Source organism: Phragmites australis, chromosome 1 (assembly GCF_958298935.1).
Source record: "Phragmites australis chromosome 1, lpPhrAust1.1, whole genome shotgun sequence".
Lineage (NCBI taxonomy): Eukaryota > Viridiplantae > Streptophyta > Magnoliopsida > Poales > Poaceae > Phragmites > Phragmites australis.
This window is the reverse complement of record NC_084921.1, coordinates 11,057,484-11,127,402: the sequence shown is the minus strand read 5'-3', so window position 1 is coordinate 11,127,402 and position 69,919 is coordinate 11,057,484. Positions and strand designations below refer to the sequence as shown.

Sequence of the window (69,919 nt, the reverse complement as noted above, 5' to 3'; positions counted from 1 at the left end):
TAGGTGGATCATTCATGTATATACTGAGAATGCATATAAAGCTTTATCCCCACGTAGTAACATCATAAACAATGCTTAATAGGTTGGATCATTTCAAGATAAGTGGGATTTCCTTTTTTTTATAAAGAAACAAGGGACATGACAAATGGAATAATGTAAATACAGAGTGTGACCATCCTAGGTATGCTTGTGAGCTATCACAGTGGTCTGTGAAGGTTCTTTGAATTAAAATAATGTAAATTAGAGTTGGACATCCAGGGTATGCTTGTCAAGGGGCAATGCCATGGGACAAACAGTGCTATACATCACTACAGCTAAATAAATCATAATGTACACCTTTTTTATTCCTGTTGTTTGGCACATGCTTGTTGTTTGCTTAACACCTATCATCTGATCCATACCACTTACTACTCATTTGTCCATATGCTTGTGTTACCGCAGCTATGTTTTGTCTGACTTGTTTTATTACTGCATGCTTTTACTTCTTGGCTCAGAGATGTAGTTAGATGGTTTTTTGTTTCATATCCTTCTTATAGCTCTGGTGCAACATATTGATGTTGGAAAAATTAATTAGACTATGACATTCCTGTACCTGTCTTCTTTGTTTCTTTGGCTTGACCTGTTAATGTTGGAAAGATGATCTGATGCATGTGTATTTTCAGTAATACCTAGTGAGCAACATTAATGAATATTTTGCCATTTTTCCCCTGATGTGAAGGGTTTAATGTGGAGACTGTTGAATACAAGAACATTAGCTTCACTGTTTGGGATGTCGGGGGTCAGGACAAGGTACATGCTTTATCAGACAAAGCTTCTCTTCCCTTTACTGAAGCGACATCAATGCACTAGTTGTTATCGTTGTAGTGTATTAGAAATATTGTTAAATACATCTGGGGATCCATCTAATTATGCTCAGGGTTTGAGATACCATTAACTCTCATAGCATTCTATTGTTGAAACTACAGATCAGACCACTGTGGAGGCACTATTTCCAGAACACTCAAGGCCTTATCTTTGTTGTTGATAGCAATGACAGAGATCGTGTTGTTGAGGCAAGGGATGAGCTCCACAGGATGCTGAATGAGGTAAATTCTAATTGAAAGATCGTGTATATGTTTCTTGTTTTATCTGTTACATGGTCTATCATGTGCATTCATATCAAATTCACGTGTACTATGGCTATGGGATTTTATTTTGGAGTGTTCTCTAGCTTTGATCAGAATGTAGCCTTGATTTATAAACTGCTTCTAGAGCTGCAATATGCATCATCAGTGACTTCTACATGCCCAAAAGTTGCATAATGGCTTAAATTTAAGCAGATATCCTCTCAAGAATTAAGGTGATAAAGCATGACATCAGTACGACAGCGTAGTACTGAAGTTACTCAATGACTGATGGGAAACAATAAGCATTTTGATTTTGTGCTGATTACCGCTGAATTAAGATTTGTTCGAAGTTCGTCATAATCAACTGGTTAACTTCTTAAGTTTGCAATACAACTGATTAACAGACCAGTATAGATATTGAACAAATGTCTATACATCTGACATCTCTAGATGTTGGATTTGTCCTGAGTTGTTAGAGCCGAAGGCATAGCCATGAAAATTATTCGACATCATTCCATCTGACATAACTAGCTGTAAGAGTGGTATATATGAAGCTAACAAATTCACTCCTGAGATTTGTTTTTTGAAACTAAGTATTGCCTATACAACCTGTTGAAAAATGAGTTCTATATGGTTAGGGAGTTTGTATGCTACTACATTTAAGAGTACTCGTTCCGGGACTTGAATGCCCTTCTAGGTGCGCACATTTCGCTTTCAGTTACATTTGGACTATGTTAGCATGCATATAACAATCTTTTAGAATAGTTACCTTATTGGGATAAGTTTTGAGCGTTCATCCGCATGGCATTGGCAGGATGAGTTGAGGGATGCGGTCTTACTCGTTTTTGCTAACAAACAAGATCTGCCCAATGCAATGAATGCTGCTGAAATCACCGATAAGCTTGGTCTCCATTCCCTGCGCCAACGCCACTGGTAAGATATTGTTTATATTTTTGTCACTTGTCACAGTTACACAACCCATTTGTCCTGCCAACCATTTTTTATTTTCATACTAAATTTAACGTTTTTACAGTTTCGTTGTCCATTTTATTTTCTGTCTCTTTCATCATAACTTGTCAATTTCTACACAACTCTTGGTATGCTCATTCTCCAAATATTCTTGTATTTAAGTAAATATATTTGATCCCATGTCTAATTCACCAGATGTGAACAATTGTGTACCCTATCATCTTATGGAGCATATCCCTTGTAGACCAAGTTTTTCTAATATATTTACTTGTTTGCAGTGAAAACTATCTTATATCTTCAAAGCTTAGTAGTGATTGATTTGCCCTCGAATGTCATATGAATTTCTTTGTGTTCATCTATTACATTAAATGATCCGTGGAATTGCCTAACCTGCTTTACTTCACTGTCACCTGTAGGTATATCCAGAGCACTTGTGCTACAACAGGAGAAGGTTTGTACGAGGGTCTTGACTGGCTCTCCAACAACATTGCAAACAAGGTACCTGTTTCTTCCGTGTGCCGTTACCTCACTTATTTACCAAACCATCTTGAAACAAACAAGACCTCATTGTGGAGTAGCATTGACAATGTCATGTGGTTCACTGAAATATCCTTTTTCTCAATGATCGCAGACCTGATCGGACTCGTCTGCGGTTCCATGAAGTACATGACAATTGCATTTTCCGCAGAAATGGAGCCAAGGGTCATTTTGACCTTCAGACTTTATTATTTCATTGGAGTGTTTGTTAAGTATTGTATTTTTTATTTTTTATTTTTTTGCTAGGCTTTCAGAGAGCTCCTAATTTTCTGTCTAGTTTTCGGTTTGCAAGAGGCTGAACCTTGGTGAGAATAAGAGTATTTGTTGTGAGTTTTCTAAAGAATAAACGTGATCTAACCCGAAAGGTCATGTACGTGAGTTAGGACCGACTTGGACTCGAATATGAAACAAAACAGAAAATCTAAGCTACTACCAACATATTGTTTTTATGACTGATTGGCTCGCAAGGAAAGAATTTGTCAATGGAGCCGGATGTATTGGAAGGTCTACAAAATAAACTTTCCAATAAGTACTTATACACCCCCAAACAGTCATCTGACTTAGGAGATGATCTTTTTATTGTGGGTCTGTTGGTCTGGCTAAGTTGAATCTGACTCGACTTGAAATCTTCTTATCTTCAATTTTTTAATTTGAGTTGACTTGAATCCGTGGAGAATGTGGTAGCCAGGTTTCCTACACCCTTGGAAAGACTTGGCACATCTGGATATATTCCTTGTATGTATTGTAACCTACGGACTCATCTTGTAAGGAATTATCGCGCGTCCTCTGGATACCATGCACTTTCTATTCAAATCAGCATAACTCTTTGTAGAATTATTCAAATCATGCGCGTTTGTTTTATTGGGAAGCAGATTTGATCCTCTTGTTCTTCCCTTGCTGGAACCGGTCTCATGATTCCGTCTTCAAATACTTGTGTCATTAAACACAGCTTCAAATCAGTAAGCTTCATGTCTTGTTTCTCAACCTCTAATAATTATAAGAGCAAGAAAATTATATTTATTGTGTAGCATACTATTCCCATCAAGATCACACTTTAAAGTACTTAGAGCATCTCTAACTGACTACTCATATTTGACCTTCTATTCCTTTTATTTAGGGACTCCTCATCCAGATTTCATCCCCTATTTCTCAACACGTTCCAACCGACCCCTCATATTTGACCCCCTATATTCGAATCACCTCTATTTTATTAATATTTGATAACTCTCTCTCCTCTCTCTCCCCCTCTCTCTCCCCTCTCTCCCTCTCTCTCCCCTCTCTCCCAAATGAGGGGTTGGATGAGGAGTCCCTAGATGTAGGGGGTGAGGGATGAAATTTGAGGGTTCCTCAAATAAAGGAGGTCGGATAGGGGGTCAGTTGGAGACCGTTTTTCATCGTTTTTTTCTCAAATATAGGATAGGGGGTGAGAAAAGGGCTCGGTTGGAGATGCTCTTATGGACGCGTTTGCGTCATCGGTACTTTGTATACATCAGAGATTGTTTTAGCTCTTGTAAGTTTATGTCGTTCAGATGTACTAAAAGCATTCATAATAATTGGAGAAACAACATGTATTGGTAGGGAGATCCGCACCAATGGGTCATTGATATTGCTCCTAAAACTGGAAGGAATTCACTTGAGATGCACTTCGGTAGTGGTACTTTTCTGGTTTTTGAGATCAAATCTGACTGTGTGCTAGTTTAAGTCGCATGTAGAAAGCTGGAATTTTCCCCGGTGCTTGATGTTGTTATTTTTTTTTTAATGAAATTCCAAACATGCTTTCGGCTATGTCGTGGGATCTAGTTATGGCCACCAAAAAGAACCTGTTATAGCTAAAAAAAGTAAAATTTTGTTTAAAAGGCCATGGCAATACCAATCGGAATCGACATGCTTAATAACTAAAAAAAGGTAAAATTTTGTTTAAAAGGCCATGGCAATACCAATCGGAGCAACAGCATTAGCACATCTTGCCACACCTGCTGGCTGTGGCAAGATTACCATATCTTACCTTAGACGAGTTCGGCAATACAATGTCCTTAGCATACGAATCAAATGTAGCATTTTGCATGTGGCAAATGCAGGAATGATTTTACAGCTCAAGGAGAACAACATTATTCAGTACAGCAGCAGTGCGCAGTGCGACAGCACAGTGCTAGACGCGCAGCTCTCTCGCTTGCAGCTCGAGCCGGCGCAACCGCTCCACCTCCCTGCCGAGGACGCCGCAGCGCACCATGCTTGCCACGGTGCGCCACAGCAGCCGGAGGTCGCCCCGCGGATCGCCCGGCACCATCTGCTTGTACAGGTAGCTCTCGAACGAACGCCGCTGCACGTACTCGTCGGCGCACATCTCCACCAGCGCCTCGCGCCCGGCGTTCCCCACGTAGAACACGCGCTGCAGCAGGTCCAGGAACCGGAACATGAGCAGGAACTCGTCGTCCCATCGCCGCAGGTAGCCTTGCCTCAGCCCGGCCTCCGTCACGGCGCCCGTGCGCGCCCACTCCTCGGCCATGGCCTGCCCGCACAGCCGGCCGGACTTGGCCGCGAAGTAGATGCCCTCGCCGGAGCACCGCGTGACGTACCCCGCGGCGTCACCGACCAGCGCGACGCGCCCGACGACGCGGCGCGGGCGCGGGTGCTCAGGGATCGGGTGTGCTTCCACCTTGACCACGCGTCCGCCGGCGATCTTGGCGCCCGCGCGAGCGCGGATGCCGGACTGGAAGCGCTTGATCTCCGGCTTGGCGGCAACGGTACCCGTGCCGACGGCGACGTGGTCGCACTTGGGGAACACCCAGCCATAGAAGTCCGGTGACACGTCCCCGCCAAGGTACATCTCGGCGAGGTCGTCGTAGTACGCCATGGCGGCCTCGGGGAGTCGGATGCGCTCCTGGAACGCGATGGCCGTCGTGTAGTCCCCGGCCCCGACCTCGCGCGCCACGCGGCTGTTGGCGCCGTCCGCGCCGACGACCGCGTCGACCTCGAGCACGCCCCGGCCCGTCCCCTCCGACGACGAGGACGAGATGTAGTGCACGAGGTAGGGGTCGGAGGGCCCTGTGGGGAGCGAGAGCGAGGTGACGAGGCCCGGGACGAGCGCGGCGCCGGCGTCCGCGGCGCGGCGGCGGAGGAAGGAGTCGAGCACCTCCCGGCGGAGCATGGGGATGTGGGCCCCCGGAGGCAACGCGCGGGAGAAGTCGGTGGCGAGGTTGGAGGGGGAGAGGATGCGCATGCGTGTGACGCGTCGGTCGACGAGGTCCCGCGGGATGGCGAACTCGTCGAGCATGCACAGCGGGATGGCGCCGCCGCAGGGCTTGGCGCCCGCGGGGTTCCGTTCGAGGAGGAACGCCCGCGCCCCGGCCAAGGCCAGCGCCTCGGCCGCCGACGCGCCCGCGGGGCCGCCGCCCACCACGGCCACGCGCAACGGGCGTCCCGGCATGGAGGCGGCGGAGGATGAGGAGCTGGAGCAGGATATGGCGATGCGCGCTGGGGAGTAGCAGGCGGCGGCGGCGGCGGCCATGGTTGCCGTGGTTTGGGCGAATCGCGTCCACGGATCTGTTTGGGTGGGCTGTAGCGTGGAGCTGCAGCGACGCTGTCGGTGCTCGGGAGGAGCTGGCCCAGTGGAATTTTAAATTTTGAAATATTAGGATAGTGCTCTAGCTCTAACAATACTTAGAGCAGAGTATTTATAGAGCTCAAACTTAAATACATTGAAGGTGTTTAAATAAATCATCTTATTTATATTTAGATTGAAAATAGATATTTAAATTATTTTATATTAATTTATAAACATCAAATTAAAAATAAAATTAGAAACCGAAGCTTTGTCAAACAAAATCTTTGTCGCCCTCGACCAGAAAAGCCGGCTCCGAGAAGCTCATCACAAAGAGAGTAGAAAGCCCGGTTTCGGCTCACTTGTTGATTTGTTATTGGAGCCTTGAGCGCTTTCTGTAGCTTTGTCAATAGGCTCGGTTTAGTTCGCACGAGCTCGTTCAAGAATTGTGGCTCTGATCGATAAACTAACACGGCAAATATTCTAGCTAAGCTCAGCTCACTAACTTGTGAGTTGAGCCCAAACAACTCACGAGCCTTGAGTGTTCTTGCCAGCCTAGCCTTACCCCTGCTAACATTATAGTGGAGCATGACACATTAACTTAATAGGCTTTCATTTTAAATTTAAATTTAAAATCGATGGTTTCAAAAGGACTGATTTTTTAGCCTAGTGTGTAGCTACATAATGGTATGAAAAGAAGGGAGACCGATGCCCACTTTAATCCTTGCTACTGTTCACCTAGCTACTCCTATGGCCTTTCTTCTTATTCGTATCTTTGACGTCGGTGATAACTAAAAAATCTTAATTTGTTGAGCGGTCCAGTTTCATAAATCATAGAATGAAATAGAAAGATTTATTTACCGTTGCACAACATTTATTTTGTCATTGAAATGAAACCTATCTTCAACTTTTTTTTCCAATAATTTTTCATTTCAACTTATTCATTCCCTGAAGTGGGAAGTTGCTTGAAGTTATCGGTGTGGAATGAGAGTGTAGACAGGTGGTGAGGTGGATGAGAATATAATACGCGCCACTTTGTTTGTCCACATCAGTCGATGTACACTGTTGGGTTTAAATAATGAAACGCTAACCCAGGTGCAAAGTTATTAGGGCAACCCTAATGTCACCTGGAAAAAAAAAATCTAGATGGCTAACAAGTACTACTGACTGCAATCGAGCGTGCATGCAGCTGATGCAATCTGAGCCACTTGATAATATATGGACGGTCCGGATCCGGTGAACAGAAAATTGACAATCTCTTGCAAGGTATTCAATTTCTTGTGTTGCTGTGATCTTGATCCAATGGCGTAGGTTCTTGCGGTTGATTGATTTTACCATGTAAAGTGCAGGGGGGCTAGAAGGGGTGAAAGTGGCCGGCTGTTATCATGACTGGTTGTGTTGCAAGTAAATTGTAACACAGACAATAGATTATAGAGAATGAATCGGTTGAGCATGAATACATACACACAGTAAATGGATGCCATTCGGAAGATATCTTTTTTTTAATGCATATCTATTCTCAATAGACAAGTAACCAACATTGATCTCTTTAGTTTCTAACTGGTTGAAGGACTGGCAGACGGACTAGAAGGTGATGGAGGTGGGACTGGCCTTGGTTTTATTAATTCAGGCCGGGTCACAGCTTATAATTCTTGTGATAATTATGCTTAGAAGCACGGATTTTCAATGGATCATGCACTTAAGGACATGTTTGTTTTTTTATTATGATTTCAAGATTCTGATTTTAAAATTGAAATCGAAAATAAATAGGTTGATTCTACGATCTAGATTACACAATCTGGAAGTAGATTATGTTATAATTTATAATCTAGAGATAGTCTGTTTCTGTATTGTGGATTGTAGATTATAGATTCTTATACATACTTATCATTGTCGTTACAACACATAACGTTTCGTTTTCTCTCTCCTTTTGCTCTCTCCCTGCTCTCTCCCTCTTCATGCCGATTCGAGCTCCCGCCGCCTGATCTCCTGCCGACCCAAATTGCAGTTGGGCTCACTAAGGTGGGGAGGTGGTGGATCCGATCGGAGTCGGAGGATGTCGGTGGCGGGGTGATTGATTTTGGGGCAGCATCAGTGGGAAGCAAAGGCGAGGGGTGACGAGCTTAGCGACGGTAGAATTGGGCGTGGCCAATGTAGCCAAGGTAGCAACACTGTCCAAGGACGACGATGGGGTCGCGGTGTTGCGGCAGTGCGCAGTGAAGAGCCTCTCAGTGATGCGGCTGCCTGTAGATCCGTCGTCCACCATAGGAAGAGGAGCGAGGAGAAGACAGAAACGAAAGAGTGAAGAGTCTGAACTGCGTCATGATACGGTGGTATAGTAATCTGGTGAGTGAAATCGGTAGGGTAGTTAGAGAGGAGCAGGATAAGATCACCGACATCGAAAGAGATGGCCAGAGCCGTGGCAATTGATGGCGACGGTAGTGCTACATGGAGAGTGAGTCCCGAGGAGGGGAGATAGAAGGAAAATTGTAATAATCTGGTGCTATTTGTTTTAGATTATATAATGTAGATTCTAACCATCTAGATAATTTTAAACGGTAAAAATCATAATCTAAATTATTAAAATCACCAAAAAAACAAACATGCCCCTATTTATTCTGATTAATTTAGCACTGCGCCAGTTCTATGTTTTTTTCCTTTTCGAACCGGCCCTCTTTCCATTCGTTACAAACGGAAGTCCAATCTTTTACACAAATGGCTGGGCACAGGTAGAGAAGCAAACAGAAAAAGAAGAAGAAGAGCAGTGACAATCAGGGACGGACCCACGTGGGGTCATAGACACCCAATTTCTTTTAAAAAATTAACTATATATCATGTTGTTTCGTGGGCCAAGCCCAACATCCAACGGACCAAATAATCAAATCCTGACTTGGCCCAATCGCTCAGAAGAGTTGGGTACTCAGTAGCTCCTATCTGGACTGGCGACTTGGCCCAAACACACGCGTCCAGCTGTCCACGCGAGTCACGAGATGGAGTGCGAGCCTGGCCATGTGGCGGCTCAGGCTTGACCCAGATCGTGGCGGCGCGAGCACGTCCGTGGCGCCGGCGCCAGCTGTGCGGTGATGCCAGTGAGCAACTGAGCATCATCTTCTTTGGTACAGAACATTTGAATGATTAAATGTGTTGTCCGGATGGCAAGATTTAATATCTATAGTGATTATTATAGTATTATTATAGTGATAATTAATTTGATAAAATATTTTGGATCTAGTCGAATGCATGAGTGTGACCGAATCGAGCAGTGGTCTTCGGCCATGACCAGTGGCCACGATCAGTGACCATAAACAGTGACGACCAACCAGTAATCATGACCAGCGACTATGACCAGCAACCACTGACCACGGTGATCTTCGAACACGATGAATTTCAGTAGCTGGTCTCCGAACAAATCTTCGAACACGATGAATTTCAGCACATGGATACATCGAGCAATAGATCTCTAAGTAGATTGTTAGACCAAAAAGGTAGTACGCAAGGAGATGTTTAGGTTGAGTATGTAGTCGAATCTAAGAAAGTCGAACTACAGTAAAGGATATTCGGTAGATATATGAGAATTTACGTGGTTAAATAGGAAATATATATTAGTTATAAAAAGTTTAGAGATCAGAAGGCAGAGTTGAATCATATCCGTAAGTTTTATTCAATTTGAATTAGTATCTTGTACGGCTAAGATCTGCCGCCTTTTAAATATAAGAGGGTCATGACCAATTAAATGATCATCTAATCGATCAAACGCAATTTACATTACCTTTCGTTCTGTCTAGTTCTCATAGTCTCGTTATCTTTTCCAATCTAAATTACTACATGTTCTTGATCTTGATAACCAAGGACAATTCATCGGCCATCCATGCTCCGACGAGGTCCCTCCTGAACGTAGGTGACGACGAAGGTTCAACGATGCAATTCCACCACCAGGGCATCATGGGTGTTGCTCGCCGGATATTGCACATAAGATGCTCAGTGTTTAGCGTGGTATCTTTCCGCGTCAACACACTTTTTGGTGACTCCGCTAGGGACTCAAAGTTTTCGGCCACCTTTTAGCCGAATTTTAAAACCCTAGCAGGTCTGTTTCAGAGATTGACAAAGATAACATCATCATGGCATCCTACGATAAGTTGCCTAAAGAAGCGTGTCTGGCAATTGAGGCCGATTTAGAGCAACAACTACTCTCGTGCTATGTAAAGACTCGATAAGGCGCATTCAAGAAGGAAGATTCTCCTCCGCCCGCCGACCATCACTCTAAGGTATTAACCAATGTAAGTGCTCAATTCTCTCTCTCTCAAGAGGACATTGCCAATATGATTGATCAATTCGTTGGTGCAACTATGGCTAATAGTGTTCGAAAGATGGTTGATGACACATTGATTAGTAAGATTCGGCCTTTAGTTTTATAAATATGTGAGGAACAAAGTTTGAAAAGCATGTTAATAGCAATGCTAATGTTTCAATTCCTTCAACTACCAAGATATTACCTAGTGTTTCTTATGCTTACTTGAATAGCTCTCATGATGACCAAGATTATATGGGTAGTGTTACACCTAATTATGTCACTTCTCATGCTATTAGAACTGATGTAATACCGAACCTGTATCAAATACCATATGTTAAACACCATGCTTCAACTTCGGCTTCAGCTTATAGAGCCGAAGGTTATCCTAATGTACAGACACTATGTTACTAAATCATAGTATATAGTGCTCCGCCTATACCACCACAAGGGTTAAGCATCCCTTATGGGCCGACACTTGTAGAGTGTTTCACTATGCTACCTCCTATTACTTCCTATGCGTCGAATTTGCCCACATTACAGCCTGAGCCAATAGCTAACCCTGCTCGACATGTGGCTGATTGTGCTGAAATCATACAAGAACAAGTAGCTACCATGCTAAGAGAACAATTTAATGTGGAGGTTAGAAGAAAAGCTCGTGCATATCAAAAGCCATATCCCAAGCACTATAATACAATCTCATACCCCCCATGGTTTCAAAGTTCCTGATTTTGTGAAATTCATCAAAGAAGATAATAGAACCACTAGGGAGCATGTGGATCAATTTCTCGCACAATTGGATGAAGCCAATTCCATTGATATCCTGAAAATTATATTATTTCATTTATCATTATTCGGAACTGTTTTTACATGGTTTACATCTCTTATTCCTAATTCTATATATGTGTGATCTCAACTAGAAGAGAAGTTTCATGAATACTTTTATAGTGCTAACACTGAATTAATACTTTCGCATTCGATATCGGTTAAACAAAAATATAATGAATCTGTTGCTGATTATATTAGAAGATTTATGGATACAAAGAACTGATATTTTAGTTTGGTGCTTCCGAGAAAGACTTGGCCGAATTGACTTATTCGAGTTTATTGTCTCATCTTAAACAAAAAGCTAGAAGGTTATGATTTTTAAGATGTTAATCAAGTCTTACAAAAGAGCTCTGAGACAAGAAAGTCAGGCTAAAGAGTCTAGACATTTTCAGAGGTCAAATGACAAAATAAGAGTTGATCGTCCTAATGTTCACATGCTTGAGTGTGTGGCTGAATGGATCTAGTCCTCTATGTTCAAACCATTCATTTACTCAGCTCTTAAGCCTATGCCTCCAAAGAAATGGTAAGAAGAGATTAAATTTACTTTTGATGTAGCAAAATGTGATTGAATTTTTAATTACTTGCTACAAGAAAAAATATTAAGTTGTCTTATGGTCATGTAGTTCCACCACTAGATGAGTTGAAGAGGCGAGCTTATTACAAATACCATAATTCTTATTTTCATACAGCTAACGATTGCAATATTTTTTATCGACATATTCAATCGGGCATCAATGAAGGACGATTAAAGTTTGCAGAGATGCAGGTAGACAAACGGTCGTTCCCGGTTAATGTGGTCGATTTCCAAGACAAAAACGTACTAATTCGGCCAAATCAAGCAGAATCAACTAAAGGAAAAAAATGTAATAGTTGGTGAAAAAAACCTAAATCTTTGGGGGGAAATAAAATCTTACTAAGAGAAGTGTTACTTGAGAAGGCAAAGAATCAATCAAGATCATGGTGCACACTTTAGCTACCGAGGGGCATGATCACAATGCTAAGCAAAGGATGATCAAACCAAAAACCCTAGAAGTTGGCAACTGTAAGATTAATGAGGCGAGGAGACATGACAAAGGTTGAGAAATTCAAGCCCACCTTCGACCCGCTTATGTCTAAATATGAGAAATATAAGGCCGTCCGAGCACATAAGAGCTGACCAAGTGGGTTTAAGCGACCAAGATCACCTTTAAGGCAGGGAGCACGTGATCATCATCGACCATGAAAAGATTGTATTGCTTCCATTTACCCGCCACTTAGGCAATCGGCAACATTGGTATGAGCACTCCTCCTATGTCATTTCCTCCTTGCCTAACATGGGGTTATGACGGTATATTGATGCCTCATTCTCCCATGCAATTTCCTCCTTTTCATCTGGGATGGATATCACCATAGAGACCAGTGTTTGATAGAATATCACGTCCTGTCCATAACCGATTGGGGATATAAAATGGTCTGGTGATGTACAACATGCCAAAGCTGTGAAAAAGGTATACCGAGTTAAGGAGGGTGAATTTTCTACTCAAAATCTAGATTCTAATGTTGTAAAATAAGAACCACCGTAGCTGATATTAGTAATATTGGTTCAATGAAAGTGGTTGCTAAAGAACTTGACAAGGGACCGATTATCTTTGGTGATAATTTGGTCAAATTTAAACATGTAACTACTGCTGTCCAAGTTGCTCCAAAGGCTAATGATGATGAGGTGAGCAACAGCAAGCAACTTTCTAAATATATGCAGCCAAGATGGTGTCCCTCATGCTTGTCCCATACAAAGAAGAGGTTGCATCGGCTGTGCAAGCAAGAATTGATGGAGCAGCAAGCTAAAAGGTTGTGAGATGCTACTTTCAATGAGGTTAAACTGATACAACCTGTGAAGAAAATATGAAGGACAAAGCAAGGTACTATAATCATACCAATATCAACTCTTACGCTAGCTTCTACACCGGCGCCGACGCCTATACAAGATGAAAAGGAAGATGAAGAACTACTCGATTATTGTGATTCGCCGGTATCGACTAATGATGCTTCACCAGCCGAAGGTATGGATGACAATATGATTTTTATGTTACATTCAGAGTTTCGTGCTATAGATGAGGGTGAAGTGGCTCAGTTAGATTTGGGCCCAAGAAAAAGCTATTTTTGAGAAGCTAAAAGGGATCGACACTTGAAATCATTATATGTGAAGGGCCATATCAATGGGAAATCAATTTCAAGAATGGTTATTGATGGTGGAGCTGCGGTTAATTTGATATCATACTCAATTTTGAAGAAGTTTGGCAGGAATGTTGATGAATTAATGAAGACTAACTTGGTGCTCAATGTGTTCGCGGGTGATTCTAATTCTATGGAACTTACCATTAGAAGCAAGACATTATCCACTATCTTATTCGTTGTCGAGGTGCAAGGTAATTATAGTGTTATTCTCAGAAGAGATTGGATTCATGCAAATGGTTGGGTTCCGTCTACTTTACATCAATTTTTTATTCAATGGATCGACGATGATGTAGAAGTGGTACACGTGGATACTTCGGCCTATGTTGCTTTGGCTGATACTTCGCCGATTGGAGATATAGCAATGCCAAGTGCCTGTTGGAACTTAATCTTTTGGACTATGAATTTTTTTAGTGTTTGTAAAGATGATCTTGTACCTATGGTCGTAAAGCCGGTTTGTGAGAATTAGTTAAATGATGTAGTGTATTAATAGGTAGAGATATGAATTTAGAATGGCTACAAAAGCGCATGGAACAAGATCGTTTAGATAGGAATGATATTTGCGAAGTTATTGAGGACTTAGATGAGTTAAATAAGTTAGGTCAAGGTTTTTCATCAACTGATCTATTAGAAGAAGTTGGTATAGGTGATGGTATTGTACCAAGGCCGACATTTCTAAATAAAAATATATAAGTCGAATACAATGCTAAAGTGATCAAGTTACTCAAGGAGTATTGATTGTTTTGCTTGGGAGTATCATGAGATGCTAGGGCTTGACCGTGAGTTGATAGAACATCGGTTGCCCATTAAAACAGGGTTTAGACCTTACAAGTAACCACCTAGAAGGTTTAATCCTAGCATGTATGATAGGATTAAAGAAGAAATAAACTGATTATTGAAAGCTGGATTTATTAGGCCATGCAGATATGTAGATTAGATTTTCAATATCGTCCCAGTTGACAAGAAGAGCAGCGGTAAGTTGCAAATTTGTATTGATTTTAGAGATTTAAATAGAGCTACTCCTAAAGATGAATATCCTATGCATATAGCTGACATGTTAATTAATGATGCTTTAGGACATAGAATAATTAGTTTTCTTGATAGTAATACTGGTTATAACTGAATTTTTATGGCCGAAGAGGATGTCTAAAATGGCTTTTCATTATCCTGGTTTTGTTTGTTTATTTGAACGGGTGGTTATGATATTTGGGTTAAAAAATATCAATGCTTGTTATCAAAGGCCTATGAATTTAATCTTTCATGATTTGTTTAGAGTTATATTAGAAGTATACATTGATGATATAATCATTAAATCAGATGACAGTGATTGTCATTTAGCCAATTTGAGATTAGCCTTTGAAAGAATGTGTTGGTATGATTTGAACACCAATCCACTTAAATGTGCTTTCGGAGTGTTGGCTGGGAAGTTTTTAGGTTTTGTAATACATGAGAAGGGTATATAGATAGATACTACTAAAATAGCGGTAATAAAAAAGGTTCAGGCACCTATATATAAAAGTGATATGCAGAAATTCATAGGTAAGGTAAATTACTTGAGAATATTTATATCAAACTTGTCTAGAAATGTTAATGCTTTTATGCCTATACTTCGGTTAAAGAATGAGACCGAATTTGCTTGGGGCAGAACAACAATCATCAACTTGCATTTGATGAGATCAAGAAATATTTGTTTACTCCTCCGGAGCTTCGGACGCCTAAAGTCGGATTACCTTTTCGGTTATACATTGTTGCGGAAGAGAACGTGATTGATGCTATTTTGACATAAGAAATTGATGGTAAAGAATATGCAGTCACCTATTTGAGCCGATATCTCTTGGAAGTGGAGACTAGATATGTCTTTATTGAAAAATTATTCGTATCATTGTATTATGCTTGCACAAAGTTGAGACATTACTTGCTATCTAGTACTTACGTAGTAGCATGTCTAGCCAATGTGGTCAAATACATGTTTCAGAGGTCAATTTTAAGTGGTAGAATTGGCAAATGGGACTATGCACTTATAGAGTACGATTTGGTTTATGAGCCTTTGAAATCTATGAAAAGCTAGATTGTGGCGAATATTATTGTTGACTATCGGATTGATGATAAACATGATTTAGAAGTCAGATATGTATCTGTTAAATCATGAAAACTTTACTTTGATGGTTCGGCTTAAGAGATAGGACAAGATGTTGGCCTTGTTTTTGTTTCACCTAGAGGTGGTGTTTTTGAAACATCTTGTCATTTGGAGTATTTTTATACTAATAACTAAGCCGAATATGGAGCTCTCTTATTATGATTTGAAGTTTTGAGTTTTATGGGTATAAAGAATATAGAAGCTTTTGGTGATTCGTTGCTAGTTGTATATCAAGTTTTCGGTAATTATCGGTGTTTTGACAAATCACTAAATAGTTATCTTGATAAAATGTCTAGACATCATTGCTATATTGGATGATTTTACTATCAGTCATGTGTCTAGAGATGATAATTTTAGAGTTAATGACTTAGTACAACAAACATCTAGTTATCAAGTTGATAGAGACATTCTTTGTGATTGAAAGACTGATGTTTGAAAATGTTGGTCATTGTCGAGGGTAAAAATTCCCTGACAGTGATTCCGGGGTGTATTGGACGACGGGTGCGTGATCTTTGTTCGGCGAGTGCCTACTGAATTTGTTTGTGTATGTGTGACCCAAGAACACCGAGGATTATCCAGGTTCAGGCCCCCTTAGGGTAATAGCCCTACATTTGGTGTATTCTTTTCTTGTGGTCTAAGTTGGTTACAGATGATGTTCTTGCTTAGACTTCTTTTTTTCTCCGCCTCTCCGCCCCTTCTCCTCCCTTTATATATCAGAGGGAGAGAGGATTTACACGTAAGTCAAGACATAGACCCAGGCCTAAAGAGAGCTTCCCACCTAGGCCCATCATTACTAAGAGCAGACGTATCCCACATGCCCTGCAGTGCTACAGAGTCTGTCCCATCACTCCACCGCCTGTATCATCCCGGTCGCCTGGACTGCACTGTCCCGTCCCCACGCGCCACCTACGCACCTGCAAAAATCCTCCTGACATGCCTGTCAGGCCGTCCCGTAGCATTTAATGCCACGGGACGGGACATGACAGCGCCAACCACGCCTTGGTCCACTAGAAAGAGGACCTGGGGAAGGAAAATACTCGAGTGAAAAAGCATTTATTGTGATTATACTGTTTAGACACATACCTGTCCCGCGACCAGAGGAGACTGGTCGCGGGGTTTGCTCTGCGATCTGGTGACTGGTCGGAGAGCTTGGTTGCGTGGTCGCTGGCTGAACGTGCAGTCGCTAACTGTCGCGCGAGGTGACCACTGTTCTGGACAAATGTGGCATACAACACCTAGTGATATCTTACCAACGTGGGTCCACCTGCGAGGGGACCCCACTATTCTTTAAACCAACAGGAGCCCCCAAGCTCCTTCGCGAATGAGGTAGACTGAGCAATTTGTCAAATGGTCGTGGTTAAACCTAGTTAAACCACTTGGGCCCTATGTGACCATGAGTTCACCTAGGAGTGGTCAGCGATACGGTCCACTTTCGTGGTTAGCCCAGAAAACCGCATCTTGAGGGGAGGTTAATCGTCCATAGAAAAGGATAGTGGAAGAGAGAAATTAGGGAAGCGTGCGTAAGGCAGAGAATCATGGGGGAGAGAAACCTTAATGGACGCTGGATTTTGAGGGAATTTTGGTTTCATAGATGGATCCTCGAGAGCCAGGGCGGCGGAACCGAGTCGATCCTATAAAAGGGAGGACATACAATCCCAGAAATCTCTCCGCCATCCAAGCTCTTGCGCTAGAGACCTTCGCCTCCAGTTCCCACCAGAGTCTTTCAAACAACCACCACAGCATCCCCATGGAGCCGCGCACCGGAAAGGAGGCCGACTTCCCCAAGTCCAAATGCACCGCCGCGAAGCTGAAGCAGATGTACGAGAATCAACTGCTTTCGCGTCGCCTGTCCTCCGGGTACAGCCCTGGGGGAGAAGTTCCCGCTCCTCGCCAAGGGGAGATTGTAATCTTTGCTTCGTTTTTCTTGGCGGGTCTCGTCCCCTCCTTCTTCGAGTTCTTCTGCACCGTCATTTCCTTTTATGACATTTGCCATCTTCATCTGAACCCCAACTCCATCATCATGTTGAGCGTCTTCGCTCACATGTGCGAGAACTTCATTGGGGTCAAGCCACGTCTCGATCTCTTTAGATTTTTCTATGTGGCCCGGCTGCAGCCAGGGTCGGCCACCGGGAGTTGCAGTTTCTGTCTTTGAGACAGTGTCACCAGCTCCTACTTGGAGATGAACCTAAAATCGTCATGGTCGGGATAGAGGGAGGAGTGGTTCTACCTCACGACTGACGACTCCCTCAACAACCTTTGCGTGCCCAAGGCGCCGGCGCACCTTGCAAAGAGTTGGGCAAGCTCTCCCACGCTGACCGTCGAGCTACTATCCCTCGCCGACTGGGTCAAGGCGCTAGTGAAAGCCGGTCTATCGGGGTTGGATGTTGTCCGTGACTTCATCAAGCGCCGGCTCTACCCCTTACGGCGAAGGGCGCGCCTAGCCTACCTGTACACCAGAAGCGACGATGATACCCAGGAGAGCTCCGCAAGTAATATTACAGTCGATCGAGAGGCTTGATCGAGTGGTGTTTTACTATCATTGTTTTTAGATCTTCCCAACGAGGTCATCGACCTGTGGGTCCGATCACTGATGACAACAGCAACCAGGAAAGGTGGCCCTCCGTGTGTCCCTCTATGTGAGCTCCCTCCAGTGGAGAGGTCCCGGGTTAGGCTGGTATGTTTAATATTTTCCCAGAATTTCCTATTCTAAGTTTTTTTCTTGGTCAGAGTTTTATTTTTTGAGCTATCTTCAGCATCTTCCCGAGGTTGTGCCCTGAGGCCAATAATCGACGAGGTTGGTGAGGCCCTTTGGGAGATTGATCGGGAAGCGTTTGCCCACACCCTGGACGTCCCCCGTCCTGGTTGCGCTTCGCACCCAACTGGACCGGGAGGCAGCCAACCTCCGCAGGGTCAGGTGATGGTCGAGGGTGACAGCCCTGTAAGTGATGCCGGTTAGCAGGAGGCCGACTAGGTGCCCCGTGATCGCTCCAGGACCAACCAGGCTTCCCGCGGCCAGTTCGAGACCGACCCGGCGTCCCGTGACCAAACCGGGACCGACCCGGTGCCCCGCGACCAGACCCACCCTGACCAAGCGCAATCCGACCCCGCCGCTGTAGACCTAGCGTCTGCACGGCGCGGAAGGAGGGCGGCGGAAGGATCATCGGTTGCGGAGGCATCAAAACGTCCCCGTGGGACCCCGAGCACCGGCGGCCCACTCGCGGGGTTGTCCTCTCCGACCGGCCGATCTGGCGGTTCCGTGAGGGCCAAGCCGGTGCTCCGTCCTCCATCGCAGAGGTAAGCTTTTCTGGGCAGGTGTAGATACTTTGAATTACTTCTTTCTTCTTGATTCCCAAATTTGCACGTTTGTCGTAGGCCCTCGGCGACCACCATGACACCCCCCCCCCCCCCATGGTGCCCTGGCCAGATACCCCGGCCCCTCTGCCGGTTTTGGCCTTGACCCTCGGAGCATCGATGGCGACTTCAGGCCCCACGTGCTCGGTCGAGGACTCCGTTTTGACTCCTGACCTGCTCTCATGGGTCGACCGTTTCCTGGCTGTCGTCCGCCAGCTGGTCGAAGAGAAGGAGACGGCGACCAGCAGATGTGCCAAACTTGAGAAGCAGCTGGCTGAGAAGGCCACGCTGGTCGCCGAGCGCTCTCAGCTCAAGGAGGATGAAACGCACTACCCTCAACATCCTCCGTGAAGCCTTCGGAGCGCTAGCGGATCCCCTGGGTAGCCTCGGGCTAGGGATGATCGAGCCGAAAGATGACCGCGCCGCCCGAGCCTAGGCCTACGCCCGTCGGGTCCTTGCGGAGCACTTCTCTGAGCTCCCAGCCACCCTGGCGTTGAGGGGCGTGGAAGACATCTTGCATACGGTGAGGGGGACCGCGGAGTACATCTTCTAGTGCTACCGCAACCGCAACCCCAACTTCAACCTGGACTTGGTCCAGGAAGGGACCGTGGTTGCCGGACCTGAAGCTGAGGAGAAACTTCAGCGGGAGTGCCAGGGGGCGGTGGACTACGTGACGTCCATCTTCCGGGTGGAGGCCGCCGAGTAAAAAATTCGATTGTAACCTTTGTTATGTAACATTTTTTGAATGGAGCCCCCACGCCATTGTGTCGTTGTGGTTCCCTAGAGTTCCCGGAGTGTCTGAGCCTTCCGCCTGAACTGATCCCCCGCCTATACTGATTGGCCCCCCGGTCCTCATCGAATCCTCGACCATATCCGTCGACCACCCTTCCGACCGACAATCCTTGAAGGCGGCGACCAGACGTGTGCGGGGGTCTGTGACTGAGCGGGCGAGTACGTCGAGCGACCTTCAAGGTGCGTTTCACCGACCACTCGCATCATGTGATGGTCCTAGGTTACCCATGTAGGATTCGACCGGCTGACACCAGTGTGGCTTATTCTTTATTTTTTGACCAGCCTGCCGGGAGGAGTTACTCAGGGCGTAGAGGGACCTGGAACGGGTGACTAGGGAAAGCTCCCAGCAGAGGGAGGAGTTCTACGACCGCCTTCGTCGCTGCCGGGAAGATCTCCATGTGGTGTGAAAAGAACTCGAGCGGCTGACCAAGGAGAGCGACGAGTGGCGAGTGGCGTTCTACGACCAACTCAGCCGAGCTTTTACCCCTTCTGACTCATTGTTTCAGTGCGCCAGTGTCCAGGTTCGTCCGACCCCTGGGAACACCGTTGTCGGAGGGTGAACTCCTGTCGCAGGGATCCTGGGGGACCCCTTTTTAGAGATTCAGCCGGGGGGATGATCCTGAATATGTTCGCCTGAGAAATAAATGGGTATGAATGCGATGGCCGGCGGTGCGGAATGATCTAATGCGGAAAGGAGTAAATGCACTGGTGTTTAGACAGGTTCGGACCGCACGGGGGCGTAACACCCTACTATGGATACTATAAATTCCCTGAGGAAGTCCCTCAAGGATGTTGCTGGTTACAAGAATGTTGGTCTATCTTAGAGCCTGGGGCTCTTTGTTCTTCGGCCTGTCTCGTGTTGTTCACTTCTCTGCCGTTGTTTCTCTTGTGCTGTGTTTTCCCACACTACTCAGCTCTTCTCTTTTTTTGTGCCGTCAGTGGCTTTAAATACCCACCGGCAGCAGCGTGCCCCGAACGGGAGGGGGAGCACGAGTTCTGAGACACCATAAATGGAGAGGGCGTCATCATTTCCTCTGGGCGAAGTGACCGAGGCTAGAAAATGCGTTGCACGCCCGGTCATTCGTCACCATAAATGCACTGGCAACGGGCGCCGTGGAGAGGGTCCACCGGGCAGCTGCAGAGCGGCCCAGCGTGCCCGCCCTGTCTTGTTCCCCTGCCACAGCAGCGCGGCAGACGGAATGCCTCGGCCCTTACGACGTTATCCCGAGACGGGCAGGATGGCACGGGATGGAACCCGTGCAATTAATAACCCCACGCCCCTCTGCCAGAACGTGGCAGGAACTGACGCTGAGCGCGGCGGGAGCAGTTGGAGGTGACAGGCCACGCACGCTCTTTAAATACGGCCTTGGGCCTTTGACTGGCTGACACCTCATCAGTGGGCCCCTCGGGGGCCATTGCCAGGGGGCTCCCTGGGTCGTCAGGGTACCGAGTGCTCGGGGGTCGCCGTTCACCTCCCCGAACACTCTCTCCCGAGAATGCCCTTTCTTGTCGTCAGGGTACCGAGTGCTCAGGGGTACTGTTCACCTCCCCGAGCACTCTCTCCCGGGCACACTTGTACGGATCCTCGGGGAACCGAGTGCTCGGGGGCTGCTGCACGCAGCCCCGAGCACTCTCTCCTGGAACTTCCTTCGGTGGGTCCTCGGGATACTTAGGTGCCCAGAGGGCCACCGCTAGCGACCCCGGGCACGTTTCTCCCGGTACTTAGCTTTCCTGGTCGTCGGGGGACTTGGGTGCTCGGAGGTCACCGTACACCTTCCCGAGCACTTTCTTCCAGGTGCTTAGACTTCGTGGATCATCGGGGAACTGGGGTACTTCGGGGACCACCGACTGTGGCCCCGAGCGCCCTCTCCCGGGACTCGATCTTTTTCACCTTGCGGGAGAGACTCCGCGGGATGGCACCATGTGGCGGATTGCTGGCCTGGCCTCGGGATTCGGGGACCCCCGGTTCCTGATACACCGACAGCCGTGATTGATCATATCAAGTGGTTTCTAGCGGCCTCCGAGGAGGCAGGTGGCCTTGAGCAGAGGATTTGCGAGACCGTCGAAGACCATCTTTTTGAGGTTGGAGTCTCCAGTGCCTGCCTAGCCCTTGCCTATGTCAGCGAACACTTCCTCGACCTGGACCTCTTATCGGCAATCGCTCCGGTTTTGAGGGTACTTGGATGTCCGCGGAGGAACTTGGCGTCCAGGCTGATTCGTTTTTGTATGCCATTCGTTCCTGTCTTTGGATTGTCCGGTTCAACCCTCTCAGGGGAATTTTTAGGTCCTAGGAGGAATGTCGTTGGTTCGTCTGGAACCAGCCCCCGGGCTTTGTAATGACAGGCATTGGCCTTTTATGTGGGTCTTTTTCGTGTATGGTCTACGACCTGGTGATTGGTCGCGGAGCTCGGTCGGAGAGCCTGGTTGCATGGTCGCTGGCTGGTTGCGTGGTCGCTGACTGGTCGTGCGGGGTGACCACGGTTCCAGAAAAAAGTGGCATACAACACCTACTGATATCTTTCCAGCGTGGGTCCACCTGCGAGGGGACCCCACTATTCTTTACACCGACAGTCATTGTATAGCCAGATATGAGTTCTTGGGTTCAGTTATGTCTTCTTCAGTGAGGGAAAAAGCTGAAGTGGTTGAATCTAAGGATTGTAAAAAGCATTTAATTGATTACTAGAAGGATCCAAGCATAAGTGTTGATAGAAGGATTCAGTGACAAGCCTTCAAATGCTTGGATTCAGATCAAGCAAAAATTGCTATGGAAGAAGTACATAAAGTTATATGTGGTATACATCAATCAGCACGTAAGATGAAGTGGTTATTGAAAAGAGTTGAATTCTATTGACCTACTATTCTTAATGATTGCTTCATGTATTATAAGGGATGCAAGACATACCAAAAGTTTAGTGAGATTCAATTAATTCCTGCTGCTATGATGCACCATATTATTAAACATGGCCATTATGAGAATGAGGCTTGAATTTCAATGGTCAAATACATCCTCCATCATTTAAAGGTTATCACTTTATTTTGGTGACTACTGATTATTTTACCAAGTGGGCTAAAGTTGTTCCTCTTAAGAACATGACACGTAAGGATGTGATTGATTTTATTTTAGAGCATATTGTTTATAGATTCGACATTTCGTAAACTTTAACTACATATCAAGGTACTTCATTCATGTCACATCATGTACATAAATTGCTGAGTCATTAAAAATTAATCTTATCAATGCATCTCTATATTATCCTCAGACTAATGGTCAAATCGAGTCTAGTAATAAAATTTTAATTAAATTTATAAGAAAAAAATAGAAGAACACCCTAAAAGATGACACGAAATTCTATTAGAGTCTTGCATTGGGAGATGAAGCTGCGAGTACATATTCGAACTGGTAGCACAGATCGATGAGCACAGCAACGGGCAACCCAGGAAGGCCGGTTATTTGTCCTAAAAAAAGGAGGAAGGCCGGCGGCTCAAGCCTCTCCCACGTCCCCATGCATGCGTGTCATGTGAAGCACTGGATCAGACCTGAATGCGCCTGATTCTGAATTTAATTTCTGATGCTGTGGATGCATGCATGGTGCCCAGCCCACTGCAGCAACTGGCACAATCTGCGGGAGAACATCAACAATCTGGTTGGTTTCACAAGATATTGTTCATAAACAAGCAAAACTTAATAACTGAAAGCTTAATTCATAAACAAGCAAAACTTAATAACTGAAAGCTTAATTCTGCTAATAATTCAATGTTATCGTACAATCTTAGGTTTAAGCCCTGAAAAGTCGATAGACATTTGCAGCTCGACTAAGAGATGGAAAAGAGATGAACAATGTGTTTCTCATAGCACTGGTTAGGACACATCATCTGACAACGATACACATTTCAGGATCTTCTTTGAGGTGTTTTTCAGCAGCACAAGTCATCGAGTGATGGATTACAAGGCAAAGTCCACAAATGATGGGATTTCATGCTAAATAACCTGGTGGATCTGAAAACAGCCGGTCAAGTAAGCATAAAGGCTGATGGAACTTGCAGATACCATCTCATCAAAGTGACGTGGCATCTTCGTGACTTGTAAACACAATGAAGGGCAATGTCTGGCGCCTAGACTTAAGTGGACAGTAAACAAAAAAAAAACTATATTTTCTAGAGAAGAATGGTACCTCAAACTCCTCAGGATGCTTGTCAGTTAGTTTCATCCTTGTCATCCATGGGCAATCCCCTGTGAAGTGATTTATCATTTGTCAAGACTCATGGGGGGAGGGAGGGAAGAGGAAGAGTGCAGGGGGCGGGAGGGGGGATCATACAGTTCTTTCGCCTCAAGTTTAAGTTGATCAATGTGATTCTGCATATCAACACAGGCAGTTTGAATAGCTATGTTCTTTTGACACAGCTCTTGCCATTCTATTGTCAGGGCATGGAGCTGTCCTCCAGTGTTTTGCTGATCAAAAACAGATTATGAGTTAGCTGTGAATGTGTAGTATGATCATGATCCATATTTCCAACAATGAGTGCGGCAAATTGTTACCTGGTGGAATTTCCTCTCACGGTTGACAGTTTCTATCCTTTCATTGTATTCTACAGCCATCTTTTGCATCCTACACAATAACAAGTTACCAGATGCTGGTGATGCTAAAATGGTATATCAATGTCTTAAGACCGTGCACACCAATGTTTCACCTATTTAGAGTCATGGTGACCCGTACAGTTGAAACAAAAAAAATGTCAAAATGCTACAATGGATGTGTAAACTGCACTATGCTACTATCATTGACACGTCACACACATGAGACCAACAAGATGTGATACAAACACATCGATTTTTCTTGTCTTGCACATAGAGCAACAAGATCAGCTCCAAATTCAAGGTGATATAACGCTGTCAAAGAACTCATGGACATAGGACAACTTACCTAGACAAAACTGATTCCATTTGTCTGTTCTGAAGCTTCCAAACCTCAACACCATACTTCAGCATAAGCTCCAGATTCTCTATCCTGCAAACAAACTTTATTTTAAAACTAAAAAAACTCTGTTTGCCAATGGAACAACATTAATGGTTACTCCATTTTTAGAAGGAATCAACACATTTTAAGATTCATATTCTGAAGTACTTTTGAATAAACATTATTTGTAGTTATCAACCATACATATTTAAAGAAATGAATGGGAAAAAAAAATCAACTTTTGATATCGTGCCAAGTCAAACACGCTGATAATGAGTACTAAATACGAAATATTCAGACAGCCACCTTGCTTTACACATCTTTAGTGGAAAAGCAGCGTCAATATCCTGAGCACAGCACTACAAGAATGATTATGGTTGCTTCTCTGTACCTTGCTTGAAAGTTGAGTATGACTTCCAAACAATACTGCACAATAGTCATATTCGTAACTTGAGCTGTTACAGAGCAGCTTCCTTAGTGCTCGCGTAGAGCTGCAGATAGGTATATCTACTACAGAGATGCCAATACATAACCCTTGATGCCCGAAAGCAGTAACAACTAAGAAGCCTTACCTTATAATTTGATGCTGTAGCTGGCTCTGAGCATTTCGTAAAGCCTGCCTCCAGGCAGCGACATCATTCCGCTTGTTCATTGGAGGTGGCTCCAAACCATAGCGGGACATATCTAACATAAAAGGAGGTTTGCCAGCCCTAACTCGTTCGTACTCTTTAGCGAGCATAGGATGATTCTGAAACAAAAGTGTTAAATGAGAACATGACATACTTCACATAAACAGCAACATGCATAGAAGTTATATGAAAACTTGCAAATATCTTGGTACACATTACTGTTATAAAATAGCATTTTTTTAAAAAATTAAAGGATATCACAGATATCTATGGACACAATGATAATGAAAAAATTAAGTTAGTAGCTTCACCAGGGTCCAATTTAACTCCGCCTATGTTGTCTCGACATAGCCGGTCCCAAGCCCGGGTAAAGGAGGAGGGTTGTGATAGGCTTGGCGAGCCAACATAAAACTCAGCCACTCTTATGGAGATGAAACCCGAAAGAAAATCGTTAGGGCATAACCCTCTTAGCGACGCGCCACATTGGAACCCGGATGTGGTGTTAAATGAGCAAGGGTCGGGCTGTCACCCCCTTGGTGGCGCGCCGTATCTTGATCTGGATACGGTGATAAGTGGGCAAGGATCGGGTCGTCGCATCCTTAGTGGCGCGCTACATCGGCGCCCGGGTGTAGTGAAAAATGAGCAAGGGTCTTCGCATTTGACTCGACGAGTGCGAAGGGTAAGGAATCTAGCCGAGCCAAGTAGGATTCGCTTAGGTAGCTGGAACATAGGGTCCCTGACGGGTAAGCTACGGGAGTTAGTTGATACAGCGGTGAGGAGACGGGTTAATATCCTATGCGTCCAAGAAACCAAATGTAAAGGACAGAAAGCGAAGGAGGTGGAGGATACCGGCTTCAAGCTGTGGTACACGGGGACAACTATAAATAAAAATGGAGTAGGCATCTTGATTGACAAGAGCCTCAAGTATGGAGTGGTAGACGTCTAAGAGGCAAGGAGACCGGATTATCCTGGTCAAGCTGGTCGTTGGGGACTTAGTTCTCAATGTTATCAGCACGTATGCCCCTCAAGTAGGCCACAATGAGAGCACCAAGAGGGAGTTCTGGGAAGGCCTGGAGGACATGGTTAGGAGTGTACCTATTGGCGAGAAGCTCTTCATAGGAGGAGACCTCAATGGCCACGTGGGTACATCTAACACAGGTTTCGAGGGGGTGCATGGGGGCTTTGGTTATGGAAGCAGGAATCAAGAAGGAGAGGGTGTCTTAAGCTTTGCTCTAGCCTACGACATGATCGTAGCTAACACCCTCTTTAAAAAAAGGGAATCCCATCTAGTGACCTTTAGTAGTGGCCAACACTCTAGCCAGATCGATTTCGTCCTCTCGAGAAGAGAAGACAGGCGTGCTTGCCTAGATTGTAAGGTGATATCTGGAGAGAGTGTTGTCCCTCAACATAAGCTTTTGGTGGCTGACTTCCGCTTCCGGATACGTGTCCAGCGGGATAAGCGCGCTAAAGTCGCTAAAACGAAGTGGTGGAAGCTCAGGAGGGAAGCAGCTCAAGCTTTCAAGGACAGGGTAATTAAGAAGGGCTCTTGGGAGGAAGGAGGTGATGCAAACAATATGTGGATAAAGATGGCGACTTGCATTCGGAAGGTGGCTTCCGAGGAGTTTGGGGTGACGAGGGGAAGTAGAAGCAAAGCAAAAGATACCTGGTGGTGGAACGAGGATGTCCAGAAGGTTATCAAGGAGAAGAAAGAATGTTTCAAACGCCTACACTTGGACAGGAGTGTTGACAACATAGAGAAGTACAAGGTGGCGAAGAAGACCGTAAAGCGAGCAGTGAGTGAAGCAAGAGGTCGGACGTATGAGGACCTCTACCAGCGATTAAACACGAAGAAAGGGGAAAGGGACATCTATAAGATGGCCAAGATCCGTGAGAGGAAGACGAGGGATGTCAACCAAGTCAAATGCATCAAGGATGGGACAGATCGACTTCTGGTGAAGGAAGATGAGATTAAGAATAGATGGCGAGAGTACTTCGACCAGCTGTTCAATGGAGGAGGTGAGAGCTCTTCCATTGAGCTGGACGACTCCTTTGATGATGCCAACAGGCGTTTTGTACGAAGGATTCAAGAGTTTGAGGTCAAGGAGGCTTTAAAAAGGATGAAAGGAGGCAAGGCAATGGGCGCTGATGGTATCCCTATTGAGGTGTGGAGATGCCTTGGAGACATAGCAATTGTATGGCTAACTAAGCTTTTCAACCTCATTTTTTGGGCAAACAAGATGCCCGAAGAATGGAGGCGGAGTATATTAGTACCAATCTTCAAGAATAAGGGGGATATTCAAAGTTATACTAATTACCGTGGGATTAAGCTGATGAGCCATACGATGAAGCTATGGGAGAGAGTCATTGAACACCGCTTACGAAGAATGACAAGCGTGACCAAAAATTAGTTTGGTTTCATGCCTGGGAGGTCGACCATGGAAGCTATCTTCTTGGTACGACAACTTATGGAGAGATACAGGGAGCAAAAGAAGGACTTGCATATGGTGTTCATTGACTTAGAGAAGGCCTACGATAAGATACCGCGGAATGTTATGTGGTGGGCCTTGGAGAAGCACAAAGTCCCAACAAAGTATATTACCCTTATCAAGGATATGTACGATAATGTTGTGACAAGTGTTCGGACAAGCGATGGTGACACCAATGATTTTCCAATTAAAATAGGACTGCACCAAGGGTCAGCTTTGAGCCCTTATCTTTTTGCTTTGGTGATGGATGAGGTCACAAGGGATATACAAGATGATATCACATGGTGTATGCTCTTTGCAGATGATGTGGTGCTAGTCGACGATAGTCGGACGGGGGTAAATGGAAAGTTGGAGCTGTGGAGACAGATCTTGGAGTCGAAGGGTTTTAGGCTTAGTAGAACTAAAACTGAGTACATGAGGTGCGATTTTAGTACTACTAGGCACGAGGAGGATGAGGTTTGCCTTGACGGGCAGGTGATACCTCAGAAGGATACCTTTCGATATTTGGGGTCGATGCTGCAGAAAGATGGTGAAGTCGATGAAGATGTGAGCCATCGAATCAAAGCCGGATAGATGAAGTGGCGCCAAGCTTCCTGCGTCCTCTGCGACAAGAGAGTACCACAGAAGCTAAAAGGCAGGTTCTATAGGACGGCAATTAGACCTGCGATGTTGTATGGCGCAGAATGTTGGCCAACTAAAAGGCGACATGTCCAACGGTTTAGTGTAGCGGAGATGCGCATGCTGAGATGGATGTGTGGCCACACAAGAAAGGATCGAGTTCGGAATGATGACATACGTGATAGAGTTGGTGTAGCACCAATTGAAGAGAAGCTTGTCCAACATCGTTTGAGATGGTTTGGGCATATACAACGCAAGCACTCAGAAGCACTTGTACATAGCGGAAGAATAAAGCGTGCGGATAATGTCAAGAGAGGTCGAGGTAGACCAAACTTGACATGGGAGGAGTCTGTAAAGAGGGATCTGAAAGACTGGAATATCACCAAAGAACTAGCCATGGACAGGGGTGCGTGGAAGTTAGCTATCCACGTGCCAGAGCCATGACTAGACTTGCAAGATCTTATGGGTTTCATCTCTAGCCTACCCCAACTTGTTTGGGACTGAAAGGCTTTGTTGTTGTTTGTTGTTGTTGTTGTAGTAGCTTCACCAGGGTCCAATTTAGTAGGAATGATTATTAAACAGTATAAAGTTTTTTATGTTAAAATTAAACCAATTTCAAACCAGGCAGTTTTCCGATTCTTGTTATTTAATACTCAAGTTCTACTAGAGATAAATACTTCATACAGCCCATGTTTGATCCTCCTTCAACCATTCATACAACAACAAACAACAACACAAAGCCTTTATTCCTAAACAAGTTGGGGTGAGCTAGAGATGAAACCCTCCAAACATTCATCCATTCAATAACTGTGATTGATATGGGGAACATATAAGGGTTCTTTCTTCTTGAAAACAGATTCACCAAGTTGTTTTCCACTAAATTGTACGCCCTAGCATAGGAGTAGCAAAGAGTGAAATCCAACATAGGATGAGGAGATGAGGAGTACGCCCTAGCATAGCAGTGGCATGGAAACAAAACATATCCTCAATGTCATGACCAGATGAGGAGTAAGTTCAAACATCAATCCAACATCAAACTAACCCAACATAAATTCCATTCTGCGCTTGGATTTGCTACCTGGACCCAAGTACAGATCCAACATCGGAACTAGATTTCCACATAGAAGTAGTATTTGGAAAAACTACACCCAAGAGAAGTATATCCCAGCTAAAACAGCAATCTTAAAGTAAGGACTCACAAAACTACGCTAAATATCACACCTTCTACGTCCAAAGTTCAAAATTTAACGGCTAAATTGAGAAGGGATTATCAACTATAACATCAACATCACTAGACAATAACGGTTCTAAACAAGGGTAAGCTCCGTTTATTCAGCCAAGTTCTTTCACTTTTAACTATACACCTCTAAACCCTAGCTCCCACCTTAGAACTGTAAAAGCAGATCGCACAAGAACAAAGAAACAAGGCCATGCTAAATCCCTAACATCGCAAAACAGCAGCACAACGATATGACATCGAACTACTTAGCTCCTAGAGACATAAAAAAAGGGGCGAGAAAAATCTTACCTCGAATCCGGCGGCGGGGACGGGGGGCAGGTCGCGGAGGAAGTCGGCGGGCTTGCGTTTCCCTCGCCGCATCTCCTCCTCGACGAGGCGGTCCACCTCCCGCTTCACCGCCGGGTCGCCGTAGTCGCCGTCGATGTAGGGCAGCGCGTCCACGGCCTCGGCGTCCGGCGGCGCGCGCCACGGAGACCCCACGGGGTTGGACGGCGGGGCCTCCAGCATGAGAACCTCCCTCGTCGCCGACGACGAGGCCATCGCGGCGGCCGCAGTCGCAGGCGAGAGGCGAGCGGGAGAGAGAAGGTTACCGCGCCGGCGGAGGGAGTACCAAGAGAGGAAGTGGCGTGGAAGAAGCGCGCCGTGCTTGGGCCGTTCGGACTTCTAGGTGGGCTGTTTTGGTAGGCCCAATTGAAGGCCCATTTAAGTATGTGGGCTGAACCAAAGAAGGCCTCACTAGGCTTATATCTGGAGGCCCGAACATAGATGGGCCCTTTAGGCCCAGAAAGCCCGGACCATGTGAGCCCGATCCGTGAAACACTCGGAACACAATAAATTTCACAATTCCTGCGACGTTTGGACGTTTCTCTGAAAATTTATACAAATTTTCTGCGTATTGAACAGGCCATTGGTGTTATACTTGAATTGGCGATGAAGATTCTCAACTGAGCATTTTTAGAGGACCTTTGAATCCCTTGTTGGCCGCTCACCTCTCCTTGCTGGGCAAAGAATCGGTCGGTTGCTTATGTTTGGTTTCATTTGTTGGATACCTCAGTGTTTGCATTTTCTAGCTTTTTCTTTGCCAGTCCGAACGAGCCAAATTGACTCTCTATCACTGGTAAGGCGAGCAAACAAACTAAGCACACCCAAAGTTGGATCCAAATCCTCTGCATTAAGCCAAATTTAAGATAGAGAAATACTGTTTACACAGTGAAATGTGTCTACTACTATAGTACTCTACATTAATTAATCATTTTTACTGGTAAGGCGAGCAAACAAACTAAGCACATCCAAAGTTGGATCCAAATCCTCTGCATTAAGTCAGATTCAAGGCAGAGAAATACTGTTTATACAGTGAAATATGTCTACTACTATAGTACTCTACACTAATTAATCATTTTACTGGTAAGGCGAGCAAACAAACTAAGCACATCCAAAGTTGGATCCAAATCCTCTGCATTAAGCCAGGTTTAAGATAGAGAAATATTATTTACACAGTGATATATGTCTACTACTATAGGATTCTACATTAATTAATCATTTTTACTGTAGCTACAGTAATAGTCAATCCGAAGCGTTCAACATGGATCGGACGGTTGAAATTTCTCATCCACTGCATATCACTGTAGATCTTTTGTAGTAACTCCTTCACTGCAGAGGATCCGGAACACCCTTAGTTGAGTGAACGGAAAGGAAGCTAAGTCTTTGGCTTTTGTTCTAGGAAGTAAAATCTATTTGTTACCAAATCTTTACTATTACTGATGTAGATCTAAAAATATATTACTAGTTAACTGAATAAGTCAAATCTAAAAAATATATGCTTTTTCTAAGAGGAAAAAATGTTTTTTAAAAGTCACCACAATGTGAGAAAAAACCTAACACCGTCACATGTGTTTATTTGAGAGATGAACTACCTAATCTGATTACGAGCCCAACCACCTCACTGAATTTGAGGAGTAGAGTGGATTGATCCACTATCATCTCGTGCCCCGTAGACATATACCAATTCTAAGAAAAAAAAAAGAATGATGTCATTTCCATAGCATGATATTGTGATATACGCCGTCCAAACTCCAAAACGAGTCGGTCACTTAAACCAAACAACCGTTGATTTTTTAATTAAAGATACATCATTGATAAAAAAAAAGGCATCGCATAGATAGGATCTGTGGTGTCTCCTCGAAGGCAAGTGCCAACTACACTGAAAAATATTCTCTCTTATTGTAAATATAGATCGTTTTAGTCTTCTCAACTATTCTCTAAATATAAGTCATTTTCAAATTTCTATGCATTTTTTTCTCTTTTGTTTCTTTCTTGCTCTTGTTTAATAAATACTATCACTCTCACAAATAAATAAATTATCTTTTCTAATACAGAATAAATAAGAGACAATCAGATCATTCGATCTATTTTTTTAATCCTCCTATATAAGCCTAAAACGACTAAAACCTCACAGGGGGAAGAACATGGTGACCAAGGATTTGCCTGTATAGCCTCTTTAACCACAGTATCGGTGACCGAGTTGCAGTGGCGGACCTAGGATTTTTTCGTAGGGTAGGCATCCAAATTTTTAAAGCTACAAATTCGATAAAAAAATATAAAATTTGACAAAAGACAATACAAATTCGGTATAATCTACATGCTATAAAACTCCGAAGCTATGCAGATATGCCACGAACATGACAGGCAAAATCACACTTTTTGCTAACCCTAAATTTTTTTACAAGCCAGTGGTACTATCACCCTCTAGACGAATAAGCCAATCAACACCTTATATTTCACACATCAAAATTCCTGGATCCACCACTGCTCACCACCTACCCTCCTTCCGGATGCATGCTCTGAATATCAATTAAAAGGTCTGCATGCTCTGCTTGATTGCACAAGCGATTAATCTACCAGAAACACGAGGGACGCACAAACTTCCTTGAACTAGCTCTTCGACGTCAGATATGCATCAAATCTCTAATCCACCTAATATATAACCCATGTGAGACAGAACTAGGCATCAGTTATACTAAATTCACCAAACTCACTGATTTCACCCAACAAATTATGATAGTGGCAAGCAAACGGCATCTGCTATTCACCAAACCCACAATCATAATGTATCTGCACCACAGCCCCAGGTTGCGCTACGCTACGATCGATCAATCAGTGAAAACTTTCAGCAGCCATGTGAAAACAACATAGCAAGGATCTAGCGTCCAAACTCTACGATGAAGCTCTAAGTTGAGATTTGTGTAAAGGGCTTTCTAATAGCTTAACGAACAGCACGCCAAAATAGAAAGCTGCACACTACGTAGCAGGCGCAGACGAACGCACCTGACTCTGTAGGAGGCACGGGTGAAGCGAAGGGAGGAGGAGCAGAGCCAGATGGTCCCCGCCACCAGCGCCGCCACGACGACCCACAGCCGCGCCGGGCCGCGCCGGCTGCGGAGCGAAGCCTCACCGGGGCCCCTGCGACCTGCGCGATTTGCCAAACCAATCACTTCAGCAAAAATCGCTGGGAAAAATAAACCAAAATCTGGGGGGAAATTGCCTCGTGAAATCGAGCGGCTCACCTGCGCATTGGGATCTTGGGGTTAAGGTTTGGGTGCGGACGGAGAATCAGGGCGCGAGAGCAGTTCAGATCTGGGGATCGAACCGTGAGGAACAAAGGGCGAGGAGGCGAGTCGCGGGCTCACGGGCCTCGCGGCGTGAGGAAGACCGAAACTGTCCGGTTTCGTTTTTTCGAAAAAAATATTTAACAACCGGGCTAAACTTTGGGCTGAACTTTGGGCTAGACCAGAGTAGTCCTAGGCCTACCAGGACTACCCTGTGGGTCCGCCCCTGCCGAGTTGGTTGTTGTGAAAAACCTGTGATGAAGCAAAAGAGCATATGCTCGCAGCTCACATCATCGTGGAATCCTACTTTCTCCGGGACACCGCACTAGCAAATCTCCCTCTCTCTCTCTGTGAGAGAAAATATCTCTCGAGGACCAGCAAAGGAGACATGATTGAGGTGGGGTGGGTGCGCACCATGCACGACTGGGCCAGCAGCGGTGGTCGCCGCGCGGCAGCCTGTCGCTGACACCTGACGCGCCAACAGACCAGACGACCGCTTGGCCGGCCGGCTTTGCGCGCGCGGGGTCGGCGAGCGGCGACGTTCCACGGAATCTGATACTCTGACTTTATCGATCGATAAAGTTAGTGACTTCAAATTGTCGTTAGTGATTAGATTTGAACAAGTAAACTGTTTAATTTGAGTGGACGGATCGGATCTGGTAGCATAGGCTCCTATAGTACTGGTGCTACAATATTTCTAGATATAATATCGTATTACAGTGTATTTTGTTACAGTATTTAAAGTTATGATACTATCTATTCTCTTATATTTTATTGTTTATCCGTGATTTTACTGTGCTAAAATAATCAGCTTATTGTCTCTGTATTTCCCATGATTAGATTGCTTTGAAGAGTATGCAACTTTAAATTAACATGAACTATTAGATTTGAGGAACGTGAACCATTGAATTTGAGTGGATGGATTAGATCTGATGTCACATGACAACTACAGTATTTCTAGTTACAATATCATATTACGGTACTTTTTTTCAATGTTGAAGTTCTGATACTGTTTATCTTCTCATATTTTACTATTTATTTATAACTACGTCGAATTAAAGTCAGAGAATACTGTTCATCCATAGCTTCACGGAACTAAAGTCGGATTTCGATTCACTTTCCACCGATTCGCTCCTCGCACTGCCTTTTTCTCGCCCTCCCGCCTCCCCCGGTCTCCGCCTCCTGCCCCCCACCAGTCCACCACCGCCCGCCCAGTCGCCCTCTCCTCTCCCAGCGCACTCCACCGACTGCTCCTCCGCCTTCCCTTCCCAAGAATCGGGACGAGGCCTCGGTTGGTCCCTCTCCCTCAGGTGCGTGCCTTCCCGCTGCTGCCTCCCGATCGATCCAGCCGTGCAGCGAATCGCCACTTGCCGTCGGGTCTTTCTTCCCTGGGTATAGGGATCTTGTTTGGCCATCTTGGTGGGTTGGATTAGATTCGTGCCGCGAGTCTGGCGCCTTGCGGCTTCTTCCTCCGTAGATTGAAACGGTGATTATTCGTAGATACGAGGTGAGCCTTCGATCTGCTCCTCCTCCAGCTCCGGTGATTCCTCGTGCTGGTTAGGCTCCACGAGGATCGGAGCTGCCTGCTGGCAGTTACTGTGTTGCGTTGGCTTGATCTGACGATCAGACGATGTCGACCTGTGAATGTGTTATGATGATATCAGATCCAATTTTCACCTCTTGCGAGGGGGAATTGTGCGTACCATGCTATGATAGTACCCGTATCTCCCACCGTGTTATGGTATTGCCGCGGATTGATGGTTGCTGTTCTTTCAGAACGTCGGTGTCATCGACGCCAGAGTACAACTCAGTGGCTTGCGCTGTTCGTTAGTCTGTCCCCATTCCAGGGTTTTCCATGTTCGATTGGATGGCTTGTTCCTGGGTTTTCCATGTTCTCTCCTCACTCCTGGAGCTGTGCATATGTAGCTATACATAGGTTGTTTTATTTTTGAGGACGTGACATGACGTATGTTCTGTGAAGTTGAAACTGGGTATAATCATGAAGCTCGAAGCAAGGCAATCCGTTTCGCCGCTTTGTGAAATCTGTGCAATACTTTGTCATGCATAGTATCACTCTGCGACAAGCATGTGCAATTTGACTAGTCTGACTGCTTCACATAAGAGTGCAAATTGTTAGTTTCTACAGAGTATCACTTCATACAAACCAAGGTTCGAAATAGATAGATACAGATGTGCTATAGCTTATTTTGAACCTAAACGCGAAGCGTCGGTCCAATTTGCCACAATACTAGCTACAAGCGCAATAGCTCCACTCCTTGCCATAGCTCTACAATCCTACGTATGCGCTGATGGGCCAAAACAACTCAATTTTGAAATCTGACTTCATTAGAAGGCCTAAATACATCTCTCATAAGCCTAAAGTTTGAGAAATGCAACAGGACACTTTATGTTTGTTTTTCCCAATACTAACATTCATAATTCTTATTATTGAATACTTTCCAGTAGGAATAATAGATTTATGATCTTATATATAGTGTTTAGTATATGCTAAAGTACCTTGGTTTTATAAATTTTTCGAATATGAATTATATTGCGTACTTATTTAACTTATTTTTATTTTTAATACTAAAACACGATGAAGGATAGCTTCCGCATTAGCTAGCGATAGCTGCTGTAGCTTTCTCCAAACCTTGCCACGAAGCCACAAAAATGGCGACTTAAAACCTTGATACAAACATATGAAATTTATCAACTTACCTGGATATTTGTTAGCCGCATACTTTTGCTCGCATCCTCTCAATAAAATATCAATTTATCATTATGTTCATTTGTCAACTTGTTTTTTTCAAACAAATATTCTGATCAGTGAATTAAAAAAAAAATCTGATCAGAATTAGTCTGTGCTGGTTCATTCTTCTTATGATGTTATTTATGCAGGTTTTGCAGTTGCATATCTAGTAGAGCTGCCTCCTTCCAGTTACTGAAATGTCCTTTTTATTCAAGTCAAACAATGCTGGTACAACTGAGAAAAACTTGACCCTAGAAGAACAGCAAGAAAGAGTAAGAATACAATCTTGCCTGTAGTGTAGATCTCCAACGGATTTTATTAAAAAAATAATCTTTCTCTTAAAGGCTGAATTTTCTGCACTATTAATTGAGCAGATAAATGAATTACGCAAGGATCTTGGTGAACATTCGTCAGTAGCCATTCAAGATTTCCTTGCAGATGCCTCATTATCGAGATTTCTTCGAGCAAGAAGCTGGAATGTGCAGAAAGCTAGTAAATTGCTGAAAGCAGCTGTGAAGTGGCGGCTAGCATTCAAGCCAGAAACCATTTGCTGGGTGTGTTTGGTTCAACCAATCCTTTATGTCCATATTCAATTAAGGATACATGCATTTACTGTCGATATGTAGAGCAGCTCATTAATATACTGGTGAGACCGTGAGAAGCAGGGATGTTTCTAGGTTATGCTCTGAACTTTAGGCTACCTGAAAGTTTAGTATAAGAGGGATGCTTGTAGGACATTATTTTAATTAAATATTGGTGCTACAGCCTTATAATTCAAAAGCTGCTTGTATTGAGGCCTGGTTTTCCAACATATTATAAACATTTCATCCTTTCAACCATCAGGAAGATATTTCACAAGAAGCAGAGACTGGAAAGATTTATAGGGCAGACTACAAGGACAAACATGGAAGAACTGTTCTTGTATTGAGGCCTGGTTTGGAGGTTAGTTCACTTGTTGTAGAAAGAATTGAGTTGACATCATGAGATTTTTTGAGATTTTGTTCATAATCTTGTGCTTGGAAATCAGATTGGAGTTATATGGTCTTGAACTCTTGATAGAAGGGTCAGTTAGAGCAAACCCATGAGCATAGTGTCATCATGCTGATATCAGCATCAAATTACGAATGTGATGCACGACCTGCATGATCTAAGCTCAAAATCGAACTATCAGAAGAAACAAAAATAGATGTTCATGCTTTGTTAGTATAATCCTTGTGTGTGGTAGTCTAATCTTTTTGCTGTCGGGTACTGTAGCAGCAGCATGTTGGTTTGTGACAGTGGGTCGGTTACTGTAGCGACAGTGGGTCGTTTTGTGTCTATATATATGGGCTAACCTCCCCCCACCCCTAGAGGCATGATTTAGATGCTTTCTAAATACATCACAAGCTGTTAGCAGCTAAAAAGTCATGTGTCCAGTGTGTTCTTTCGACCCACCTCTCGCAGGACCGAATCTAATAATTGATACCAGAGTCAGGGTTGATCAATCCCGGCGATGTCGGCTCTTATGAGTGGTGAGGCTCTAAGTCCCCCTTGGCGCTTCAACCACTGCCGCCCTCCATCGTCGCCGACACAACGATTGCGACACCGAGACGTCGACGGACACGATGTGGTTGTCCAGCGTGTGGTCAAGGAGGTTCGCAGCGCGTCGTACCCGATCCTCACACGGAGCAACTACGCCGACTGGAGTCTGCTCGTGAAGGTTATGCTGCAGGCTCGCGGCCTCTGGGATGCAATGGAGTTTGGCGATGCGGATTTCCAGGAAGACTGCATGGCTCTGGAGGCCATCCTCCGTGACATGCCCCAGAAGATGATCGGCACGCTAAAACGAGCACCAAGCAAGCCTGGGATGCCATCAAATCGATGTATGTCGGCGACAATCGTGTCCGCAAGGCCTCGATGCAACAATTGCGGAAGGAATTCGAGGCAATTTTGTTCCGTGATAGGGAGACAATTGATGATTTCGCGATGTGTCTCTCCGGCCTCATCACTAACCTCGCCACGCTCGGAGAAACGATGGACATTTGTTCAAAAAATCGGTGATTGGTAGCTGCTCGATCAGCCAGGAGTAGGGATTAATCGGTTAATCAGGGATTAACTGAATTAATCGGTCGGCCATTAATCAATTGGTATAAAGTACTTATGTAAACATGTATAAGAGAAAATATGTTGTGCAACTAATTTTGCATTGCAACTACTATTTTTTTTCATTTATAACTTATCAACATAAATCCAAAAGCAAATGCATCACTTGTTTAATAAGAAAAAAGAAAAGAAAAATAAATAAAGGGTTAGATATAGTGGGTTGCCATTCAACCCATCCAGCATCCAGCCCATCTTACTATTGCCCTACCTAATCCTAACTACCTAACACCCTACCCCTCCCCGCAAGTCCCACTCGCCGCGCAGCCGCCGTCGCACCCCCCCCCTCACTTGCCGCCGCCGCCGCCTCCCCCTCGTCCCCGCCCCTACTGCCGCCTCCACCTCCCCCTCGCCCCAGCCGCCTTGCCCCCCGCCGGCCTGCCGCCGCCTCTCCCTCGCCACCACCTCCTCCTCTCACCCCTCTGTCGCCATCTCTCGCCTCTCTGCTACCTCCGTCTCCTCCCCCGACACAGAGACGACGCGTCGGTCGATTCGACTGATTTTAGAGCTGATAACAGGCTAATCTACTCGTTGCCCTACCGATCACTGATTAATCGATCGATTTTTTCATCACTGACGATGGAAGAACAAAAGGTGGTAGAAAAATATCTACGAGTAGTCTCCAAGAGATTTTCGCAGATTACTCTGTCCATTAAGACTCTTCTTGATCTCTCAACGCTCACGACGGAGGAAGTGACTAGGAGGCTAAAGGCGGTGGAGGGTCGTCTCGATCCGGAAGAATTTCCCTGCTATTGGCGAAAAGCTCCTCATCGAGGAGCAATAGCTCGCGCGCATGAAGGAGCGAAAGCAGGGTGAAGGGTCCTCGGGCAGCGGCAACACCTGTCACCATGCACGAGCACTGCGGGAGAAAGGGGAGGCCATGTGCGATCTCTCTCATGACAAGTGCCGCAATTGCGGCTACTATGGCCACTGGGCCAAGCACTATTGATCACCCAAGGAGCATGCTTATTTGGCTCGGGGTGAGGAGGAAGAAGATGAGACTACGCTCATGATGGCGTAGGTGTGCTCTCTCAGTGATGAGCAGGAGCTATCGCCAAGCCACGTCCACCTCGACAAGCCGCCCGTGCATGTCCACCTTGGTGCCAGCGACGATGGCGACCACCTGGAGGGCTGGTACTTCGACACTGGTGCCACCAACCACATGATGGGTTGCCACGATGTCTTCGCGAAGCTCAATCAAGGTGCGGTAGGCTTCGTCCGTTTCAGAGATGGCTCGGTGGTCGACATCCGCGGGTGTGGCACCATCCTGTTTGCCGGGAAGAACAGAGAGCACAAGGCACTCACCGGCGTTACTTTATCCCACGGCTGAAGACCAACATCATCAGCGTGGGCCAGCTGGACGAGGGTGACTCCAAGGTGCTGACCGAGGACGTCATCTTGCGGAAGTTGCCTACTCGCCAAAGTTCGTCGTAGGCGCAACCAACTGTACATCCAGCGCCTCGACATCGCCCGTCCCATTTGTCTCGCGGCGCGCCATGACAAGAACCCCTGGTGGTGGCATGTGCGCTACGGCCACATAAGCTTCGATGCACTCCGGCGGCTGCCGCACCATGAGATAGTGCGAGGCTTGCCGCAGTTGGAGCATGTTGAGCAGCTGTGCGACACGTGCGTCACCACCAAGCACCGTCGAGCTCCGTTCCCGTCACAGGACAAGTATCGAACGAAAGAGCACCTCGACCTCGTCCATGGAGATCTTTGCAGTCTCATCACGCCGGCGACACCAGGTGGACGTCGTTTCTTTCCGCTGATGGTGGACGACGCCAGCCGCTATATGTGGCTGACGCTCTTGGCTGTGAAGAGCGACGCAGCGGTGGCGATCCAGGCGGAGGTGGAGAGCGGTCAGAAGCTTCGCGTCCTCCATACCGACAACGGTGGCAAACTCACGTCCATTGAATTCACGCGCCACTGCGCGGATCGCAGCGTCCAACGACACTTCTCCACGCCTTACAGCCCACAACAGAATGACGTGGTGGAGAGGCACAGTTAGTCGATCGTGGCGACAACGTGCGCACTCCTGAAACAGAGGGGCATGCCGGCGGAGTTTTGGGAAAAGGCGATGAGCACCACCATCTTCTTGCTCAATTGCGCACCGACGAAGAGCCTGGATGGCATGACGCCGTTCGAGGCGTGGCATAGCCGGAAGCCAGCGGTGAATTTCTTGCGCACCTTCAGTTGTCTAGCATACGTCAAGGAGGCGCGACCGCATCTGCGGAAGCTTGATGACAGGAGCATGCTCTGTCTCCATCGGCTATTAGCATGGCGCGAAGGCGTACCGTCTCTACGACCTGAGCACCAAACGCGTCCGTGTGTCACGAGATGTGATCTTCAACGAGGGCGCCTGCTGCAGCTAGGAGGCGGATGCAGCTGGGAGCGTGGCTCCATCAAGCGACTTTACATGGAGTTTATGGTGAGTCAAGTCCATCTCCCGACGGCTGAGGGGCCCACCTTAGCCGAAGGAACACCGATAGTGGAACCACCTATACCAAGTCCAACGGCGATCGATGCGTCGCCCAGAACGCCAAGCGGTGAATCTACCGAGGAGGCGGACTTTGTCACGCCACCGCCGAATGACAGCGTCGGGCTCGACGCACACCACGACGACAGCCCAGTACGCTACCGCATCGTTGACAAGATGCTTGGCGGTGGGGGAGCTCCGACGGGATACGCTACTCGCATCCTGGACGACGTCGAGCTGCACCTAGCAAGCGCAGGAGAGCCGAGGTCCTTCGACGAGGCGGAACGTGACGCGGCGTGGTGAGCAACGATGCTGGAAGAGATGAAGTCTGTCGAGAAGAACTGAACATGGATGCCGGTGGAGCTGTTGTGTGGACACCGCCTAATCAGGCTCAAATGGGTGTTAAAGCTCAAGAAAGACGAAGCTGGGGCTGTGGTCAAGCACAAAGCTCGCCTCGTCGCCAATGTCTGTGCAGCAGTCGGGCGTGGACTTAAACGAGGTATTTGCACCTGTTGATCGTTTGGAGTCCGTGCGCTTGCTGCTGGCGCTAGCTACCCAAGAGGAATGGCCAATCCATCACATGGATGGGAAATCGGCCTTTCTCAATGGCGAATTAGAGAAGAAAGTGTATATTGCGTAGCCACCGGGGTTCGTCGTTGCCGGAGAAGAGCACAAGGTCCTGCGGCTGTGGAAGGCGCTCTACGGCCTGCGACAAGCACTGCGCGCATGGAACACGAAGCTCGAAGCATATTAAGGGCCCTCTGCCTCGAGCAGAGCGCGCACGAACATGCATCGTACCAGCGCGGCCATGACAACACGTAGCTACCCCTTGGGGTCTACGTGGATGATCTGATCATCACGGGATTGGCAAAGGGAGAGATCGATCGTTTCAAAGCGGAGATGAAGACTCAACTTAGGATGAGCGATCTCGGTTTGCTCTCCTTTTACCTTGGGATTGAGGTCCAGTAGAGCAATGACGACGGTGGCATCACGTTGTGCCAAGCGCAATACGCCGCTCGAATCCTGGAGATGGCGGGGATGAGAGATGGCAATCCCGCTCACACCCCGATGGAGGAACGACTCAAGCTCAGCCACGAGAGCACGACTGTAGAAGTGGACACGACGGAGTACAGGAGTCTTGTCGGAAGCCTCCGCTACCTCGTCCACACGCCGCTGGATCTCGCCTTCAACGTCGGGTTCGTGAGCTGCTTCATGGAGCGGCCAACTCAGAAACATATGACAGTCGTGAAGAGGATCCTGTGCTATGTTGCTGGGACGATAAACTATGGCTGCCGCTACAGGAGTAAGCAAAGGAATTAAGCAAATACAAAGGCTTAGGTGGAGGGGGAGTAATGTTAGTATAATCCTTGTGTGTGTTAGCAGCTAGAAAACTTCTATATCCAGTGTGTGTTCTTCCAACCCTCCTCTCGTAGGATCAAATCCAACATGCTTGGCATCGAAAACCTGTCTTCTGTTTGTTTTCTCTTATTTTCCCTACAGTTTTTTTACTTTTTAAAAAACTCCTTTTGCTTCTCATAATACCAATGGATTTTAATTAGTGACCCTATATGGCGATAATTTACTTTGATGACTACCTATATAAGTTTCCTTTTGAAAATTTTGTGTTGATTTGATGAAGCAATATCATTGTGGAGACTAGACTGCAAGAGTTTGTTGATAAAATCTGAAGCACTAAGTTTGTAAGTTCTATCTTTCTAATTTTGTATGCTTGATTTTGAAATGTATCAGAACACTTCTTCAGCAACGGGGCAGATTAAATATCTAGTTTACTCTCTGGAGAAAGCAATTATGAACCTGACAGAAGATCAAGAGAAGATGGTATGGCTGACAGACTTCCAGTCCTGGACATTGGGAAGCATACCACTGAAGGTGACACGTGAGACTGTCAATGTCTTGCAAGACTGTTATCCTGAGAGGTTGGGGCTAGCTATCCTTTACAATCCTCCTAGGATATTTGAGTCCTTCTGGAAGGTGAGCACAATTATCTTTCTTCAGTTCACTTATCAACAACCAGCATTGTTTCTTCTAGAGTAAAAGACATTGGCGGTCCTTAAACTTGTTTGGGGTATCACATAGGTCCTTGAACTTTTAGTTTGTATCCTAAACTTGCTAAGTGGTTCACCCGAGGTCCAAACCTCTGTAATCAACATCTATGCGGCATACTGTCTGCGTGCTACCAAGGAACCTAGCATGTAGGGTCCAGATGTCAGTGGCCCATCTCTCATTTCTCTCTCCCTCTTTCCTCTCTCTCTCTCTCTCTCTCTCTCTCTCTCTCTCTCTCTCTCTCGCGCGCGCGCGCGTCTCTCTCTACCCAACGAGCACTGGCGGAACATTGCCCACGTGCCATGCCTCCTCCACTCATGTCGCCGGCCAGATCTCGGGCCATGGACGATGAGGTCGCAGCCTCCCCTCCCCGGCTCCCTCTCCCATCCACACTCCCAGTCGCTGCCGCGCGCCTGGGCCACATCGTTATCCCCATCCCCATGGTGGCAGATCCAGCAAGGACGATGATGACATATCCTGCTGGGAACTGACGGGTGACGGAGTGTCCTAACCAGATCCACGGAGCACAACCACTTTCCAATCAGATTCGCACAAATCTGGAGGGGGAGTGCACATTCTGATCATGAAAGGCATGGACATGGTTGAGAACTCCGTCCTGGTACCAGTCGGGGAAACAGTAGTGATGGCTCATTAGATTTCATGGTGCCGCCCGTGGGAGACCAGGAAATCAATCCCTCAAGGGGCATCAGCAGCAAAGATAGATGGGGGAACTGGCACACGGTGCGAACCACATCATCATCCCGGGGTGTGTCAATGCAGAGCTCGCTGCTGTCGAAGCCTACCGCAACACCATTCAAGACCACGTCTCCTCCACAGCCAGGAAAGTGTCCACCGCCTCTGCCGCCGATGTCATCAAGATCATCAATGAGAGGAAGAAGCGGATGCTGTCAGAGTTCGCGCGGCGGGCAGTCTTGGAGGCGAGCAGCGATGGCGTGGACTTGTACCAGAAATTATAAGAGAGGAGATAGGGCGAGAAAAATGGGAGAGGAGAGAAATGGGCTGCTCAGCTTCCATGTTGGCACATAGTCAAGCTTGCCACGTAGGTGAAGATGTTGATTAGAGAGGTTTGAACCTCGGGTGAACCACTTAGATACGAACCACTTGGTTTATGGACCCAAATGACACCCTAGAATAAGTTTGAGGACCAGGACTGCCAGTGTACTTTACTCTTTCTTCTATCTTCGCTTGCCACGTTGTTGTATTTGAATCAGTGTAGGCGCAATTCCTACCGTGATGTTGTGAAGCAACAAATTTTCATATTTCAGCACCTAACTGTGTAGTTGATATTTCCTTGTAAAAAAAGGTAGGAAAGGAGATCCTGAAAATGTGCAGGTAGACGATGCATTATGTGCAAATACCTCCAGCATGAACTCTGCCCCATCGTTTTATATGCATGAATATTCCAGTCTAATGTGCTAGTGTGGTAGTGATTGATTTATTTATCCAGTCTAATGTGCTAGTGTGGTAGTGATTGATTTATTTAATAACCACACTAATGACACCTGGTTACTCTTATAAATAGGTATGTTTAGTTACCACACTGATGAGATTTGGTAGGCTTTGCCTTGCTTCCATTTCTTTAGTTAGATTTGTTTGTCAGTAGTTAAGCTATTTTGTTGTCTCCAATATTCATTCTCAACGAATTTCTACTGTTGAAAATTGAAATGTAAATATTTACTGGATCTATATTCCATGATGCATACAACGCCCTGCTGTTCCCTAACCTGAACTCAAACCGAGGGAGCCCTATGAAACACAGAATGTGCAGTGAAAATGTGATGTATGGATCAATTTATGGATAAGGTGGTAGTATCCATTCTTTTATCCCCTCACTGGGGCACACTATATTTCGTCATTATTGTTCTTTCTTAATTTAGCCATTCTATTGATCGAAACACCAAACAGCCTAACCATACCTACAACTGACAGATAGTGAAGCCATTCCTGGATCATGAGACCCGCAAGAAGGTGAAGTTTGTGTACTCCAATGATAAGGAGAGCCAGAAGATAATGGCGGACGTCTTCGACATGGACAAGCTTGACTCGGTATTCGGGGGAAAGAACCCGGCTGGCTTCGAATACAACAGCTATGCGGAGCAAATGCAGGAGGACGACAAGAAGATGGGATCTTTGCACGGCTCCAATGAGGCTAATGGCGCAGACTCGGGTGCCTCGAGCGAGGCCTCCTTCTACAGTGGAACCGACTCTCCGAAACATGGAGATGGAGAACACAGCGTGCCTAAGACGGCTGAGTCTGATTAACCCGCCTGCTCGAACTGAGATCAAATAGGTCGAGATGCGATTATCTAACTGGAACGTTTGTCAGAACCTGTAGCACCAGTTTACAGGCTGGTTAGAACCCTCTCGATGATCACGTTGTTGGATCTGCGAGAAGGAATGTATATTTGCTGTCTATGATATCATAGAAAATCAGGAAAAGTTTGGACCATCAATGGCGATGCATGAAATGAATAATAGTATAAAATGGACATCCGCTTTTCTGAGGTATGGATTTGGTTATTTAGCCCCGCGTTCCACTATTGTATATCTATTTCTTCGGAAATTTCTATTTCTGAGCGTGCGCAAGTTTGTCAACAATTAATCTAAATTGTGGTTAACCATTTATTGGCACGATGTTTTGGGTTCTCGAGCCAATATTTTCTTCAAAATGTCATATTGATTGGTGGTGTTGGAGAGCTGACTGAGTGCATGGGGGCAAATTTAACTATGTCAAAAAATGAATGCACGAGTCTAAAATAACAAGTAATTCAGATCGCACGAGTCTAAAATGACAAGTAGTTCAGATCGGAGGAGATGCTATTTGTGCGCAGCTGGCGTGTCATTATCCGCATGAAATGCATGCTTTCACTCTCGATTGCTAACACAGGAATCTTTGGCACATAAGTGTTTGATTATTCCCTGTCTTACTGTCTGGAAAGAGCAATGGTTCCTGTTGCTTATACGAATTTACACGCAACACCCATGATCCATGCATATCTATCCTTCAGCTCCAGGTAGCCAGCCGATCGAGCTGATCGACGAGGCGGCACAACATCGATGATCTCCAGAAGCTCGACCGCAATCAGTTCCTGTGCGATCACATCGATGGCACATGGCTTGGTCCATCCCGTGCTGCCTTCGAAGAAACAGCGACCGATGCCAACTTGCTCAGAGCGAACAAGCAGGAGAGACGATCGGAATCGGTTCGTGTCTAGGATTCAGATTTGGTCGTGTGATGATGTGGCTGCACGGCGACCACGCAGATTACGAAGGGCTCGTTGCTGCTGCGTGCATGCAAATGCAAGCTTCAGACCACAAGGTGACTCCGCTGTGTTCCGGTGTCTTCCGGCAGAAACGAGGGGCCGCCGTATAAGGGCTCTATGCTAGCACGCATGATATATACACCTCATGACACTTGGCCATCAATCATCACGCCTTATCGTGTGGTATACTCACCTACTGCTATGTGATGTGACGGACGGTGTTAGACTGCTCATTTCCCATTATGAATTCACATTAGTTATGTACTTACCATTAGCCTCAGCAATTATGTATGTGTAACCTCTTATGATTTATAATTATTTATGAAAGTGCGTGTGATTATCTCCGCTTATATAGTATCAGAGTATTTTGTTTCTCAACATAGTTCCTAAATCACTTCTGCTGCCCCACCCCTGGGAGATCAAACCCCATGATCTCTGCCAAGAGCTGCTCAATCCATAATTAGAGTTCGTGCAGCCGATCACTAGATCGGCTTGTGCCACTTGGCCAACCCACGGCTACGGACATCACCTGCTTCACGTTGATTCCTCCGGAGCTTTCTCTCCTTCGACGACGACGTGGTGACCAAGCACGCTCGACGACATGGCTCCCTCCTTTGCATCCATCGAAGTGCACCGTCTACCCTAGATTATCATCGCCAGCGCACCGTCCCGTCTATTAGATTGATTTTCTCTTTCTGGTCGCTTGTCCTACGTTTTCTTTTCGGTTTTTCGATCATAGATCGGTTTGCGTCACCCATCGATGCATGTCGTCCTTGCGTGCCTCTACTTCGACGTGACATCGAATCCTACCCGGCATCCACATCCACAATTGTGTAGGGTAAGTCGCGCGCTACTCCCCAAGGATGTGTTCACGCGTTGCTGCCCGCTTTGTTGTCTGCACGTCGCCTCCACACCGGCCTGTTGTCACCGATATCTGACCACCGATCCGACCATTGTCAGGTTGTTGCACCAACTCACATGTTGCAGCTACGTCGCCCCCTTGGGCCGTAGCGTCGCCACACGCAGTCATCCTAGCCGTTCCTGCGCACCATCGACCCCTCCGGCTGTCGCTGCGCCACCTCTCTTTGCATAGTGCCGTTGCCTGTCATCCCGCGTCGATCGTCGTCATGCCCCTCGAGTCCTTCCTCCTGCATTGTTGATCGTAGCTCCACTGTCTTGTCCACATATCGCCGCCTCTCCCTTTTCCAAACTACCACGTCACCACCTCTCTGGCCACCCCATGTTGTTTCGGTCTTCTCCTTCTTGCTGCTTCACACATTGCAACCGTCATCAAGCCCATCTCTGTTGTTGCTTCTGCAACCACTGCTAGCTTTCAATGTCTTTGTCTATTTATTTGCATGCATGCATGCATGTGTTTTTCTCCTCACCCCAGCTTCGTCTGCTCTAGGCACTACATGCTGTTTCAGCTTTCTCCCTCTCGTCGCTTCACCACTGCAATCACCGTCGATCCCTTCTTTGTTGCTACTTATGCAACAACAGATATGCCTTCAGTGTCATCATCTATTTATTTTCATGCATGTATTTTCCTCATCGCCCCAGCTTCGTCCACTTCGGCCATCACATGTTGTTTCAGTTTTCTCCCTCTCACCGCTTCGCACAGTGCGACCACCGTCGAGCCCTTTCCTGATATTGCTTCTCCACCCATCCTAGACATTGTTGGTTGGCACGTGATGGTCTCTTTGCCCCAGCTTTATCTGCTCCAGCCACCGTGTGCTATTTCGGCTTTCTCTCTCACTCCACTTCGCGCATTGCAACCATCATCGAGCCCTTCTCTGTTGCTGCTTTTGCACCCTTGCTAGACACCATTGGTTGACATGTGATGGTCCCTTCGCTCCACACACTCGGCTCTAGCAACATAGACGTGTGCCTTCATCCCCGACGCGCACCCAATTCTGTTAAAACCTATGTGACAAGTCATCTTCAACATCTCCGACTGCATCGGCATTGACGCCATCCATCGATTCTGCCATATTACATTGGCTATCCTCTTACATGGAATTTCATAGTTCTCTTCATTGCGCCACTTTAGTCTATTGTGACAACATCAGTGTTGTTTATCTCTCGATAAATCCAGTGCAGCATCAACGCACCAAACACATCGAGATCGATCTACATTTTGTCTGGGAGCATGTTGCCCTCGGTGATGTACGAGTACTTCATGTTCCTACTACATCGCCGTACACTGACATCTTCACCAAAGTACTGTCTATTTCTATTTTCACTAAGTTCAGATCTAGCTTGAATGTTTGTGTTAGCAACCCTCAGGCTACGAGGGGTGTTAGACTACCCCTTTGATTACCACACGCTTTCACATTATGGATTCACATTAGTCATCTGTTCACATTAGTCATGCATTTTCATGTATAATCATGAATAAAAGTGTGTACGATTATCCCCGCTTACGGACGTTGTTCATTTCTCTAATGTACTACTTGTGCTATATAGAACCGGATTTTGTATGTAATGGAGCTTAATTTCACTATTAGTTCTTTTTTTTGTGAGTTGTGACTGACACGATGTTGTACCTGTAAAGCTACGTACGTACTATTCTCTATGAGCGTGGTGAGCGACACAAGTAGTTGTAAAGTTAGCTATTGTTCTATATTAGCGCGCTTCGCTAATTGGCCACGCAATAACAATGGACCGCACAAACATTTCCTTTGATCATCGACAATAGATATATATAATAGGAAAAAGTCCATTTTAATCTTCCGAACTATCGTGTTTATCTGGATAACCCCTAAACTTTAAAACCATCCATTTTACCCTCTACAATCATAAATCTAGCTCATTTTGCACCCTTAGTTGTTTAGGAAGGCGGTTTTGCTAACGTGGATAGCTATTTTGGTCGTTTTGCTAACTAGGTTGTCTCTTTCACCGCTCCTCTTTATCTGCTCCTCTCTTGTCAGTCACCGATCCTACTCTGTGACGCTTGCTGATGCTGCTCTACACCGCTGATGAGATCAGGCTCACCCTCTTGCGCAGAGGAGCCCCACCTGGCCCACATCTCCACTACCCACTCTGCGCTAACAAGATCGAGCTCACTCTCTCTCTCTCTCTCTCTCTCTCTCTCTCTCTCTCTCTCTCTCTCTCTCTCTCTCCACCGCGCCACCGAGCAAATCCGTTGCTTGTTGATGTTCCCGTCGCGCCCGAGCTCAACTCAGCCTGGTCCAAGCCATGGGATCCGAAGGGGAAGGTCTCACGGGGCTTCTCTGACCAGATTTTGCCGCTCTTCCCACCGAATCGAGGTGCACACCCTTTCTTCCCTAGCTCTGGCTACACCTTTGCCTACCGCGTTGTCACGTCGTGGCACCACAACTCCTCCTTCATGTTCAAGTTTGCGGTGAGCTCCCCCTTGAGTCCCTCATTCTTTGGCGCATGCTACCCTAGCCTCGGCCCATTGCCGATGCGGACCGTAGTGATGGCCAAGAGGCATCGCATTTTGGCGCTCAAATCTGTGCAGCTCCGAACCCAAATCCGCCTAATCAAACCTCAAATTGCGCATAGCAAGGTTGTGCAAAGCCTTCCCCTGTTGGAAATTAATCTTGTTTTATGGTAGGTTTAGTTTTGGCATGTAGGATAGTTCATGTCAAAGTAGAGAGTTGGAGTAGGATTAGAATTCTAGTAGGAATATAATTGCATCGGAGTAGGATTATGAGTCTAGTATTTGGCCCCTATATGATGAAGGGAGGGGGCACCCTATAATGTGCCCTGGAGAAGAGAGAGGTGCCATGTGAGAAAAGAGTCATGTTCATGAATTATAACGTGTGCGTGCGTGAGAAATAAAATAGCAGCATGCGTTGAGAAAAAATCTCATCGTTCTTCTGTGTGTTTGTGTTCTTCGTGATTGTTCGATCCTGGTAAAAAAAGCCAACAATTGGTATCAGAGCCTGTTAAGATGTAGAAGCTGATGAGATCCGGAGGCCGGTGCTGCGTCGCAGGTGTGCGACGTGAGCGCGGCGTAGTTGCGTGGTGCGGCTCGCGAGGCCAGGCACAACTCATGTGGAGGTGGAGATCAACAGGGGAGTTGATGGCGTGGGTGATTTGGTGACTTGGACTCGATTCAGCGACATCTAGGTGGTCGCGCTGCGAGTTGAACTGGAGTGCGAGAGTTCAACTCGGTTACGTTTGTGTGGCCAACTGCTGTTCAGGAGTCGTACTTGGTTGGCGGCGTTGGTGTCTGTTTCGAGATCGGGCGTCGGTTCCAGATCGGTTGGTGGGGCCCAAGTTGGAGTGCTGCACTGGAGGAATCGTGGGACGGGGCAGGAAGCGTGTCCGGTCCGGACTCTGTGCTTGGCTTGTTGTGTGGGAGACGGTCCAGGTCTTGCCACGTGCAGCAGGCAAGGCTGCTTGGCGGCTGGTTTGGGAGCGTGGTCTCGATGGGCTTGCATGCATGCTGTGCGGCTCTTGTGGCTTGTGGGGCTCTTGTGCAGCCAAGTATGCTAGCAAGACGTGTGCAGCCCGTGGGCGCTGGTAGAGGCCTGCCTCGGTGTAATGCAATGCGAAGCGTGTGATCTTGTGTCGAGGTGTGGTCATGCATGTAGTGCCCATGCATGTCCAAAGTGCATGTGTGGTGAGTGCAAGGTGAAAGAGGTGTGCTCTCCATCCTCGGATGATGAAGTAGTGTTCGTCGTCCTAAAATAAGTGCAGGGTGGAAGAGGTGTTCTCGCCATCCTAGGTTGATGAAGCAGTGTTCATCATCCTAAATCAAGTGTGCAGGGAGGCAAGCAGGAGTGTGCTCGCCATCCTGAACTAAGTGCAAGTGCGTTCGGGGTGATGAAGAAGGGTTCGTCATCCTGAATCAAGTGTGAAGAAAACAAGATTAAGGGGGAGTGTTGGAAATTAATCTTGTTTTATGGTAGGTTTAGTTTTGGCATGTAGGAGAGTCCATGTCAAAGTAGAGAGTTGGAGTAGGATTATGAGTCTAATATTTGACCCCTATATAATGAAGGGAGGGGGACACCCTATAATGTGCCCTGGAGAAGAGAGAGGTGCCGTGTGAGAAAAGAGTCGTGTTCGTGAATTATAACGTGTGCGTATGTGAGAAATAAAATAGCAGCATGTGTTGAGAAAAAAATCTCGTCGTTCTTTTGTGTGTTTGTGTTCTTCATGGTTGTTCGATCCTGGTGAAAAAAGCCAACATCCCACTATTTCCCCGCACGAATCTTCCACTTCCCCAGACAAATCAAGTTGTTACGCTCTCTTTCCCAACTACGGCGTCAAGCTCCTTGACCTCACCGGTGGGGCCCCCCTATCTGAGCTTCCTCTGGCCGAACCAAGCCTTCGGTGAGCTTTGTCACGTTCCCCTCTCTCTTTTGCGCGCAATAGATTCCCTCCAGCCCGACGCTGGGGCATGCCTCCATGGTGACATAGCCACCACTGTCGATGTTCTCGGTTGCCAGCCACGCTCTAGCTAGGCCGACGGTCAAGACCTGTACGAGATTACTTCCCCATCGCGCGGGGATGATTTTAGTACCCTCTGTTGGCCGAGCTCGTGCACACGACGTCTTCTCCAACTCCAACATTGTTGCTCCATCCTCGCTGGTGCCAACTCGAGCTTCAACCTCACCTGAGCCTACTGACTCTCTGGTGAGCAGCAAAGTGGCCCAGCTTAACTGCAACCCTCCCTCTTCCTCCTCCAGTCTCTCTCTCTCTCTCTCTCTCTCTCTCTCTCTCTCTCTATATATATATATATATATATATATATATATATATATATATATATATATATATATATATATATATATATATATATATATATATATATATATATATATATATATATATATATAGCTCTCTCTGTACAGAGCACTGCCACCATTGCACAGTAGCGCTGCCGCTGCTCCTCACCATCAGATGTGTTCTGGCTGCTGCTGATGGCTGCAAGCGCCTTAAATGGAACCCCCAGTGACACACTGATGCCTCTTCTACCCTTAGTTACCCGATCTGCGTAGCCGTTCGTCACTAGTGAGGCTCACGCAGTGTAGCACGCCATGGCTCTTGTGTGCAGCTTGACCTTAGAGAGAGGGGAACAGAGTGTGTGTTTTGGGGGAGAGAGAGAGGGCCCATTCTTCGCTAATGGAAGGGGAAGCAGTCAAGGGAGGGATGTAGAGAGAGTGACGAGGAAGATGAAGATGTGGCTGCCACATGGCAAAAAATGTGATGTTGCACCCAAGTCATCATAACCGCTTAGCAAAACCACTTTAGGGGGTTAAGTGATCTGGTATTGAAACTTTAGGGGGTTTTAAAGTTCAGGAGGTTATCGAGACAAACACAATAGTTCGAAAGAGTAAAATAGACTTTTTCCTATATAATAATAATACAGAATTGAAAGAAGGGAACAAAATGGTTGGTGCATGGTTTTAGCTTCCAAAATGTGGTTATAGCTCATTATTGAATTTTTTTAATATTATATTTTTGTACCTCAATACCCCGTGTAGGTTTGAAAATTAAAAACTCCAATTAGGGTTAATTTTAGAACTTCTAGAAATATTTAAGACCTCAAAGAAATTCCCAAAAATATAAAAAAATCACTAATATTCCTCTTATATGGCGTAATAATTTTAAAATTATTTCCAACCCTAGGTTACTTGGTAAAAAATTAGATTCTTTGCAATACTCCATTTATATTTATTTTTATCCTTTCATGTGATATCCTCTTTTTGATTCAATTTGAATTCAAATAAATTCAAACATGCACAAATTCATCCAAACTCTTATGGAATACATATAAATATGAATGCGCACAATTTGGGCTGGACATCAAATAAAAAAAGAAATGTCAGCAATCGGACAAGTACCTGCCCAAAATTACATCAGTTCAAATACATATTGAAGAGATATCAGTTAAGTTTCCCAACACAATGCAGATAATTTAACTACATCGAACAAAAACTACATTGAACTGCCAACATTTATTTATGCAGGTACTTGTCTGATTATCAATATTTCTTTTTTTATTTGATGTCACACCCCAAATTGTGAAAATTCATATATATTTTCCATAAGAGTTTAGATGAATCTGTGCATGTTTTAATTTGTTTGAATTCAAATTGAATTAAAAAGAGAATATCACATAAAATGATAAAAATGCATATAAATAGAGCATTGCAAAGGAACTCACTTTTTCACCAAGTAATCTAGAGGTGAAAATAATCTTAGAGATTATTACGCCACATGAGAGGAATATTAGTGAATTTTACCAGATTTTTGGGAATTTCTTCGAGGTCTTAAAAATTGCTAGAAATTCAAAAAGTAGCCCTATTTAGAGTTTTTTTTTATTTTGAAACCTACATGGAGTATTGAGGTGAATTCTTTTAAAATATATTAATCATGAATTATAGGACCTATAGAAAATTTTTTGTCAATTTTGAAATACGACAACCCTATTATCCAAATAGAGAAAGAGAAAATGAGAAAAATTAGAACACGATAGGTACTTTTCATCCGGCCAGTTTTCGCTCAATAGTCTAGTGAAAACTCTAGTTTTGTCCCGTGAAACTATTTTTTGGATTTTCAAACTGTGAATTTAAATTTTTTGCGCAACCGAACCACGAAAATATATATTTTGTTATTCTAACTCATGAAAATTGATTGTCGTTAAATCATCTTGTGTAGTATTTCTAAAAATCCGTACAAAAATATAATATTAAAAAATCCGCTCGACGGATTGCATGCATCATACATGACAGCTAATAATGCCATTCATGCTGGGCAGTGCTCACACAGTTCAATCACACAGGCTCAGCACGTCATGTCCCCGTGTCGTGCTCGTGCATGTATGTGCCCAACATGCTTGGCAGGCAAGGCAGCAGCACACAATAGATGCATGAATGCAATCAAGGAAGAGATGTTGTGATTGGACGTCTGAGGAGGATAGGCTGGATCGATCAAGCTATAGCCAGAATGAATATAATGTCCCTTTCTTTATTTTTTCTTGAAACAAACGGCACCTAATAGTACATTTTTATTGATATAGGAGGAAAAAATATAAAAGTATAGTTCTGAAAATCTATAATCAAGAAAAAGAAAAATAACAGCAAAAAGAACCAACTAAAAAAATAAATAACTATAGCAACCATACTTGGCCAATTGGATAAAAGAACCACAATATGCGTCGACGACTATAACGAATCACTGTAACTTCCCTCGCAACATCGCCAGGCACAGACGCCTTTCACTGAAATCGGCCACCGCTATGCGTGACCGACCGCCGCTGCGCCATCGTGCCACACCAGCTTAAATGTAAAGAGGCTAGCCGCATCATTGGCCTTCCCGCCTCCGTCGCCATCGACACCTAAGTGGGAGCCATGTCGCACCGAAAACTCACCGTTGCCAACCAGAGTCAGTTGCCATAAGCACACAACCCCAAACCGATCGTCGCCGAGCGGGAGCCACCGCCGCTGTGCCAACACATAGCTAGCAAGCTGACACACCATCGTTGTTGCTTATGCCGTCTTGCGACGATGTCCCGTATCGAACTAGCCACTACCATGCAAAGCTAGCCGCAACAGTCTGCTGCAAGCCTTCTTGTCGACACTCCATTGTTGTCGCTTGTGCCGTCATCAACGCTCCGCTGTCAGGCACGGCTAGATGTCGCAGTCCGCTGCAAGCCATCATGTCGACACGCGTGCGGTTGCCTCTGGTCGCCATAACATTGTCCATGTCCTCACCGAGTACACCGACCATATCAAACTGGCCGCTTCAAGCCACTGAACGAAGGCCGCCTTGCACTGAAGTGGCCACCGCAATGCAGGACCACCCACCACCATGCCGCACAAGCCATAGCGACATCACACCTCTGCTGGCCTCCGCGACCCACTACGGTCGCGCGTGCCATTTCTCGTGGTCACCTATAGCAACGTCCTCGCCTTGTCGCCGCCTACTGCTCTGCCAAACAGAAGCCATGCCCATCAACCACAGCGTGCACGCCCTTGTCCCAGCTGCTATTCGCAACCACCAACGGTCGCACCCTTGTCTTGGCCGCTACCTCCGAGTGCATCTGACCTCTTGGTTGCTGCGCCGAAGCGACCGTCACCCTACGGGACCAACCGTCGTAGTATCCATCCCCGTCACTCCAGAGCCAAAACATAGCCAACATGCTGACGCACCATCATTCCTGCTTGCGCCATCTTGAGACGATGTCCCGCACCGAACTAGCCACTACCAAGTAGGGCTAGACGCCACAGTCCGCTGCAAGCTTTCTTGCCGACGCGCCATCGTTGCCGCTTGTACCGTCATCGACGCTGTCCCGTACCATACTAGCCTCTGCTAGGTAGGGCTAGCCGTCGCAGTCCGCTGCAAGCCGTCATACTGACATGCGTGCGGTTGCCTCTGGTCATTGTCATATCATCCATGACCGCCCCAACGTAGACCCACCAAGCACGCGGCCTCAATAGCTCCAATCCTAGAGCCGATGTGAGCCGCCATCACTGCTACCACTGGTCACCGCCGCCGTCTGCCCCGCTGAGCCAGGACCTCACCCCTGGCCACCAAACGCGGGATGCCAATTCTCGCCAATCTGGGCATGAAGGCCACGCCACCTAGCACCGAAACCAATCGTTGCTTTGCAGGACCGACCGCTGCCGTGCCAAAAGTGCCCCCCCCCCACGCAGATCTAGCACCACGACGACCCTCTCACCACCACTGAGCCTTCGTTCGTCGTCTTGCTGTTGTGCGTACACACGTCGTCGCCATGTCGTCTGCACCTCTGCGCCAACCAGCCGCCACACACGGTCGCCTCCTCGGGTGTCGTCCAGCACACGCGGCCACCTCCTGTGAGCCGCTCGCGGCCCACACAGAGGCACCATCGTCCCACGTGGCCGCTGCTGACCGCACGACTATCGGTGCCCTGATCCTATCCTCCTCATGCAGATCTTCCCACCAGGGCACTGCAACTGCCCCCGGCCTCCGTTGGTCGGCGGCGGCGGCGGCACCGGACCTGACCGGATCCGCCTAACCCACCGGTTGACATCTCGAACTGGCCACCTGCCAAGCAACCAGCGATCGCTTCCTCACGCCGACCTGCCACCACACTCCATCTTTATAGCCCGGTCGCCATGGATGTGTCCGGCCAAATCTAGATGAAACCGGTCCAGAACCAAACGCATTGAGGTCGGATCCGACCGCTATAGACGCCTCGACCACTATTCCTCAAGAAGACAAGAGAGGACGTCGAGGAGAGAGATGGTGGCGCAATATATATGGTGACCGTCCGAGTCGTCCCTCGCTATAGCGATGCGGGGGTGTTAAATTTTAAGCTGGTAGGTCTGAAATCGATTTGTCTCAACACAACAGTGGGTTGCTGTTTCAAACTCATTGTAAGGTTTGACACGTCGCGTCACATTGATTATTCATCTGTGCTAGGACAGCTGCATGCCTTAAAATCCACTCAAATTCCATTGCTTAAATTCATAAGATACAAAGGATTTACTCTATAATAGCACAACTAATTAATCCGGCACGACGCGTGACGTATTTCTGCCTCCGCCAGCAACAATGTCACTGTTCGTATGTGTTGTAAGTACTGATCAGACTCACGATACGGGTGTTCATCTTTTTTCTAGAATTAAATTCCAGATGGGAATTGAATAGTATCATTTTTTTTTTTCATATTTGGACACCTGATAGTCAGTGGCGGAGCTTCATAAAAAATTAGAGGGTCAGTTCAAAGAATTCATCAACAAACTTATGTAAAAAACTAATCTATTACTTGATAAATACATAGTTACTGAAATATAAGCGCATTACTAAGTGCTTTTTAATGATAAGGAGGGGCCAAGGTCCGGTCTTCATTAAGCTCGGCTAGTGCTGACAGTGTATGCTGACGTTATCTCATCGAAAACGAAAGTACTTCCCGGTTGACTTGAAGTACCTTACAAAACGTCTTTTTCAGGAGCTTGCATGTAGAGGAAATCAGGAAAATGCATATCGAAGTGCCTCAATTTTGTGGAATTAACATTGTGAAAAGAACATTGAAGTGTGAATCGATATTGTTCAAAATAACAATATGCAATTCCACTCGTAACACACTTCAATAGACAAAGAAAATTAAGCATCGACAAAGCAACCAGTCGTAATCACAAAACCAAAGCAACAGCCTCATGCGCGCACGCATGCGTGCGATCGAACCCCTCGCGCGCGCACTGCAGTTAGCCGCCGGCTGATGGCGCGCGCGTCACGTCCGGACCGGCACGTGGACGCGGTCGGGGCGGCACCGCGCCCCGCCGCCAGTCTTGGAGGCCGCGGCGGGGTAAGCCGGCGGCTTGACCACCCGGACCGGCGTGGGCCCGACGCTGACTGCCTTCTCGCATCGGCAGCTGTTCAGGAACCCGCCGCCGCCCTTCTTCCGTCCAGCGCTGCGGGACATGGCGGCGGTGAACCCGGCGGGGGACTCCGGGACGATGTAGCGGAACTCGTCGACGCAGCACGCGGACGCCGCGCTGGAGAAGTTGGCCACGCTGGCCGCGTCGAACGCGCCGCCCTCGGCCGTGGCCACGCTCCACACCACGCTAGCCTCGCTCGGCGCGTACATGCACTCGCTCAGCGCCGGCTCGGCCGCGGCGGCGTAGGGAAGGTCGTCGTCGGCCGAGTTGCGCCGGCTGCCGCGCCCGCGGTACGTGGTCGGGTACGATGACGACGCCGCGAAGCTCTCGAGGTCGAACAGCTCCGAGCTCGCGTCGCTCATCGCATCCTCGTCCACCAGCGCAGCCATTGGCGGCGGGCGCACGTGGACCCCGCCGCGGCCCGCCATGGCCGGCGGAGGGTCCGCGAGCATCACGGAATTCTCGTCGATGGGGCGGAACACCTCCAGCGACACGCGTGGCGGCTCGTCCAAGGTGTTGCTTGTGAATCTCGCCGAGCCGAGCGCCGGGAACGTGAACCCAGTGGAGCTCACGACGCGGCGACCAATGCCCGACGCGAAAGCGTTGGACGGCACGTCGGTGCCCCGGTTTGGCGGCGCTGCGACCGCGAAGACGTTGTCGGCGGCAAGAGGGAACGCACGGCTCCCCGGTGTTACGGTTACCTTCACCTTGGCGGGCTCGTCGCTTGCAGTTCCTGGAGGAGACGCGTCTTTCGCCTTAAAGATCATGCTCTCGAGGCACTCCTCTACGGCAGAGTGTGCACTGAACCTCGCATGCATGGGCGCGATCGTCGGGCTCCTCGGTTCGGACGCGACGTCAACGGTGACCGCCTTCCTGCCGGCGCAGGGGCAGTCGCGGCCGAACAGCGTCCACCGCCCGCTGGAGCCGGGCTTCTTGCCGCGGTAACCCTGATCACTCCCATTAACCGCGCCGCCGCTCCATTTCTGCCTGGCCGCGGCAGAGCGGCCGCTGGACAGCAGCCCGGAGCGGCTGTTCCAGCTCGCCTCCGACGACGCTGCGGTGCGCCCGCTCTGGCTGGCCACGTCCCTCGGGGGGACGGACAGCCGCGGCGGCTCGTCCTCAGGGAGCGCGGGGCGTATGGCGTCGCGCCTGACGACGTCGGCCGCGCTGAAGTAGCGCTCGGCCGTGAAGATGCCGATCTCGGCGCCGCCCGACCGGCGCCCCGCAGCCCCACACGGCGCCGCTGGACGGAGGTGGCCTCCCGGGCCAGCGCTGAACTGGCAGGCTGGCCGCGCCGGTGCAACCCTGTACCTGTCCATGCGACTGTACGTGTATGTGTATGATGTCTCACTATGACGAGGCACAGTGTGATTGATGAGACAGGATAGAAGGAGACACGAGGATGGATTTGTAGGAGCAGGAGTGCGGGTGGAGCCAAGGGAGTAGGAGCAGGAGCTGGAGGACGGGGATGGCGTGGGGGGCCAAGTACGTAGCGCGATGCTCGGCGAGTGTAAGCGCCCGTGTCGCGCGAATTCAATTTTAAAAAGCGCGTGGCTTCCGTTGCGCGGCAGCGGCGTGCGATGGCATGTGCGCGACAGCGCGAGACGGGGACGCTCATCGACGACGAGGAAAAGATGAGGCACGTTAGCTTCTCCCACCTCCCCTCCTTCGCGTTGGGTTACTTTCAGAACGTAGGGATTTTTAGAAGTTTCATGTGAAATAGACAAATAGTTCGATTGTTACATGAATCTGGTAAAACTCCCGTGCTCGTGTGTAGTTCTCTAACTTCTAAAGATCATCTGTAACAGGGGTGGCTTGTACAAAATTTTAATGTAACATATATTTCCAAGCCCTTTCCGCCGAATTTCGCTAAGAAAAATATTATCTTTTAAGATAATAGAATAAGATTATTTCAATCTTTACATTAGAAAATACACATAACCGTTTATTATTATAGAATCGGAGCCAAGAGCACTCAGACCACAAATGTCATGTTATCTACAATCTAACGTATAAGTTCATCCTCCATATCAATTCGCGGCCTTCCTTCTCAATTCCGAGGCTGATAGATTTGGGCCTGGGCGTATATGCAATGTAACAAGGCTACAGAAGAGGCACGTCGCGCTGAACCAATCCGCAAAGGCTAAGGCAAAGGCCACTCATCAGCCACCGCTACCAGCTGCACGACACGATCGAGCTCGTCGCCACGCGAACGACCAAAGCGAAGCGCGACGATTCATTGAACCATATTCGACTATCTTCACAACTAAATGTTCTACGCTAACCATGAGAAACATTGAATTGAAAATTATGCACTTTGATGCTGTCATTGGTTCCACGTCAATAATGAAAAAAACTACAGGCCAGTTACGGATTTGGCAATTCATACAGTTCAACAGGTAAACATGGAGTTGTTTATGGTCGTCAATGTGCACGTAAGTTCCCTTACAAGAGTTTGATCTCATGAACATGTTAGACCCCTAAGCAGGTGCCTGCCATCCCACAACCACAGCTGCTGCTTATTAATGTGGATTAGGCATTCACAACCGCAAATTGCATATTCACAATCCAAACACTTCATACAACCATTAGGCATTAGCATCGTGCATGTACATATGATTGAACTGGAGGTGTGTCATGCATGTACATATGATTGAACCGTGTTGATGTCCAAAAAGATAAGTAAAAAACTGGAGGGAGTATTAGTAGTTTAGTACTAAACATTTGACAATATTAAAAAACCTCACATGTCCAACATCTACCTTGGAAAAAGCCTACACCCAGAAAGCGAGAGATAAATATCCAATGTACGCCAATCAGGAGTTCAGGACCATCCTTTTGTAAGCACAAGTTAAAATGCTGAGGTCCCTTCTGGTCCTGTTCTACTTTAGATAAGTATGTGCCAGGTAAAGGTCAAATCAAAACTTTTAGGAAGGGGCATCACAAAAGTATAAGAGGTCAAGTCAATTTGACAGAAGGTACCTTGCCAAGAATGGTTATTGGAGCTTTGCAGAAAGCAAACATAAATTAAATTTCTATGGTGACTTTCATAATCCTGAAAGGTAAAGGCGCAATTTATCTAGTAGTGAACAATATAAACTATCAAATGGAGCCAACAAATATTTTTTTTTCAGAATATCGAAACTCTATAATTCGAATGTAACTATATCCAGCAAATAGCCATGACAATAAAAAATGAAGCTGACTTTTTGGACAACAGAATATATACAGGAAATAGCTAAACAGTAAAAAAAAGTAAAAAAAACAAATAAATATAGAAGAGTAACGCCTAACCTGCTAATCCAGCACATGCAGAAGAGAACATAACAACCGGAGGTGCCTGCATGAGGGGGGAGGGGGATGATAGGAGTATCAAAATTAGTACGTCTTTGCACTAGATAACCATGTTATCCTCTTTTTTATTCTTGACAAAAAAAAAAAAGATAGTGCACATCGTTATTTTCTCAAACTTCTCTTGGCACAGCTATGACTATAGAAGACTATCTCCAACCATATTCCCTTCATTTCGTTCCCTTCCCGATTCCCTTCCCCGTTCCCATTCCCTTTATTTTCTCTCATCTCCAACAACTTCCCTTCGAGGGGAATCGCGAAGGAAACGGAGAGAGAATCCCGTCCTGAAGGGAATGACTCTGAGAATCCCGTCGTGAAGGGAACCGTGAAGGGAATCCGTTGGGAGCGCTGAAGGGAACGAAAATCCCTTCACGACGGGAATCTGCTCGTGAAGGAATTCCCTTGGGCATGGTCTAACAAATCTTAACAAGGGGCACATTCCAATTAAAGAATATCTGATGTGACGGAATTGTTAGATAGAATACAGGGCCAGATTGAATATTCAATGCTGTGTCCAGTGACAGGTCATGAATGGTGTGTTTAGAATAATTTAGAATGAGACTAGAGCTTGATATCTGATACATAAAGAAAAGAAATAATTTTTTCCCCTTTTCAGGTTCTGCTGTTGTAACTGAAACTCGTCCCGGCGATGGACATGCTGTATAAAAGAACTTTCTAACTCAAAATTACTCATGCTAAACAGGTCAACAAGAAAACTACCAATGTCTGGAACAGGAAAGTGCATGGTACTTACACCAACAAGAAAATGGATCCACATTGACCCCTTTATGTAACGTCGAACCGCAGGCATAACTACAAAAAAGAATTCCAAAATTAATGCTAATGGTAAAATAATTATCAATTGCATAATAACATCGGTAGATCAAAATTTGAGAAGGGAATAAATGGTTAATCAATTTCATTCGACATCCATTTGCCAACAAGCGTACCAAGCATGCAAAAACATCTACTAGATGTAAATCTAGGTGAGCAAATATCACATGAACCAAAGAGGAAAAGAAACTTCCATGTGTGCAGGCATATAGAGGGAGGGCTCTAGAATAACACAAATTCTGCTATGTGCAGGGTGCAATTTTCACATGCAAAGATAATCCCTGAATTGAGAAGATCGCATAAATAGAGCTTTTCGTACATACAAACAACTACAAGCGTATGTGGTGTTTGAAACTCTGAATAGTTTATAGGAATTTGAAATGTTAAAAAGGCACACTATAAGATGAATAATCACTACTACAGAATTGGTCAAAAGTAGTGACACATCAGTACCGGTTGTACAGGAACCACCACTGAAGATGTATCAGTGCCGGTTCTTAATCTCCCGTGCCCGAACAATTATAGAGCCGCTAAAAACCGGCATTGATAGTTCATCTGGATTCAAATTTTTTGATCCATTCTAATTTTGGCTCGATCAAACATCCGGCTCCAACTATCAGTGCCGATTCTATTGACAACCGACACTGATAGTCTATATGGACCCGAAATTTTATTCTATTCTAATTTTGGCTCGATCAAATCCGGCTCCAAACTCCAGATATTTTTCTCGCTCTTCTCTCCCTCGCAGTCTCTCTCTCTCTAGTTCCCCACGGCCCCTCTCTCTCGATCTCTCCTCTCTCTCTCTCTCGTACTTGGCCGGAGTTGAAGAAGGCAAGGTGGCCACTCTACGGGAGGCTCTGCGGTAGCAGACGCTGACCGTGGAGGAGCTGAGGGCCGAGTTGGAGGAAGAGAGGAGTGCGGCATTGTTGGGCGCGGACGAGGCGCTGGCCATGATGCTGCGGCTGCAGGCGGAGAAGGCAGCGGAGCGGATGGAGGCGGAGTAGTTCCGGTGGGTGGCGGAGGAGTGGATCCAGCACGATGAGGACACGCTCGCGTTCCTCAAGGCTGCTGTCTTCCACAAGGAGATGGAGATCAGCTCCCTCAATCGCAGACTGCTGGCCCTCCACGTCACCGACAACGATCCATTTTCTTTCGCTCATGTGATGCTAGCGATAAAGACGCCTCCTTTTCTCGTTACTTGATTCACGGGTTGCAAGCCGATTCATGTTGTTTCCAATTTTTCCATCCACAAACATTGCATTTTAATTTATCCCTTTTTCTATTCTTGTGATATGCAACCACCACACTTTTTTCAGCTAGATTTATTAATCTGGATAATGTTGCATATATGTGTTCTCTGTATGAAATATAATTGGCAGATGCTCTTTCGTTGTTGTATGAATGTGATAAGTCGATTCTTGTATTGTTATGTTGAATTTGATTATGAGATGTGTTGTATGGATGAGATGTATTCGATTTGAGCATGCGGCGGCGACGGAAGCACCGCGGCGACAGTAGCGGCAATCGAGTCGGCTCGAGAGCCATCTGATTTATTTTTTTGGCTCTTGGAACCTTTTCAGTGCTGATTGGAGCTACTAACTGGCAGTGAAAAGAATTTTTAGTGCCGGTTTCAGATCCAACACTGATAGTCATGAATTATCAGTATCGAATAATCAGTGTCGATTTACTGATGATATTTTTGAACCGGCATTGATATATCTTTCTACAGTAGTAAACATGTATTAACATGCCAACTAATAGCCACATCCACACATTAGATGGCACAGCTGCTGCATATAGACTCCAAACTAACTTACTCGTAATTAGAACCCAGTAAAAAAAGGTAGGGAAAATAATAGCTAAAGAACTAACAAATCATCTGCCACGCAGACGCATCAGCTACTGCACAAGTAGCTCAATCAGATTACGGAACGGAACACAGGTACATACCATGGTTAAAACCATAAAATGCTCCTTCTGTACCCCGAGAGCGGAACCAATCTGCCACAAGATGGAATCATAAGTATGTTTGATAGGATTTTTAGAGCAGATTTTTTTTAGAATTAGAGGAGTTCTGTCAAACAGTAGATTTTAGCTTTTAATTATACGAGTGAAATCCATAGGAGTAATTCTATAGAATAAACTAGAAGTTGGAGAGCTGAAAAAAAACAGCTTCCCCTGATTTACTTTCAGCACAGAATCACTTCCTCTACGTAGTTTATTCTAAAGAATCATTTCCCTTAAAAAAATCACTTTAAAAAAATTTAAATAAAAAAAACTCTACCAAACAAACCTAATACTAAACAGTCACAACAAAAGCACAAAAGATCTTAAAGAAGAACATCAGTCCAGTCCAGCTGGAGGGGGAACGCACCATGGAGGAAGCTATCTCGAACCAACGGAGGCACCGTCCAGCTGCTTGTTTCCTTCAAACAATTCCGGGACCGTGCATCTGTCAAATGCATAAACCACAAGATTCTAAATAGCTAGCTATAGATGCGCTATAGCTATTTTTGACCCCATACACGAAGCGACGATCTAATTTGCCGCTATACTAGCTACAAGCGTATTAGCTCCAAATAGCTCCGCTATTTGCCTTAGCTCGTAGCTAGTGATAGCTTCGCTTTCTAAATTTGTACCAACAGGCCAAAGCAACAAGCCAATTTTTTAATCCAACTTTACTAAAAGCTCAAATGCATCTCTTATAAGGCTCAAGTATGAGAAATTTAACAGGGCACTTTATCTTACTTTTCTCCAACATTCACTTTTCTTATTGATGGATACTTTTCAGTATGAATATTGTGATTTATGGTCTTTAATATAGTATCTAGTGTATTATAGAGTGCTATAGTTTTGTAATATCTTTGAATATGAATTAGATTATATACCTATTCTACATTTTTTTCCCTTTTAATACTAAAGCGTGAAGAAGGATAGCTTCGGTGTTAACTAGCAATAGATATCGTAGCTTTGCGAAAATCACGATTTAAAACCTTGATAAATCACTTGTAAAACCTGACATAAAATTCTTCCTGCCAATCTAAAATGAGAACCTTACTGCCGAGCCACCAAACTTTGCACAGGATAATTACGCCTACAAACATAGGCTTATCTTAGCACCAACTACTCGATCGCAGAATTTTGACAGTTCGTACACCAAGAATGCATACCGAGTCAGGCCAAAATAAAACAACTATGACAAAACCTAACAATATCAAAGGATGCCACCACGGTTCATCGTCCAAATTCGAAGGCGGCGCACGAATAGGACGGGAAAAAGAGAGGAAAATTTAATTGTATATCCTGAAGTTGACGAACCTTTGATAAAATATTTAAAGTTGATGAGTTTTTTATTATATATTTCACATGGATTAGTTTAACAAAAAAATTTATTAAGTATTGCAGCTAGACACTTGTATATCAAAAGACTTTTTTGCCCTTATACAACCAGGAAAAACCCTTGGTGTACAAGTCGGGCTGTAAAATTTCCTTTTCCTCTTCCTTTATCTCAACCCGGGTGTACGGCGGCGGCCGAGCACGCGTGGCTGCACGCACGGCTCCGACACCAGGCGAGTGTACGGCGGCGGCCGAGCACGCGTGGCTTCACGCACGGCTCCGACACCAGGCGAGTGTACGGCGGCGGCCGAGCATACGGCCGGCAGGCGAGCACGCGTGGCTGCACACACGGCTCCAACGCGCGGTTGGCACGGCTCCTTGCCGGATTAGTGTCTCAGGTGAGCTGAGTAATCAGTTTTGTCTGAGATGGTGATTTAGCATGTGTATGGTTTGTGGACATTATAGCCACGGAAAAAAGCAGCGTTAACACGAGGTTAGGTGATTTTAGTTTTTGGTTGGCCACTGCATGCCTAATTTATATGTCTAAATTGAAAAGCTATGCTCGAGTTGTTGGAAAAGCTATACTGTGAGTACCTTGATTGTGATTCTTACTAACATGTCGATACGGTTCATCTAGGCTTGAAGAGGAGATTCAAAATGGAATCAATTTATGATAGGTAACATCACAATTTTCAGTTTGCTTTACAATTTCATTGTGCATTACATTGATTTTGCGATAGACGTGAGTACCACCAATGTAGAATTTCATTTTTTTTCTTTTCCGAGTGTGATCAACCTAGGCATTAGGACTAACAACGATGTAGAAATCGGTAGCACTAATGCATCGGTGCCGGCAACCTTTAGCTCGATGGATTGATCAGCCATTGTCATTGAACAAGATACAGTGGACTTCAATGTAAGGGTACTCATAGGATGACTATAATTGCAAGGCTAGCTATCACAGTGTGCAAAGAGCTATTGCTGATTTATATGGTAGTTGGGAAGAGAGCTTCCAGTTGCTTTATAACTTCAAAGCTGAAATTGAGCTGAGATCCCCATGGAGTATTATAGATATTGCCACTAAGGAAGTTGAAGGTAATATTTTTTTTCGACAAGTTCTTCGTTGCGTTTAAACCCAATATAGATGGATTTTTGAAGGGGTGCAGAGTGCAGACCATACATAAGTATAGATTCAACTGCTTTAAATGGCAAGTGGAATGGGTAGCTAGCTGCGGTTACAGCTATGGATGGGCATAATTGGATGTTTCCTGTTGCTTTTGGATTTTTTGATGTTGAAACAACAACAAAAATGGTCTTGGTTTATGAGTTAATTGAAGAAGGCAATAGGTGATCCTCCAATATTAGTTGTATGCACTGATGCTTGCAAGGGTTTAGAAAATGCAGTGAAGAATATTTTCCTTCATGCCGAGCAAAGGGAGTGTTTCAAGCATCTCATGGGAAATTTTGTTAAAAAAATCCATGGTGACTTGGGAGGCCACATCTGGCCTGCTGCAAAGGCATATAAGAAATCAATATTTCATTACGACCCAAGTACTTACAGAAGAACCTAAGGTATTGGATTACCTTAATGACCATCACAATTTGCTATGGATGAGGTGCATTTCCTACTCTTTTCAATTGTTATTTAATCATCAATTTTACTCGTACACTTAATAACAATAACCTCTTAGTGTGACAAGTTGAGAGAGATGGTCATGGAGCTGTTTAAGGAAGAGGAGAAAGATTGGAGAGCGACTGCAAGGTAAAATTCTACCAGCTATCATACAACAACTAAATGCTAGGACTAGAAGATTAGGCCATCTTAAGCCACAAGCATCAAGTGATGGGAGTGTTGAGGTCAGGGATACATAAAAGGATCACCTTAGGCATGTAGTCAAGACACTTAACCGTGAATGTGCTTGCCTCGAGTGGCAACATACAGGCAAGCCATGTCCACATGCATTGGTTGTTTTAACTGCATTGCCTCACTGCAAGTTGGAGGACTTTTGTGCATGTGTACTACTTAGTGCAAAAATTCAGAGAAGCATATGAATGGGAGATAGAACCACTTACAGACAAGACTCAGTGGCCTGTAGTGGATCCAGGGTTTGTTGTGCATGCACCACTACCAAAAAGGGGTGCAGGAAGACGTTGGGAACTAAGGATAAGGGGTGCTCCTGAGGGGGTTCAGGGAAAAAATTTAAGATGGGGGCAAGAACAAATGCAAAAAATGCCATGAGCTGGGACACAAGGAAGCTGCATGTCTATACAATGGGGTAAAGAAAAGGTACAAGTACTTTATGTATTCAACTAATGCAAATTTTTGTGTTTTGAAATTGAACTTATGCAAATATGTATGTGCTTATTGTGACAGGAAAAGTAGGAGAAATGCGGCTCCATGGGAAGCTGTAAGTAACTCCACAATTGTCAACACATCAAGCAATGTAACTTCATCTAGTCCTAGACCTGTCACAAGGAGGTAAACACCTTGCTTGCTATCTTATTTACAACGTTTTCATATGAAGTCTTGTGATATCATCTTTCTTTTTTCAGTCCAAGGAATGTCACTCCATCTAGTCCTGGACCTGTCACAAGGTCTCAAACTGCCATGTCTCCTGCCAAGACTCCAACCAAATCTCTTGCAAGACCTTTCAAAAAGTTGACTCCGAAGAAGAGAAAAGTCCGCCATCTTTGATCTAAATGGAGTCATTTTGTCATTTGCAATACTTATGTTTGATTGTTAGCATGGACTAAGTACTGTGTGCTGTGTGGAAAACCTTCAATTCATTTTTACCGGCTATGTATTAAAACATTACTACTGGAATGGTGCAGTATATGCTTCTTTTGTATTATTTTTATTGAATCATGACATGTGGGAAACTTGTTCACCGGCTACTGAGAAAAAAAATAGATATGCATGCTCATCGATGCACTTAGAAAGGCAAAAGAAGAAAGAACTGAACAAACACAACTCGGCTATAGCATTGGGATATTGTTAATGATACATGAATAACCACAATTCTTATCAGAAAGTTGAATAGCAATGATGAAACCCAATGATTTGCCGAGTAAACAAAGGCTTAATCGTGCTAAGCGGAACCCATACTTGAGTACTTGACGCTGCCGGCCACTGAGAAAACAAGAGAAAAAAATTGAGGGGTCACTGCATCTCAAATCTCGACGCGATCAGAAGATGCGAGCAAGAGGTTTTATTTGTGAAGGGTAAAGTTGTCTATTTATAAGGTTATTTGTTCTTCATTTGTAAAAAGGATCCTATATATATATCATCAAACTATACAATCAACTTTGGACATATAATCAAAGGCTCATCAACTTTGAATATTTTATCAAAGGCTTGTCAACTTCGGAACATATAGTTGAATTTCCCCAAAAAAAGAACGTAGAATCAACCACTAGCTACATCAACAGAAGATTAAGCGTAACAAACTAAGGGACCCAAGACCGATCCATGACCTGGCCCATGGCAGGATCAAAGGGAAGGGAAACGGAAACGAAGACGAGGGCGATCACGATCCTGATCTCAGGGTGGGTCCTCGGCTTACCATGTCCTTCGAGAGGGGCTCGACACAGTGGTGGTAGCACTGGGAGATCTAGGGGCACAGCACGGCGTCCCCCGCGATGGCCATGGCGCCCGCCCGCCCTCCTCTGCTCGGCTCGCGAGATGGATGGATCGAATCCGCCTCGAAGTCGTGGGAAGGGGAAGCGTGGCCTGTCGTTGCCGCAGCAGGAAAACCAAACCCCCTGCGTTAAGGGGTAACCCTCGTGCGTGTGCGGTTTCCAGCATCTGCGACTGCGATGCGGCCACCAGTCGAGCCGCAGCTGTCTGATTTGGCTCGTCATCTTTGTCCTCCTCCACAAACCACAAATGGGCTCAGGGCCTTCTTGTTTTTGGATGTCTGGGCTCAGAAGAAGACGAGGGAACACTAGGAATTCGAGAATTTTTTATTTTTTAATATTTGTAAAAAATACATGCCCATTTTAAAAAATGGTATGAATAGCTTACCGTCACCCACTGAATAGGCGACAACAAGGTGTCATCTATCCCACGGGCAACACCTACCCCACGGTCAAACAGGCTAGAATTTAATAAGACCACTAACTTGGTTGCCAGTTCAATGTGTCGCCCGTTGGATGGACGGCACCTTTTCAGTATATAAATGGCGTCGCGCGTCCGGCCGATGTTAGTGGCTCATTTGCTTCATTTCCCAAGCGAGAGAAGAGAGAGAGAGAGAGCACTGAGAAGAGGGGGAGGGGGGGGGGAAGAAGAAGAGGCGAAGCCCCGCCGAAAAAAAAAATTCTTTGTTTTTTTACAAAAGATAGCCATTAGTGGTAGGTTTTGATATAGGTCCGATGTTAGATCTAGGGTTTAGACATAGGTTATAATGTAGATCTAGATTTAGAACTAGGGTTAGACATAATTTAGAAATTAGATATAGTATGTAGGCATATGTTAGCAATTAGATGTAGTATTTAGACATAGGTTCAGAATTCGATGTAGGATTTAGACATAGTTTAACAATGAGATGTAGGTTTATCAGAAGTTAGCTAATAGATGTAGGATTTAAAGGTATTAGATGTAGCATTGTTATGACTTTTTTTTTTCAATTTAGAGTAAATGTTGGACCATGTTTTAATCTAATTTGCAATATTTTAGATGTAGGTTTAATTTAGAGTAAATGTCTGGATGGCCAGCCACGACGTGGAACATACCGTGGGTCAGAAATAACGGTTGTGTGTCATCATCATCGTCAAGCAACAGTTGTTCAGGCAATGGATCTCCTACTCTGGGGAAACATTCCAGGGATTTGTCACCATCCCAGGTCAGGAGGATCTCCCTGGTGGAATCACTGCAGAAGGTGGCAGCTCAGATGAGACCAGAGGTGTGGCGGCGGGAAGGAGGCGGGAGAAAACAAAGCATGCCAAACTTGCCAGCAAAAGGATCAGTGGGCCCGAATGGGTGAGGTGAGTGTGGCGGCCCATGTAATGTAAGGAGAGTTGTCCTGGTAGGAGTTCTGCGGGACGAGTGG

General features: G+C 45.9%; 6 protein-coding genes across 11 annotated transcripts in view; 3 read left to right on the top strand and 3 right to left on the bottom strand.

Annotated features, from left to right (window-relative positions):
* LOC133909522 (ADP-ribosylation factor 2-like) overlaps positions 1–3,061 on the top strand; it is a 4,055-nt gene extending 994 nt beyond the window's left edge. For both annotated transcript variants that reach the window (XM_062351999.1, XM_062351990.1), the window contains exons 3-7: positions 719–789; positions 966–1,085; positions 1,921–2,039; positions 2,492–2,573; positions 2,707–3,061. In XM_062351999.1, the coding sequence (XP_062207983.1) occupies positions 719–789; positions 966–1,085; positions 1,921–2,039; positions 2,492–2,573; positions 2,707–2,712 (398 nt within the window). In that variant the 3' untranslated portion in view covers positions 2,713–3,061. The remainder of the gene's footprint in view (positions 1–718; positions 790–965; positions 1,086–1,920; positions 2,040–2,491; positions 2,574–2,706) is intronic.
* A 1,505-nt stretch (positions 3,062–4,566) lies between these two features.
* LOC133909516 (geranylgeranyl diphosphate reductase, chloroplastic-like) lies at positions 4,567–6,242 on the bottom strand. The gene has a single exon (XM_062351979.1). It carries the CDS (start codon positions 6,118–6,120, stop codon positions 4,762–4,764), a length of 1,359 nt encoding a protein of 452 aa, XP_062207963.1. The 5' UTR covers positions 6,121–6,242; the 3' UTR covers positions 4,567–4,761.
* Positions 6,243–22,924: 16,682 nt separating this feature from the next.
* LOC133909507 (pre-mRNA-splicing factor SPF27 homolog) lies at positions 22,925–30,306 on the bottom strand. Its single transcript, XM_062351966.1, has 7 exons — positions 29,977–30,306; positions 25,288–25,463; positions 24,683–24,766; positions 24,298–24,367; positions 24,077–24,210; positions 23,933–23,991; positions 22,925–23,380 (listed from the first exon to the last, which is right to left on the bottom strand). The coding sequence occupies exons 1-6, from the start codon at positions 30,226–30,228 to the stop codon at positions 23,955–23,957; spliced, it is 753 nt and encodes a 250-aa protein (XP_062207950.1). The 5' UTR covers positions 30,229–30,306; the 3' UTR covers positions 22,925–23,380; positions 23,933–23,954.
* A 4,135-nt stretch (positions 30,307–34,441) lies between these two features.
* Positions 34,442–45,266, top strand: LOC133909493 (uncharacterized). 2 transcript variants are annotated; one of them, XM_062351947.1, is made up of 6 exons: positions 34,442–34,603; positions 36,192–36,314; positions 36,417–36,596; positions 36,886–36,984; positions 42,407–42,649; positions 44,672–45,266. In XM_062351947.1, the coding sequence occupies exons 2-6, from the start codon at positions 36,240–36,242 to the stop codon at positions 45,002–45,004; spliced, it is 930 nt and encodes a 309-aa protein (XP_062207931.1). In that variant the 5' UTR covers positions 34,442–34,603; positions 36,192–36,239; the 3' UTR covers positions 45,005–45,266. The 2 variants fall into 2 exon arrangements, with proteins under 2 accessions (XP_062207931.1, XP_062207939.1); XM_062351955.1 differs by having other exon boundaries at positions 34,449–34,603; positions 36,201–36,314.
* Positions 45,267–56,970: 11,704 nt separating this feature from the next.
* Positions 56,971–58,848, bottom strand: LOC133887687 (protein PHYTOCHROME KINASE SUBSTRATE 4). The gene has a single exon (XM_062327657.1). The coding sequence runs from the start codon at positions 58,667–58,669 to the stop codon at positions 57,203–57,205; it is 1,467 nt and encodes a 488-aa protein (XP_062183641.1). The 5' UTR covers positions 58,670–58,848; the 3' UTR covers positions 56,971–57,202.
* Positions 58,849–65,048: 6,200 nt separating this feature from the next.
* LOC133909476 (uncharacterized) lies at positions 65,049–67,711 on the top strand. Of its 4 annotated transcripts, none has more exons than XR_009908399.1 (4): positions 65,049–65,269; positions 65,509–65,548; positions 67,246–67,350; positions 67,425–67,711. XR_009908399.1 is itself a non-coding variant. In XM_062351927.1 (3 exons), exons 1-3 carry the CDS (start codon positions 67,077–67,079, stop codon positions 67,564–67,566), a joined length of 318 nt encoding a protein of 105 aa, XP_062207911.1. In that variant the 5' UTR covers positions 65,563–67,076; the 3' UTR covers positions 67,567–67,699. The 4 variants fall into 4 exon arrangements, 1 of the variants encoding a protein (XP_062207911.1); XR_009908396.1 differs by lacking the exons at positions 65,049–65,269; positions 65,509–65,548 and adding exons at positions 65,563–66,487; positions 66,563–67,158 and having other exon boundaries at positions 67,425–67,702; XR_009908395.1 differs by lacking the exons at positions 65,049–65,269; positions 65,509–65,548 and adding an exon at positions 65,563–67,158 and having other exon boundaries at positions 67,425–67,692.
* The last annotated feature ends 2,208 nt before the right edge of the window (positions 67,712–69,919 follow it).

Bases quoted from the DNA above. Each gene is read 5' to 3' on its own strand.
- LOC133909507 (XM_062351966.1), bottom strand. From the start codon at position 30,228: ATGGCCTCGTCGTCGGCGACGAGGGAGGTTCTCATGCTGGAGGCCCCG. The intron at 24,767-25,287 runs GTAAGGCTTCTT...GTTTGTTTGCAG, and splicing joins CTACAGCATCAAATTATAAG to GATAGAGAATCTGGAGCTTA. The intron at 24,211-24,297 runs GTAACAATTTGC...GTTTTTGATCAG, and splicing joins GTGAGAGGAAATTCCACCAG to CAAAACACTGGAGGACAGCT.
- LOC133909476 (XM_062351927.1), top strand. From the start codon at position 67,077: ATGGGGGCAAGAACAAATGCAAAAAATGCCATGAGCTGGGACACAAGG. The intron at 67,148-67,245 runs GTAAAGAAAAGG...TTATTGTGACAG, and splicing joins CTGCATGTCTATACAATGGG to GAAAAGTAGGAGAAATGCGG. The intron at 67,351-67,424 runs GTAAACACCTTG...TTCTTTTTTCAG, and splicing joins CCTAGACCTGTCACAAGGAG to TCCAAGGAATGTCACTCCAT.
- LOC133909516 (XM_062351979.1), bottom strand. From the start codon at position 6,120: ATGGCCGCCGCCGCCGCCGCCTGCTACTCCCCAGCGCGCATCGCCATA.
- LOC133909493 (XM_062351947.1), top strand. From the start codon at position 36,240: ATGTCCTTTTTATTCAAGTCAAACAATGCTGGTACAACTGAGAAAAAC. The intron at 36,597-36,885 runs GTGTGTTTGGTT...TTCAACCATCAG, and splicing joins AGCCAGAAACCATTTGCTGG to GAAGATATTTCACAAGAAGC. The intron at 42,650-44,671 runs GTGAGCACAATT...TACAACTGACAG, and splicing joins TATTTGAGTCCTTCTGGAAG to ATAGTGAAGCCATTCCTGGA.
- LOC133887687 (XM_062327657.1), bottom strand. From the start codon at position 58,669: ATGGACAGGTACAGGGTTGCACCGGCGCGGCCAGCCTGCCAGTTCAGC.